This window comes from Oryza brachyantha, chromosome 3 (genome assembly GCF_000231095.2).
Source record: "Oryza brachyantha chromosome 3, ObraRS2, whole genome shotgun sequence".
Taxonomy (NCBI): domain Eukaryota; kingdom Viridiplantae; phylum Streptophyta; class Magnoliopsida; order Poales; family Poaceae; genus Oryza; species Oryza brachyantha.
In genome coordinates this window covers 6,900,415-6,965,411 of record NC_023165.2, presented here as the reverse complement: position 1 = coordinate 6,965,411, position 64,997 = coordinate 6,900,415, and the positions used below count along the sequence as shown (strand labels likewise).

The 64,997-nt window shown below is 41.3% G+C and overlaps 6 protein-coding genes and 1 non-coding gene across 13 annotated transcripts; 4 read left to right on the top strand and 3 right to left on the bottom strand.

Moving 5' to 3' along the window:
* Positions 1-4,306: 4,306 nt before the first annotated feature.
* Positions 4,307-8,332, bottom strand: LOC102699852 (tyrosine-specific transport protein-like). Of its 2 annotated transcripts, none has more exons than XM_015834349.2 (7): positions 7,699-8,332; positions 6,379-6,784; positions 5,745-5,882; positions 5,346-5,505; positions 5,105-5,237; positions 4,863-5,012; positions 4,307-4,743 (listed from the first exon to the last, which is right to left on the bottom strand). In XM_015834349.2, the coding sequence occupies exons 1-7, from the start codon at positions 8,098-8,100 to the stop codon at positions 4,486-4,488; spliced, it is 1,647 nt and encodes a 548-aa protein (XP_015689835.2). In that variant the 5' UTR covers positions 8,101-8,332; the 3' UTR covers positions 4,307-4,485. The 2 variants fall into 2 exon arrangements, with proteins under 2 accessions (XP_015689835.2, XP_040377504.1); XM_040521570.1 differs by lacking the exon at positions 7,699-8,332 and adding an exon at positions 7,015-7,048.
* A 7,488-nt stretch (positions 8,333-15,820) lies between these two features.
* Positions 15,821-15,959, bottom strand: LOC121054043. The gene has a single exon (XR_005811510.1). It is a non-coding gene; the product is annotated as a small nucleolar RNA Z247 (small nucleolar RNA).
* A 4,099-nt stretch (positions 15,960-20,058) lies between these two features.
* Positions 20,059-25,005, top strand: LOC102699296 (probable disease resistance protein At1g61300). Its single transcript, XM_006651162.3, has 2 exons — positions 20,059-21,136; positions 22,491-25,005. Exons 1-2 carry the CDS (start codon positions 20,123-20,125, stop codon positions 24,222-24,224), a joined length of 2,748 nt encoding a protein of 915 aa, XP_006651225.2. The 5' UTR covers positions 20,059-20,122; the 3' UTR covers positions 24,225-25,005.
* A 3,866-nt stretch (positions 25,006-28,871) lies between these two features.
* Positions 28,872-34,783, top strand: LOC102711868 (probable mitochondrial import inner membrane translocase subunit TIM21). Of its 3 annotated transcripts, none has more exons than XM_006649694.2 (8): positions 28,872-29,059; positions 29,567-29,588; positions 30,915-31,066; positions 32,220-32,398; positions 33,283-33,331; positions 33,412-33,531; positions 34,055-34,256; positions 34,336-34,783. In XM_006649694.2, exons 1-7 carry the CDS (start codon positions 28,934-28,936, stop codon positions 34,211-34,213), a joined length of 807 nt encoding a protein of 268 aa, XP_006649757.1. In that variant the 5' UTR covers positions 28,872-28,933; the 3' UTR covers positions 34,214-34,256; positions 34,336-34,783. The 3 variants fall into 3 exon arrangements, with proteins under 3 accessions (XP_006649757.1, XP_006649756.1, XP_006649758.1); XM_006649693.2 differs by having other exon boundaries at positions 34,333-34,783; XM_006649695.2 differs by having other exon boundaries at positions 34,055-34,633.
* Positions 34,784-40,219: 5,436 nt separating this feature from the next.
* Positions 40,220-41,630, top strand: LOC102711601. Its single transcript, XM_006649692.3, has one exon. It carries the CDS (start codon positions 40,441-40,443, stop codon positions 41,416-41,418), a length of 978 nt encoding a protein of 325 aa, XP_006649755.1. The 5' UTR covers positions 40,220-40,440; the 3' UTR covers positions 41,419-41,630.
* Positions 41,631-43,917: 2,287 nt separating this feature from the next.
* LOC102711329 (protein MOS2-like) lies at positions 43,918-52,222 on the top strand. 4 transcript variants are annotated; one of them, XM_040521890.1, is made up of 3 exons: positions 43,919-45,386; positions 51,519-51,731; positions 51,838-52,219. In XM_040521890.1, the coding sequence occupies exon 1, from the start codon at positions 43,980-43,982 to the stop codon at positions 45,327-45,329; it is 1,350 nt and encodes a 449-aa protein (XP_040377824.1). In that variant the 5' UTR covers positions 43,919-43,979; the 3' UTR covers positions 45,330-45,386; positions 51,519-51,731; positions 51,838-52,219. The 4 variants fall into 4 exon arrangements, 3 of the variants coding, with proteins under 3 accessions (XP_040377825.1, XP_040377824.1, XP_015691022.2); XM_015835536.2 differs by having other exon boundaries at positions 51,519-51,665; positions 51,838-52,213; XR_005811347.1 differs by lacking the exon at positions 43,919-45,386 and adding an exon at positions 49,682-50,511 and having other exon boundaries at positions 51,519-51,665; positions 51,838-52,206.
* A 7,514-nt stretch (positions 52,223-59,736) lies between these two features.
* Positions 59,737-61,556, bottom strand: LOC102711050 (serine/threonine-protein kinase WAG1-like). The gene has a single exon (XM_015835159.2). The coding sequence runs from the start codon at positions 61,508-61,510 to the stop codon at positions 59,990-59,992; it is 1,521 nt and encodes a 506-aa protein (XP_015690645.2). The 5' UTR covers positions 61,511-61,556; the 3' UTR covers positions 59,737-59,989.
* Between the last annotated feature and the right edge of the window lie 3,441 nt (positions 61,557-64,997).

Here is a 64,997-nt window from a genome sequence, read left to right as displayed (position 1 = left end):
ATTTCACGGCTAGCCTAGAAACCGCGAGACGAATCTTTTGAGCCTAATTAATCCATCATCAGCACATGTTGGGTACTGTAGCACTTATGGCTAATCATGGACTAATTAGGCTCAAAAGATTCGTCTCAAAATTTCTTCCATAACTGTGCAATTAGTTTTTTGGTTCATCTATGTTTAATGCTTTATTTAGGTGTCCAAAAATTTGATGTGATATTCGTGGAAAATATTTTTTAGAACTAAACAAGGCCTAAGTGAGGATGATGACATCGTCATGAATCCACAACATAAAGTATCCCGTTCAGACTTGATATCGTTCCCTAGCGGACGTCATATATAATTGACATTAAATACTTGATCATGAAGCATATATTTTCATTTTCCTACCCACATTAGAGGATACAATCAAGTTATTAAAATCACGATCCTTGATCAAAATCTGAATATCCCAATCTAGAGCGTTGTAACAGAACAGTATACATAAAATTCATATATTCTAAGTATCGTAGAATTAAATATTTTAATTAGAACTGTAAAAAATCGTTAAAAAAACGTACACTATAATTGAGATTTTGACGACTTTAAATACAATATGCTTAAATGAGCCAACTAGAAATGAACACATAAGATCGATAACTCGATAGTGCTCGTGATTTGGCAAGAAAGAACAGTGTTCATCGTAGCTTCCATAATGGTGGCGAGTCCCCGTCAGTATGCGCTTGATCAGTAATCAATATACTTCAATCTAAACTTGCGTGTCAAGTGCACTTTCGGTAGGCCGTGCATCGTAATCTTTATACAGGTGACAATACATCAATCTATTCATCATGGTATGGTCCCTGCCTTTTTATGGAATGATAAGCTAGTTAATTAGCAACTTGCAAATGAAGAGTGATTGTGTATGGTCCCTGAAATAGCATGAGATTAATATACTGATCAGAATCTCTTGTCTATATATGTTGCCGTTGTATGTTTAAGATTGATATTCGGTGACCCACTGTCCACACGGAACAAATTAATGAGTAGGCATTAGACAAATGCATGTATAGCTGAATAATATACTGAAAAATCACCAACAAGAGAGTAGATGCTGCTACGTGTGTAAGATGATTGCAACCACCTGAGTTGTAGCATTAGCAGAAGTATCGAGATTTATTGTGAGCAAACTGGTCTTGGATTACTCGGACATGTACCTGGAATTGTGGTTTTGCAAAACCGTTGGGTCAAAAAAAATTCGCTCACCAGCGATTTTTTTTAAATAAATTAGCCTATCACTCTGTTATCGACGGAAACCACAAAGTTAGAATTTTTAAATAAAAAAAATTGAATTTTGGATAAAAACATGGCACCAGGCAGTTTCTCAATTCGAATTAAATTTGAAAATATACTATTTTACATGATTTTGCAGAAATATACTGAATTTAAAAGTATTTGTAAAAAGGTGATTTGCTGTTTGAATCGATGACACCCGCTAACATAGTAAAATACCAGACCGTAGGTCGCTAGTCATCAGTTCATCGGCCGAATCGCCAGTTTTTTTAATATTGTATTTCATTTATTTTATTTTATAATATACAACCATCACAAATTGGTAATATATATTAATAAATCAATATAATTTATTGTTACAACATTAAGAAAATAATTATAGTATAGTAATCTAATAAATTCGTAATTATAGTATGTTCTCAATTTTAATTCTCTCAGTTCATACAGCTCGATAAGTCCAATCTATATATTATATCAGACTCGTCAGTTTGCTTTTAATAAGCATAAGCGAAAAAATTTATTAATGATTAAAAATTAATTTTAAATTATATATATATATATATTCTTAGCGATCTAAAAGTAAAACTATAATGAAAAGTTCAAAAGTTAACTCTATATTTAAGTTTTAAAATTTAAAATTTAGCTTATATATATAAATAAAAAGATGTGAGCTTTAAAATATCATGTTTTCTTTTCTGTACTGGAGTAGTTTATTATACAAGACATGGCTGCATCTTTTACTTTATTTTTTCTCAGATTTTACTCGGTTTCTTCACGCACGGTTCCCAAATCTATTAGACTGCATATTTTGTAAAAAGTTTATATATGAAAGTTTAACACCTTATATTTATAAAAATATATTTTTTACTTTTATAATAGCTAAATCCATGTTTACACCGCTAAATAGCTATCATAAAAACCAGATAATCTTTTATTTTTTTATCGAAAAGCTGAAAAATAACGTAGCCATGGCCACGTTAACAATCCAGCAGGCTGACGCTGTGCTTGTGCGTAGAGGAACGGACACGAGTGAAGTGGCTGTCCCGGCCATATTGGCCCGTCGGCGAGACAGCAAGTCAACAAACACGCTGGCAGTTGAAGCCGTGATTTCCAGCTCCCCTGGCTGGTATGATAGGTACTAGTGTCGTGCAGATGTTCCCCTGATCTATTCTACGCTTTAGGGTGCAGTATATACTACACGTCAACTTGTTGGGTTTCTAACACAGCGCTGTCCCTAGCCACATAAACTTGTTGGGTTTCTAAGCAAATTCATGCCACGGAACCTATGAACCGACGCTGCAAAGCTCCTCGCAATCAACCGGAGAAACGAGTTTCCTTGTAAGAGGAACACAGGCACAGGGACACAACAAGACACAGTGATGTTGCACTGTGAAGCTCGTTGTCCTAACTAGTCATAGCTTTTGTTGGGGATACGTCTTTGCTAATTCTTCAACCTACAAAATAACCAGAGCTACGGGAGCCGTTACTTCGACTGTGAGTGTGAGAGCCCTTACAGGATAAGCTAGCCGCCCGTTACCGTACTACCAATATGTCCGTTTGCACCGACGGTATGAATCGTCGGAGGGGGAGAGAAAACAACGACGTAAAGCTGATAGGTCAGACGATGTACGACCGGTCACGTCTCTCTTAACGACAAGCTTGTGAGTATGATCATGCACTGTTACACTCCATTAAACGTTAAGAAAGCATCCATCCAGCTCGACCGTTAGATCGATCCGCGCGTGATGATCGAGTGCCGAAGCTAGCATTGGCCTACCCTCCATCCCAAAAGATGAGAGTTTCAAATTTAACCTAAAATAAATTAACCTCTCTATGGTTACCTACCATTGTTTCATATATCAAGAAATTTTATATCCTCGGTACCTCTCACCTACCCACGCATCAACATTATTTTTATTAATAATGAGCATTTTGATAATTAGCTAACTTCTTAGTTCTTTCTTGAGAAACTAGAAATTGGTTTTTCAAGGGACATAGGGAGCAGTGTTTTTAACCTACATATACACAGTGAATAGTAAGCTGGATCCATTTATAAGCTTACAGCCTCATCATTTTACTTATGCTTATGAGCGTAAATTTAAATTTTATCTTAAATTTATAGTTAATTTTAACGATCATTTTATTATAGTTTATTTCTAACTTTTACTTTTATATCACTAGAAATGCGTATATAAAAATTTTAATTATAAATTATTTTACATTACGGCTCATTAGTTTTTGGGCGTCCTGGTGGTACAAGACACATGGCCGTCCCCGTCCAAGGTTTTGTACGCATCGATGGGGCGACGCAGGGAGGGGGCCAAAAACGGTGAGAGCTGGTGCTGGTTAGTAGGGGCAGGGATGCCTGTTCACTCGTTTAATTGCTCAGTGCGTGCACTCGCACATATTATAATTTCTTCTGTCTTCCATCCGAGGTGTTGTTGGCATGTATCGATCAGGTGGGTGGGCATATAGAAGAGAGGTCCTGATTATTGTTGTTTTCTCGCTGTTAGCTGCGCGACGGAAATGTGCGTGCGTGCGACAGCCCGTTTTTCTTAACCTGTGTGATCGTGCGAGAGATTCGCTGTTAGCTCGACGGCGAGTTGGATTTTATATTGGTGCCCATCTTTTGGTTTTATCCCAGGAATAAGCTAAACAATATATTTACAAACGCAAATAGTTTATGAACAAAAATTTTATATATGCATGCAATCTAATAATAAAAGACTGAAAAATAACTATAAAAAAATCTCAAAATCAACTGTAAATTTAAAGTATAAAAATATAAGTAAAAGATAAAAGTAATAAATAGTAGTAGGATGCCGAGCAACCCCAATGAGAGATCATAGAGGCCACCCTGTATAGGCCCATTAATACATTCGGCTCCACACTGCACCCCAAGCCCCCGATTCGTTCTAGGACGAGCACCTGACGGCCCAATCATATGAGATCCCACTAGTAAGCGGCCGACTTTGAACCACCCGAATTTGCATCGGTAGCGACCTGATTTGGGCCATCAATCTTTAGGCCCAAGAGGAGATGCGCGGCACCGGACGGCGATTTATTATTTACAATCGTATTTACAGGCTATACTATTTCTTTTTTTCAGGAGATATGCAAGCTATACTGACAGCATACAAGTTTAACCTAACGATTCTGCTCTGAATCATCAGTTCATGACGAGAAACGCTCTGCCTGCTACTTCTTCCCCGTCTTCATTCAGCCTGTCCACGCGAGGAGATAGGACTGAAAACTGACGAGATCCTGGGACATTTGCTCGAACACCATGAGCACAGAGAACACCCCCATCCCGACTAGCACTGGCTTTGCACTGGTCAAGTCCACATTGGCCCCGCCACCGACAGATGATTCTGCTTCGACGGATCCGGCTCTCGAATCTGACATCCTGGAGGTGGTGATAGCCCAGGCCATCAATGGAGGAAGAACACCGTATAGGATGGTCATGCAGTAGCCGCCCTGGGCACCAGGAAATGAACCCCCATCAAGCCATTAATCTCCAGTGAGGAATCATGCTATGCTAGCTAGGATGCCAAGAACTGAAGCAAAGCCAGCCACATGTTCTGGTGTATACTCACTGCGATGTCAGTGGCTATGGAGAATGAATTCGGAACAGTTGCTGCAATTAGCACGGTTGGGGCAACCACAGCCCCTGCAGCGATGTAGCTGAGCATGGCGTTGTCGTCAACTGCTCTGCCGCCACGATGCCTTGATCCTTCTTCTTCTTCCTGCACGCATCGACTGTTTGTTCAGAACACTGAACAGATTGTTCTTATATTAATCAGTACGACTACAAGTCCTTCGGCTGATGAAACCATACATGTCCTTGGGCTGAAGAAGAGACAAGATTGGCCATCTGCTCGATGAAGAACTGTGAGGCTCCAAGCAGAGTCCCGATCAGCGATGTCCCAACAGCAAGGAGTGAGAACGTCTCCACAACAGTATAACTCCATCTAAAAGGGATACTTTGTACGTTAGGATTCAATGACTCCAAAACTTGTTACAGAAAAAGCTGTTGACCTGTGTTCTGTTGGTGCTAATGATACAGTAGAGGCACTCACTCTGTCTTAAGCATGTCCATGATGTCAAACCCATTAAGATCCGTGGAGACGCTGAGTGCAATGTCATCCCATACGAGCAATGACAGCAGTGGCACAATGCTTCCGACGAGTATCGAGAGCCGAATCCTGACGAGGTCCCCTCCAAGGTAAGCACATATCACTGCGACATTGGTGATTAATCTTCAGCGCTACTACCATCGTTACATATTGTAAGTCTTACATAGAATTCATCGATTTATCAACGTAAATGTTTTGGATATATGTCTAAATGTATTAGCATCTATATGATTCTAAGCAACGCTGAAAAGTCTTATGAAACGGAGCAAGTATTGGACTACTACTAGTTTAGTGGTACCTCTTGCAAGTTGCAAATTTCATCCATGGGGTGCTTGCGTGTACCTGGAGCGATGTCGTGGAAGACCAGCGTGAAGATGATCACGGGAAGCGTTGCAGGGACCTGCTCCCAGTTGGTGTTCGCTGGCGTAGTCAGGCCGGCACCGGATGCCACTGCTGAGACCTCGATCGTCAGCAGTAATCCTGTATCAGTAGGCAGATTCACGATGGTAGTTAGTACTAATGCAGTAGACAAGTAGACAGAGCACGTTGATGACAGCAAGAACACGGAGGTGCATGATGTATCTGGTCATCTGCCAGTAGGTTTGCTTTTACTTCGTCACAGTGAACGGTGGTGGTACAGGCATGCAGTGTGGAGCTTCCGGTGTGGGGAGAATGGGTGTCTGTTCGTCTCTGTCTCTACTCTTTCAGAAATGAGTTACTACTCCACATGCTACCATCTTCTGAAGGCACTTCATTTTTTTGCCTTGTTTAGCTTGGAGATGTTCAGGCACCAGAATTTCTTCCGAAAGGAGACGGGCCAGATGCCAAGATTTGTTCTTTTTTAAGTGTGTTAATTAATGCAGATTTTAAATAGTATGCGACGAATCGTGCAACGGTTTTTGGTTCCTCTGTTCAAGCGTTCATCACAACTGACGGCGCACTGGAGTTGATTGATGAGAGAGTGGGCGAGCAGTACCTATCATGACGAAAGTGAGCAGCTGGTTCACCTTGTCGGTCACGCCGGTGCCGCCGGCGGCGATGAGGAGCGCGAGGGCGGCGGTGAAGGCGCCACCGGAGACGGGCTCGGGCACGCCGGCGATCAGGCGGGAGAGCACCTCGCCGGACTTGGACGTGTAGGCGACCATCGAAGTGTAGGACAGGAACAGGTAGGCCCCGGCGGCCAGGTTCCCTCCCCACTCGCCCAGCGTCTCCTGCGCCATGCTCTTCAGTGATATGACCTCCAGGTGGCCGCCGCCGCCGCCGTCGCCGGCGTCCTTCCCTTTCTTTCGCCGCAGGTGGACGTTGATCTCGGCCAGGAGGAGCGCCTCGATCACCAGGAAAGCCCAGCAGGTGACCATGCACGCCGCGCTCGGGACGAACCCCTGCCAAATTAACCGTTTGCATAACCGGTCAGCAATACCATCGAGCCAAGTAAACAACAACCGCCATGCATGATGCATTTGCTATTGCTCGCTGCTCCAAGCCAAAGTTTATTTTTTTTTTTTTACTTCCATTTTCTGTTCTGGATATGTTTTTGGCAATCTTGCCAGATCAAGAAATGCTCAAGGTTGGTGGGTCGACAATTAACCAAATGAATCTTGAATGCTCGTACCTACAAAGACAGAGAAATTCAGCTGTTTGGGGTTTATGGTTTGTAGTTGTGATAGGTATATGTGTGGATGGCTTCCTTCAGATCTGTCTCATGATATGATAGTACTATAGCGGCTGTGTTATTTCCACGTATTATTCTCAGTTTTTTATGCCTACTTTTCTTAGCCACTGAGAGGTGTGTTTTTTGAAAAAAAAATTACATATAAAAATTCATCATCTTAATTTTCTAAAGTAGATTTTCAACTTTCTAATAGTGAGTAGTTAAGTACATGGTTTATACCATTAAATAATTATTAAAAAACAGAAAAACATTTTTCCATTGATAAAAAAATACAAGCCGAGTGCTGTCCGTTCTGTGCCAAAATCATGGTCCTGAATCCTGGTGATGGAGTAGATGGGCCATCACTAATTACTCTGCCGTACGTTGCAGCATTACCAGACTAGTTGTAGCACTTTTAAAGTGTGATCGTTGCTTGCAGTTGGCACTGTGGAAGATGCGAGGGACCCGGTCCGAGGCACTATGATGATCATGAGAGTGTGATTAGTTCCAGTGTGTGTTTTTTTTAATTCCGTCGCCTTCCTCTAATAGTCTAATCATGCGTCACTGATCACGTGTCAAAATCGCGCGGGTGGTCGTTCGTACCTACGTCACTCTGATGCATGCATACTACAGTCAGTGACTCACCGCTGGCGCCGTGCGCTGCGGCACGGCGAGGATGCCGGAGCCGATGCTGGTCCCGACCACGAGCGCGGCGGCGCCGACCACGCTCCCCCGCTTCGCGCCACCGCACGACGACGACGACGACGGCACCGCCTCGCCCGCGCCCACATCTTCCTCCCCCTGCTGCGGCCTCGCGTCGCCTACGCCCGGGCCGCCGACGCCGACGCGCGCTCCTCCAGGCGCCGCTCTCACCACGACGACGGCGGCGGCCGCGGCCCGCGCCCTCTCGCCGTTGACTGTTCCGCCGGAGCCGCCGCAGAGGCCTCTCCTTTCCGGCAGGCGTGTCGCCGTCGCCGTCGTCGTCGTCGGTGGGATGCAGCGGTGCGGGGCGCGTTGCGAGAGCGCGCGCGCGAGGGCTCCCTGCATCCGGGAGATTTCTTGGGGTGTTCGTGAGCTAGCTGGTGGGGACTGGAGGGAATCCCCGTGGCGGTATATTCATCGTCGGAGTGGCCGTGGATCACTCGATCGGATGGAATCTTGAGCTCTGCTCCGCCGGTGGCGGAAAAGGAGGAATCTTTTGCGGCTGTGGTGTACCAGTAGAACGCGCGGGCTGACGGACACGGTTGACGGGAAATTCTGGACCATGGACGCAATTCGTTTGGAGCTACTCGCCTATTGTCACCGATTTTTAATATATAAAAGTCGTATTTATAATGTATTGGAATAAACCAAGTTATAACAAAATAAATGATAATTACATGATTTTTTTTAATAAGATTGAACTATGAAGCATGTGTCTATGAATCAACGAAGTTATTTATTCTAACAACGAAGAGTATATTTTATTAACACTTAATTATATTCTAAAAATATTGTTGTGTGCACTTATAAGGGGTTATTTGGGATAAGAGGTTAAAGTTTAAACCCTTGTCCCATCGAATGTTTAGACGCTTATTATCAATAGTAAACGTAGACTATTAATAAAACTCATCCATAATATTGGACTAATTTGCGAGACGAATCTATTGAGTCTAATTAATCCATGATTAGCCTGATACTACAGTAAACATGCTCTAATTATAGATTAATTAGGCTTAAAAAATTCATCTCGCAGATTACCACTCATTTATGAAGTTAGTTTTTTATTAGTCTATATTTAATTCTTTAAATTAGTGTCCAAATATCCAATATGGCATAGGGCTAAAAAGTTTAGAAACAACCCCTAAATCGTCTATACGGCCCTCGCTTGACAGCGCGCGCCATCCACTAGTTTGGGGCCATAGCTTTTTTTTAGAGATAGTTTGAGTCCATAGCTTGCCATAGGTCAGTCGATGACAACATAGGCTCAACGCTACTCTTCTTACCGTTCGTCACCTATGGTAGCCACCAATCCTGATGGGAAGGACAGAGCCCTTGGTGACAGAGTGGTCACTGACCTGGATCTAGCGAGCCCTGTCCACTTCGGTGCCAGGAGCACGCAGGGCTGTATTCCTCAAGTCCCAAAATAAATTAATTTTTTATCTTTTATCTATCATGTATGACTCAACGTCTTATTTAAAAAAATAATGATTAATATTTTTATTTTTATTAGATGGTAAATTGTGGATAGTAATTTACGTGTTACTAATTTTTTAAAATTTTCTTAATTTTTTTAAATAAGATAAATAGTCAAACGCTAGACACGTAAGCCTAAAGTTTAATTTATTCTGGAACGGAGGGAGCATCAAGAAACTCAGGGCAGTTGGTAACATAATGACGAGCTTAAGCATGTTGGAGGACGGAAGGGCCCACGAGCCTCCAAGCTCGCTCATGGGGAAGATAGGAGAAGGTAAGCAAAAAAGTGATGTCAATGACACGGTTCTAATTTTGGAAAAGATAGCGCTCACCTTGTTAGAAAAGATAGCGTTCACCTTGTCACCCAACATGACAAATGGTAATGACATTTTTGCAATCATGCCAATTTGTAATGGCATCGACCAATTAACTTTAAAATAAAAAACCATTAAAAGCATCTCCAACAGCTCATCTATCCCATCCTCTATTCTAAAAATAGATGATGAATACTATAAGCTCTAACAGAATGGCTATCATATCATCTATTTTTAGATGTCACCGAACCTTCATATTTAAATAATCTCTCTCCATCCTCCAAAGAGATATAGATGATGTCATATATGGATGATCTAGTGGAGTACAAAGAAATATGAAGGATGAAACTAGTTTAGATGATCATCCAAATAAAAATATAGATGACCAAATTTAGATGAGCTGTTGGGATGCTCTAAGGCCGTGTTCGGCAGGACATGCATAAGTTAACTTATGCCTGGCACGCAAAACGTAGTAATAGATTAGTACATGATTAATTAATTAATTAATTATTAAAAATATAATATAGATTAATATGATTTTTAAAAACAACTTTCATATAGAAAATTTTTACAAAAAATACACCGTTAGCAGTTCGGAAAGCGCGCGCGTGGAAAACGAGAAAGGCAAGATAACTAATAGGGGCCTCCCGAACACGGCCTAAGTTGTCTACGGCAAAACATAAAAATGTACCACCTCTGTTTCATATTGTAAGACTTTTTAGCATTGTTTAAATTCATCAATTGATGAATATATATATATATATATATATATATATATATATATATATATATATATATATATATATATATATATATATGGATAAAAGTCGTACATTGTTGAAACTTAAAACGGAGGGAGTATCTTTTTATACGTTAGTGATTTAAGTTTTTGGGTTTTTAAAATGAAAGATTTCATTAGTTGCCTGCATGCATCACAAAAAACCTTATATTTGTGAACATAGTAAATTTTACCTCTGATTGGTCTGCCAAGCCAGCCCTCGTTAGTTTAAGGCGGTGATTTTTTGGTTTTTTTAGGCAAAGTCCAACTACAAATTTATAAATAAAAAATAATTTATGAATAAAAATTTTATATATGTTCTTAACGATCTAAAACATAAGATCAAAAAATAAACTACGATGAAAAAAACCCTAAACTTAACTCTAAACTTAAGGGTAAAAATTTAAATTTGTCTTATAAGCATTAGCAATAACGAAGAGATATAGTTGTAAGACTGATTCATTTTTGGGGAAAATAAAGTATTTGGATTCGTTCAAAAAAATCCTATATATAGGTGTTATTTGGGTTGTAGAAATAAAGTATAGAAAGAAAACAAAGGATTTTTTTCGTTCTGACATAGAAAAAATATTTTAAATTTTACGTCCACAGATGTGTGCATGTATTCCTATTACTTCAGTTTTTTCTATTCCTATGAATTAAGATTCTTCCAAACTGATCTAGCCGTGGTGTAGAGAGTGTTTTATAAAGTTGAGTGAACGGTGTCCAAATCAGGATTTTATGGTTGGTTTTTCATAATTCCGTGAAAAGTTTAGGGAGGTGAATAGACTTTTCTTGAGCTTCAAATATACCCCTCTGGTCTGGTAACTCTTCTCATTTTAGACAACGACACGATCATCTAAATCTATCTTTAACTATATATAATTTTCCATTAAATATTTAAAAACAAATAAATATTTATCTTTATTAAAGTATTATTTATGACTCATCTATGCACGTTATCCCAACATTTTCAAACTAAATATGTTAAAATTTATTAATAGTCAATGTTTTAAAAGTTTGCTTCTAAAATGATAAGAATTACCGAACTGGAGGAAATACTAGATATAGATAAAAGAGAATTAGATGGAGAATTTTCTTCAAATGCTTTGTGTTGTGAAAATGAGAGAAATCGACAATTCGGAAGTATTGGTTCATCGTTTAATTTGCGTGCACCTATATGGTCCACAACAAAGATGTTTAAATACGTCTGATTTTTCTTCTCATGTCCACAATTATGTCTTGCGTTTTCATAAGACAGCCAACTTCACTGTTCTGTCCGTTTTTGGAATATGCCATTTTCGAATGTTGAGTACTATTTTCCCAAATAAATTGTAGAACGCGTTATTTTCCAAAGTACCCTTATTAAATGCTAATTAATAGGAATGCGTGCATGACTTGCTCATCATGCCTAAAACACACAAATGAATGAGGCAGTTCGAGGTTATTGACCTGAAACAAAGCTGATTTATTGATTTAACATGAGTAATCTGGTTGCAAGTTTAGGTGGTCAATGTTTTGGTTGTCTCGAGGAAAAAACAAAAGGACATATTTATAAATAATTACGAATAAAACTTATACATACATATTTATATTTTTAGTGATCTAAAAGCAAAAATTAAAAATAAACTGACCGTCCGAACTAGTCCAACAATCCTACATCAATCAGATTGTCCGATCGAGCTTTAATCACCTTCAGCCAGATATTTCACTTAAAGTGTGTTGTCCAGGTAATTTTGGACAGTGATTTGTGTGATCACCTTAAGCTGGATAGTCTAATCAAGGGTATCCACAGGTAATTCCAAGCAACGATCCATGCGATGATTTTGAGCTGGACAATCTGGGCTGGACCCGAACAATCTGCCTTTATGTTTTTCCAGATGTTGCTGGACAAATATTAACTGTAGGTAGGGGTGGCAATGGCCCGACCATTTTGTCTATAAAAGTTAAGGGTTGAGTTTAAAACGAATTAAAAATAAAATTGTATAGAGTTTTAAGCTTAAAAAATTTAAGAATTAAATAGGATTTAGAAAGAATCTAAGGGCATTGACCCATTACCGCTCCTAACCGTAGGTCTTAGTTCAACAGGTATTCTAGGTTAGATCGAACTGTCCCGGCCTAGTACGTGCATGACTAATTTATAAAACTCCTAGAAAGCGTTAAACCCTTTGATCTTGGGCCGCACATATATATAGAGATGTGTTGGAAACAACCTCCAACGTGGTGAATAAATATTGTGCATCAGAGAAGGCACTGACTAAAACAAAAGGAGACTTACTAATCTTAAGACCAAAAGCCACTGACGACTTAATGTATCTCAAAATTCTCTTAACCGCCAACCAATGTTCTTCCATAGGAGAATGTAAAAACTGGCAGACCTTATTAACTGCAAACGAAATATCTGGCCTAGCCAAAGTTAAATATTGTAATGCTCCAACTATACTTCTGTAATTTGTCGCATCTTGCTCTCCTAGAGCAGAACCAACATGAGCTGACAATTTTTCTGAGGTGGACATAGGAGTACTCACAGGCTTACACCCTAACATTCCTGCTCTCTTTAAAAGATCAGATGCATATTTTTCTTGAGTCAACAACAGACCTTCACGAACTTTATGCACTTCTATACCCAGAAAATAATGCAACTTTCCTAGGTCTTTGAGAGCAAACTCTTGTTTGAGATTTTGTAACAATGCTTCTGATGCACCCTGTGTAGAACTCACTATAATTATGTCATCAACATAAATAAGCACAAAAACAGTAACCCCTTCTTTGTTAAGAAAGAATAAAGAAGTATCAGCCTTTGAAGCCTTGAAGCCAAGATCACACAACTTTACACTTAGTCTAGAATACCATGCTCGAGGAACTTGTTTAAGTCCATATAAAGCTTTGTCCAATTTGCAAACGAAATTGAACTTACTTTTGTCTTCATAACCAGGCGGTTGTCTCATGTATACTTCCTCTTCGAGTAAACCATGCAAGAAAGCATTCCGCACATCAAGTTGACGAAGACACCAACCCCTGGATACAGCCATGGCTAAAATAGCTTTAATAGTAGCAGCCTTAACAACTGGACTGAAGGTATCTTCATAGTCAATGCCATAACGTTGTTTAAACCCCTTTGCTACTAGTCGAGCTTTATACCGATCTAGGCTGCCATCAGCCTTTCTTTTTATTTTATAGACTCATTTACAGTCAATAATATTTCTCCCTTCTTGCGAAGGAACTAAGTGCCAAGTTTTATTTTTCATTAATGCCATGAATTCAGCATCCATAGCACCTTTCCAATTTTGATCGGTAAGAGCTTCCGCTAGACACGCTGGTTCACCATTAGAAGTAAAAAGACCATACCTTATAGTTCCATCTGTATACTTTTTCTCCTTTCGTATGCCTCTTTGCAGCCTAGTAACCGGCCTATCACCTTGACCTGGCTGCGGGAGAGTAATCTGGCCATCACTATTGCTGGTGTCAAATTGCTGCTACTGCTGCTGTTCGCCATCAACGGGAGAGAGCACGGGACTAGTAGTGAGGCTGCGTCCAGTGATGCTGCGTCCTACAGGACTGCCTTCATGGATTTCAGCGCCGGCATCTCCTGGATCCATGCCAAGAGGAGGACTGCGTGCGCCAGCGCCTGTATCTTCTAGATCATTAATTTCAGTGCTGTCAGTTGAACTAATTTCCGTGCTATTAGCTGGATCTCTGCACCCGTCCCGTGTATGGCCGAACTTTGCACTGTTTCTTCGCCTTGACTTGCTGCATTCTCATCAAAAGGATTAGTTTCTTCAGAATGGTTATTAAGCATATGATCATTCAATTGCATACCCCCACTGGTTACGTCCGGATTTAGCATGAACGCGGGTAGAAGAGCGACCTCAGATTTCAACCTGGCGCCAGCGTTGGGATTTAAACTAGCAAAGGGAAAAACTTCTTCGTCAAAGACGACACCCCGAGATATGTACACCCGGCCAATTGAAACATCAAGACACTTAAACCCTTTATGGAGATTGCTGTATCCAAGAAAGGTATCCAAGAAAGGTACACTGCTTAGAGCGAAATTGAAGTTTGCGAGTGTTATATGGGCAAAGGTTTGGCCAACATGCACACCCGAAGGTCCACAAAGAAGTATAGCTAGGTGTCTGGTGTAGGAGACGCTCTAAAGGCGTAGAATAATGGATTACTTTGCTGGGTGTGCGATTAATCAGATATGTGGCTGCAAGAAAGGCCTCATCCCAGAATTTTAGAGGCATGGATGCATGAGCAAGGAGGGATATGCCTAGTTCAACGATATGCCTGTGCTTGCGTTCTGCCGAGCCATTCTGCTGATGAGCATGAGGGCAAGATACATAGTGAGTAATACCAATTTTGGTAAAGAAAGAGTGGAGTTTTTCATATTCTCCTCCCCAATTGGATTGCATGGCAATAATCTTTCGATTGAAAAGACGCTCAACTAATTGTTGAAACTCATAGAATCTTTCTATCACCTCAGATTTTTTCTTAAGAAAATAAATCCAAGTAAATTTACTAAAATCATCTATGAAGCTAACATAATATTTCTTGCCACCAACAGAGTCAGGGGCAGGACCCCAAACATCGGAAAACACAAGTTCTAAAGGAGAATGAGACACACTAACAGACTTTGGGTAGGGAAGCTGATGACTTTTGGCTCGTTGGCAAGCATCACACACACTAGACTCACTAAGATCTCCTAAACAAGGGAGATTATTATTACTCACTACTTTTTGAACAATAGGTAAAGATGGGTGACCCAGACGATTGTGCCACTTGGAGATGGTAGGTTTGACGACCCCGAGAACTTGCTTGGATGATGATGAAGGAGGCAGCTTTGGTATGGGGTAAAGACCATTGCGGCAGGGCCCTCTAAGCAGAAGGTTCCTCGTTCCCTAATCCTTGATAGGAAAGAAATTTGGATGAATTTCAACGAAAGCATGATTATCAAGGGCTAAGCGTCTTGCTGACACAAGATTTTTCTTAGCATTGGGAACATGTAAAATATGTTTCAAAAAGAGATTGCGTGTAGGGGTATGAATTAAAGAATGACCTATATGCTTAATGCCCATACCTGTGCCGCTTGCAGTGTAGATCTGATCTTTCCCGTTGTATTTTTCTCGGGTTGTTAATTTCTCCAAGTCTCCTGTGATGTGATCTGTCGCTCCAGTGTCGACATACCGGCTGGTATCTGTTCCATATGAAGCTGTGTTTGCGGCTTTGTTGTATGGCACGTAAGATTCATCGTACCTGTGCCAACAATCCGCAACAACATGCCTTGGCTTCCCGCAGAGCTGACACATGGGGTGCGGCTTGCTGTTACCGCGACCGCCAGTGTTATTTCCGCGACCGCGACCGCGATCTCCCCGACCACCATCGCTGCGACCGCCTCCTCGACCTGAATTGTTGTAGTTGTAATTGTTGAAGCCGTTGTTTTTGCTGCCTCGCTTTGCACTGTTGGCAAATGAGTGTGACGCTGAGTGGCGCAGTTTCTGCCTAGATTCAAAACTCATTAGTTGAGAATAAAATTCAGAGAATGTAATTGTTTCTGTTCGCCCAACTAGTGATGAGACCACTGGTTCGTAATCATCATCCAGACCAGCAAGGATATAAGACATCAAGTCCTTATCATCTAGTGGCTTGCCGGCGGAAGACATCTCGTCGGCAAAAGACTTCATCTTGTTGATGTAGTCAGCAACACTGAGATCGCCCTTGTGGGTCGTCGCCAGTGCCAAACGTGTGTTCAAGGCACGCGCCTTAGATTGTGAAGACAACATCTCGGTAATTGCTTTCCAAGCTTGAGCGGCAGTCTCCATATTGATCACCTGGGTTAGTATTTCTTTTGAGAAAGTGGACAAAAGAAAAACCAAGAACCTGTTGATCTGCTGCAATCCAAGTTTCATATTCTGGATTTGAGCTTCTGATGACTTTGTCATCTGTCTTGACGTCGATCACGCTGGAGGAGCTGGTGTCGCGCCGGTGAGGTAGCCTTCCATGCGTGCGCCACGGATGATTGGAAGGATCTACGCCTTCCACAGGAGAAAATTTGTCCTGGAGAGTTTCTCAGGAACAATCTGGCCCAAGAGGGGATTTGTGGCGGCATTGGAGGAACTTGCCATCGCTAGATCGCGAGATGAGATCTATGTGTAGCTGGTGTGGCTCTGATACCATATAAAACTTCTAGGAAGCGTTAAACCCTTTGATTTCGGGCCGCACATATATATAGAGATGTGTTGGAAACAACCTCCAACGTGGTGAACAAATATTGTGCAAGATACAGATAGAATCGGTGTTAACTCTAACTAATCCTAGTTAGCGCATGTAACTCAGCCGGACTAAACCAGAACTCTATCCAGGACTCTATCTGCAGCATGTACACACACGCATATACTTTGTATATGCAACAACTATATTTCTAACATAATTGACTAGTGATTGTTGTAAAGTTGTAAAGATCTAGATAATCCGTTTGTGGTCGAACTATCCAACCTTATGTAAATGTCTTGTTTCTTTTAGCAACGAACACAAGCGATTAGTTAGCTTGGTTGCTCTACAAATACTTGGTTTCCTGGACTCTTTGGTGACTTTGGAGCCCTCTCAGGTTGGCGGACCGAACCTCGTGCAAATCCAAGAGTTTATTCTTGTGATAAATTGCTTCATTCTCTCTAAGCTTAGTGTTGGTTCTAGTCTCTAGTAGTTTTGTGTGCACCCACGAAGAATAATGTGTGTATAACTTCGAGTGAGAAGGCATCTCTTGTTTCTCTTGGTGTATTGACATGCCCCAATGGCTTCGAAGGTGAATCCATTGATTTCTTGGAAGATTGTGGTAGACCCGAATATGTTGTGAAGGGTTCGGGGTTCACCTGAAGACAGTCACCCATATGAAAGCACCTTTGCATATGTGAACAAAGGAGTGAGCAACACTCTTGTGTGTGCTTCAACGAAGACGAGTGGAGATTGCCGATCTCGGATACCTTAGGAAAAAACTCAACTTGTTTTCTTTCGCTTTCTTTTAACTCCCTTGCAATTTACATCTTTATTGCTTGCTCTCTTGTGTTGTGTGTTTTACTTTGAGTAAACATAGGTTGTGAAACTCGGGACAACTCACAACCTAGGCGCTTAAGTTACATTTAATTTAAAAGTATTATCTTTAGACCATTATTTTACAAAACTTATTCACCTCCTCTACGACATCTTTGATCCAAGACCGAGGAATTATGTAAAGTACACTGTGTAAGTGGAGCGGTACACTATGACAACAGTTTTATGGCCAAGTCAAACCTAGTGCAAAGCTACAGCCAGATACTCCATATATATGTTCTTTTTATATTGTCATCTCTTTTTATGCAACTCACTTATAACCTATATACACTTATTTTTAGTCATTTTCCATTTTTCTCTTGCAAATAAATTTATTGTTTGGACAATTATACAAATAAAATTCTCGTCGTTTTAATAGTAGAATTGCATTGCCCTCATTTGGTTCAATTTGTCATCTCTCAACGGGTGGTAACTTGACTATGATGTTTGTATGATAGGTAAGGTTGATACGAGGATAGATCAAATCTTTAGCAAAGAAACAAGATTATGATTGTAGGATTGTATAAATGGGCTGTGCCCTGATATGGGTAATAACCCTTATCCTGATTACATGTATAGCTTTAGGTGCACACAAGGCCCTGTTTGTTTCTAAGGACTTTTTTTTAAGTCTCTGTCACATAGAATGTTTAGACACTAACTAGAAGTATTAAATAGACTATTAATAAAACTCACTCTATGCTCTGAATTACTTCGCAAGACAAATCTATTGAGTCTAATTAGTCCATAATTAGCGAACATGATGCTACAGTAAACATTTGCTAATTGTGGATTAGTTAGGCTTAAAAAATTTGTCTTATACAATTAGTTTTGTTATCAGTCTATATTTAATACTTTTAATTAACGTTCAAACATCTAATGTGACAAGAACTAAAAAAATCTCTAGATCAAACAGCCTGTGTGAAGTGAATGAACCCTAACCTAACCTTCACAGCTATATCAATGAGATATAATCTTGGCTAAGTGGTTGGTGGCTGGCTATTGGAAATATCATACCTCACTCAATGCAACTTGTATTGGCTTGAGATTTTGGTCATGTCCCTCCTGAGAGGCCTTTGCTTTTATACTCCAAGTTACGCCTTGTCTAAGTATTTTCTCTATCAAAAATAAGTTTATTTTTTTTGTTTTTATATAATATTTGACTTTTCGTCTTGTTTAAAATTTTTTCACAATTAATGTTTTTATCATTATTAGATAATAAAACATGAATAATATTTTACACGTGACTATTTTTTTAAGGTTTTCCTATAAATATTTTAAATAAGACGGATGGTCAAACATTATACACAGAATCGAAGAATAAAACATTAGACACATAATCGAAAAATAAAGTTTTTTAAACAGAGGCATTAGATCCTAGGACATAAGGATCATGTAGTTTTTATGAGTGGGACCCACTGTAGGTGACATTAGTTGTGGCAAGCTTCATGATGCTTATGGATGGGGTAGACAACAAAGTGGGTCCTAAATAGGTGTAAAGAGCTTTGATTCTTATGGGTACCCATATGGCTAAGGACTGCTTTAGCCGGTAATGCTATAATAACCACTCTCGCAATGTATAAAGGTAGCTCATATAAGATTATTTATTGTATAATGACCATTTTTATTTATATTGTGGATGCTTTTAGGAGATAAGGCGCGCGGGATAAGAACAAGCAATCTTAGGCATCCTGTGTCAGACTAGATGATGCTTATTCTTTTTAGGGTTCTTTTTCTTATCTAGTCAAAGGTTTATCTACGTTGGAGAGTACAGTTGAGTACGTAGTATTTTGGATGAGGTAAGTGCATATATGCGGGATATCTCATATTTAATATATTGACATCCTCAACTACGAATTTGTTTATTATTGGTCTGAACTCTTAGGACCTCCATATTTTAATTTCATGTCTAGTCCAAGTTAACTTTTTTTGTATGATACGAAATTTATATGCAGCCTAAACAATCTCATAAAGATTAATGTCAAACATCAATTGATATAAATAGCAACATGTGTGCATTCTTACCGTACGTATTACTAATCTCTATTCTGCATCGTAAATATATGTTAAGTTGTCAATTAGGATTCTACGTGACACAACATTATTAGAGAAACACGTGCGTAACGTGTGTTCAAGTCCAACAATGTATATGCTAGCGGCTTTAAGGCCAATTTTAATGGGAGTTTCATGAATAATAAATAGATGTTATATAAATATTTTTGATGATGTGACAAAGTATTAATGAAGAGAGAGATGAAATGAGTATTTTGGAGATGAAACCTTCTGTGTATCTAGATAGGTCCTAAAAACAACAGTAGACGAAATATGTATGAGATGAGTGTTTTATCTAGGTAAAAAGATGGCCCATAAAACTTAATAAAGAGTGACCGTAGAAACCGTGTTTGTCTAACCTTTACTACAGTCTCTAGTCTCCACCCGGAGATGGATCCATGCCTCCATGGTGCATTGAATGTGGCAGGTGCAGTGCAGTGTTGCCACTGCGTGGGCTCTCCTCCGCCTATCCCGTCCTCTCCAACCCCGTGCGGGCGACTCTCCACTCCAACCAATTCTGCCCTCGCCTTCATTGCGCCAATTTAACGCTCCGCGCGCTCCAACTACCCACTGCCCCCCCCCCCCCCCCCCCCCACTTAAAACGCGCCCCCCGCCTTCTCCACCCACGCCACTCGCCGCCGCCGCCACCCCCGGCCAGATCAACCGAGGAGACATGGAGATGCAGTTCGCCGCCGTCCTCGCCTCCCTCGCGCTCGGCGGGGCGCTGCTGGTGCTCGTCTTCGGCAAGTGGTGGCAGCCGCTGGCCGACGCCGACAGGCGCGTCAGGGAGCTCGCCAACGCCGTGGAGGCGCTGCTGCAGCTGCGGTGCGAGTTGCTGAAGGGGGAGCCGGCGCCGGAGTCGGACCAGTCCCGCGCGTGGCTGCGGCGGGTGCAGGAGGCGCAGGACGAGGCCGCGTCGCTCAAGGCGCGGCACGACGGCGGGCAGCTCTACGTGCTCCGCCTCGTGCAGTACCTCGTCTCCTCGGCCCCCGTCGCCGGGGTGGCCGAGCAGCAGCTCAAGGCCATCCGCGCGCTCCGGGAGCAGGGCGAAGCGCTGCTGGAGGCCGCGCTGGCCACGCCGCAGGCGCCGCCGCCGCTGCTCCGCCAGCCGGAGGAGCTGGAGCTCCCGCCGGAGACCAGGCTCACGAGGCCCTGCCTCAACGAGGCGCTCCGCTTCCTCGGCGAATGCGACGCCGCGCTCGGCGTCTGGGGCGCCGGCGGCGTGGGCAAGACCACGGTGCTGAAGCAGGTTCGCGACGCCTGCGGCCTCGTCGCGGCGTTCGACCACGTCCTGCTCGTGGCGGCCTCCAGGGACTGCACGGTGGCCAAGCTGCAGAGGGAGGTGGTGGCCGTGCTCGGCCTGCGGGACGCGCCGACGGAGCAGGCGCAGGCCGCCGGCATCCTGGGCTTCCTCAGGGACAAGAGCTTCCTTCTGCTCCTCGACGGCGTGTGGGAGCGCCTGGACCTGGAGAGGGTCGGCATCCCGCAGCCGTTCGGCGTGGTGGCCGGCCGGGTGAGGAAGGTGGTGGTGGCATCGAGGAGCGAGGCGGTGTGCGCCGACATGGGATGCCGCAAGAAGATCAAGATGGAGTGCTTGAACGAGGAGGATGCGTGGCGCCTGTTCGAAGCCAACGTTGGCGGGGAGACGATCCATCGTCACCCTCAAATTCCCGCGCTTGCAAGACAGGTAATCACTTGATCTGTCCTTGTTTAAAATTTGATTTGCTCAAAACATTCTCTGCATTTAGCTTTCTGATCTCGGTTCACCATCAAATGTACGTAACTTCTCACCCATTCGTTAGAGCCCGCACTGGCTGAGTCCAGCTCATTTTGAGCACAGAAGAATAGGGGGAACTAGCTAAAGTGACTGTACAATTGAGTGGATGATTCAAACTAACTTATTTATTCATTTTTAAATTGTGAAATATAATTAAAGTTTAAGTAGTGTGTGTTTAATGCAATGGTTGACCTGGCAATGAATGGTCAATTTCTCATGTTTTGCTAGCTGAATTTATTGGTGTTTTTCACTAAATGAATTTTCTGGTAGATGTTGGCAAATACATCCTCTATTTTTTTAATTTGTCCTTGCTGACTTTTGCTTCTACCACCATTCATCTTATTCAGAATATATATATACACACACTAATCATTTTATTATAATTTGATTTATTCCTAAAGATACTTTAAGTATAACTTATAATTTTACATATTTACATAAAAATTAAATAAGACTTTTGGACATAGACTAAAAGTCAACGATATTTAATAAAAAAAATTAGAGAAAATATTTCTAAGTATCATGTGTGCAAATTGATCGATTCCCATTTTTGTTATAGTTAACCCTGAAATATGTACCAAACTACCAACCTATTTTGTGCAGATCACAAATTCACCGTTTCATATTGTAAATATTTTGTTTATATATAAATTCATCCATATGTTAATATGTTAATGTATATATTTTTATATATCTAGATTTATTAGCATCCATATAAAACAAGACAAAACAAAAAAATCTAATAATATGGAAAGGAGGTAATACTTGTTATTATGTATCAATGCTTAATCATACACTAATTACGTTTTTAGCATGAGGGTCATTGATTCACTTTTTTAGCGAAAAAATCAAACTACATATTTACAACTGATAATAATTTATGAATAAAACTTTTGTATATATATGTTCTTAGCAATCTAAGAGCAATAGTTGAAAAATAAACTATAGTAAGAAAAACTCTAAAGTTAACCTCAAATTTGGTTAAAAAATCAAATTTTAACTTATAAGTATAAACAATATCCGAAATATGGGATGCATGTATTTTTCAACGATTAATTTGTCCCTTATCTTCCCCGCAAAAAAAAAATTTGTCCCTTATCTTTTTGCACCGACTTGTTGCACGACTTACCAGTGTATAATAAGACAGTTTCTGATCAACTGGTGCATTTCATCTGCGTTTACACTAAATATAGGTGAACAGTTAATTTGGTCGAATTTTCAATCATTCGAAAACTGCCGCTAAACTTGCCCTACAACTGAACAGGTCGCCGCAGAGTGCAATGGCTTGCCTCTGTCCCTCGTCACCGTCGGCCGTGCCATGTCAAGCAAGCGCACACCGAATGAGTGGGGCGACACGCTCGACGCCATGAAGACGACGAAGCTCTCGAGTGCGCCTGGCTCGGACAAGAGCGCTCACCCTCTGGTGAAGTTCTGCTACGACAATCTGGGCAGCGACATGGCGGGCGAGTGCTTCCGGGCCTGCGCGCTCTGGCCGGAGGATCACAACATCTCCAAGGACGAGCTCGTCCAGTGCTGGATCGGTCTCGGCCTGCTCCCGGAGCTCGCCGACGTCGAGGAGGCGCACCGGCTGGCGCACTCGGTGATCTCCACCCTGGAGGCGGCGCGCCTGGTGGAGCGGGGGGACAACCACCGGTACAACATGTTCCCGTCCGACACGCACGTCAGGCTCCACGACGTCGTCCGCGACGCGGCGCTCCGGTTCGCGCCGGGGAAGTGGCTGGTCCGCGCCGGCGCCGGGATCAGGGAGCCGCCGCGCGAGGAGGCGCTGTGGCGCGACGCCCGGCGCGTGTCCCTGATGCACAACAGCATCGAGGACGCGCCGGCGAAGGCCGCCGCCGGCGCCCTCGCGGACGCGCAGCCGGAGACGCTGATGCTCCAGTGCAACCGCGCCCTGCCGAGGAGGATGCTCCAGGCGATCCAGCACTTCACCGGGCTCACCTACCTGGACCTGGAGGAGACCGGCATCGTCGACGCGTTCCCGATGGAGATCTGCTGCCTGGTCAACCTGGAGTACCTGAACCTCTCCAAGAACAGGATCCTGTCGCTGCCAATGGAGCTGAGCAACCTGAGCCGGCTCAAGTACTTCTACATGCGTGACAACTACTACATCCAGATCACCATACCGGCCGGGCTGATCTCGCGGCTCGGCAAGCTGCAGGTGCTGGAACTGTTCACCGCGAGCATCGTCTCCGTCGCGGACGACTACGTCGCGCCGGTCATCGATGATCTCGAGAGCAGCGGCGCGCGGATAGATGAGCTGGGCCTGTGGCTGGACAGCACCGGGGACGTGGCGAGGCTCGCGAGGCTGGCGCCGGGCGTGCGCGTCCGGTCGCTCCACCTCCGCAAGCTGAACGGCGCGCGGTCCCTGCCGCTGCTGTCCGCGCAGCACGCGGCGGAGTTCGGCGGCGTGCAGGAGCACATCAAGGAGCTGGTCTTCTACTCGTCCGACGTCGAGGAGATCGTCGCCGACGCGCGCGTGCCGAGGCTGGAGGTGGTCAAGTTCGGGTTCCTGACGAGGCTCCGCGGCGTGGCGTGGTCCCACGGGGCGGCGTCCAACCTCCGCGAGGTGGCCATCGGCGCGTGCCACGCCGTGGCGCACCTGACGTGGGTGCAGCACCTCCCCCACCTGGAGTCGCTCAACCTCAGCGGGTGCAACGGGATGGCGACGCTGCTGGGCGGCGCCGCGGAGGGGGGCAGCGCCGCCGCCGGTGAGCTGGTGACGTTCCCGCGGCTGCGCCTGCTGGCGCTGCTGGGCCTGCCGAAGCTGGAGGCCATCCGCGCCGACGGCGGGGAGTGCGCGTTCCCGGAGCTCCGGCGCGTGCAGACGAGGGGGTGCCCGCGGCTGAGGCGCATCCCGATGCGGCCGGCGGCGAGCGGGCAGTGCAAGGTGAGGGTGGAGTGCGACAAGCAGTGGTGGAGCGCACTGCAGTGGGCGAGCGACGACGTCAAGGCATACTTCGCGCCCGTGCTGATCTGAGCGACGTCACGGCGATCTCCCGCCCACGCATGCGTGCGCGTGCGTGCAGATGTGCGATGCAGGCTTGAAGTTTTGGACACCTTGCTAATCTGTTCGAGATGAAACGGGGCAGCGCATGGGCGCAGAGCAAATTTGGAGATCGTTAATTTGGATAATTTTCATTCTATTAAACCTGGGACATCTTGTGTTTCACTGCCAAAAGGAAAACTCAAATGCTGAATACTGTATTTTTTTTCCTTAAGCTAGCCTCCACTTTTTTTTATTTATTAATAAACCATATTTTTAATAAAACGGACGAGATAGATTAAAAATCAACATCCTAAAAAAAAACTAAAGCACGAGTACACTCTACCGCCGGACACGCCAAACGTGACCCCTACGGATGATACGATACATGTACACATGTCCATGCAAACCTTGTGCGGCTACTTCCCTTTCCCCTGTTTTTTTTTAATAAGAAGGTACAATAGACTCTGCCTTGGGTGGTGTACGAGTTGGAGTACAGAAGGGGAGGGTGGGGTTATATACAAGGGAAAGAAGAGTTTTCAGCTTCTGTCAGGTACATAAATAAAATAAGAAAAGTTTAAAGGAAGAAGAAAACTTGCAAAATTTAGAGATGTTGAACAGTCCATTGGTTCATCATTTTTCTGATCGAGTTGTTTGCGCGATGGCTCTATAAGTCAATAGTTTCTTGTATTTGTCTTAGTGTTTCTGGTAAGTTTTGTCTTTACTGCTCAGACACTCTTTTGTTCCTTATTCTCCTGAGCGTGTATGGACAGATAAAAGATATCTGGCTTTCCCTTTCCCCTGTTGTCCCTAACATGTATGATCATTTTCTCCTCGTGTCAAGGCCATTGTTGGTTTGACTTGTAAAAGTTGACACACTTCAATGGTCCTAGGTTAGCCTAACTGGGGGTGTAAGTAGACCGATCCGTCAACCCGCTTATAAGCTAATTAAGCGGGTTAGTGAGTCGGTCCACTTACATCCCTAAGCATAACTGCGTAAGGAGGCTCCTCGGATCAAGGCCATGGTTGGTTTGGCTCATGGAAGTTAACACGCTTCTATGGTCTTACATCAGCATGACAGTGTAAGGAGGCCTTATAGTTGTTGCCATTGCTAACATCCGTTCGATCCTGTTACCTAGATTGGAATTTCTTAATTTATTTATCATTTTCAAATATCTTTTTATTATAGTTTCAATATTTTAAGATATTATTTATATGTTAGAGTATTATCCTGCAGACGAGTATTGTCAGTATAACCTTAGTATTAATCATTACTAGTAGAGTATAAATTAATACCATCATAGTATCAATCAATTGATACCAATCGAGTATCATCTTTTTATAGGTGCGATATTAAACCTAATACTAATAAAATATTATATTGATACCTCGTAAAAATCATCCCATTCCGAACCGAGCGCCAGATGACAAGCTGAAGGCATTGCATCCTTTTATCTCCATCCTTATACATGTAAGTGATGCAAACCTAACTCTGATTTTTATCTTCCGTGTTCCAAATAGTTGTGGGCCGTATACAATTGGACATTTCAAGGCCCAGGAAGACTTCCAGGCACCGGGTTAGCTGCCTTCGAACGGCCACGGAAACTGGCCCAGTGGTCCATGTCCTACATGACCTGGGCTGCACGTGGACAACTCAGCTAAATGGATCGGTAGAAGTTTCTGATTATGTCGTTATCTTTTCGCCTGAAAATAAAGGTAGATCAGTGTTGGTTTTGTGTCTAAAAATGCCCATCGTCTTTTAATTATAACAATATTATTATAAATTTGACCATAATAATTATTAAATGATAATATTATGATGAAAGAGTTTAATTATTATGTTTAGGGATCTGACTATAGAGTGCATGGGAGCTGACTTAAGCCGCATGTGGGGGCAGAACAACATCGCTAGAACATTCTCAGCTGATACTTTATCTCATCCTACATTCAAAAATACACTTTGTGGGAAAAAGTTGCTCTACCAAATATTTCATCCTATCCTCTAAAAATAAAGCATCTTCCATATTAACGAGAATAGTATGAGAATATGATAGAAGATGGATATAAAATATTGATAAAATATGTATAGGATGTAATATGGATATTCGGTTGGACTCATAACTGATATGAAGAGAGAATATATTTTAGATGTGTATCCAAATAGCAATATATATAATCAAAATTGGTTGACCTGCTGGAAATGTTCTTAGCATTCATAGTGATCATTAGTGCTAATCACTATAAATTAATGCATAATTGATGATTTTAAGTTATAGAACAATAAATAAATAATTTTCAAAGTTTTAAATTCCACATGAAAGTTTCAAATTTGGGGTTGAAAATTCTAAATATGAGTAGACCTTTTTAATTCAAATTTTAAGGGTTTGATTTCAAAGTTTTAACAGTTGAATTGAAAAGTTCAAGATTAGAGTTGAAAGTTAGAAATTGTTGATAAAAACTTTACTCCAATAGTTCAAAATTTGAGTTGAAAGCTTCAAAGTTTACCAAAGTCAACGCATGCAACAGATATTGTTCCACAAAATCCAGAGGGCAAAAAATCAAATCTGGCAATAATATCTCTCAATCATACGTGCGAAAACCACATCCCCTGCTTTGAGTTTGGAATCGAAGCTACATCGCCCGAGCGTATGTTTAACAAGTAATGCACTTCAACAATCTGATGTCTATTTAGGTATTTAGATTTTTTTAAAAAAATGACGAATTATCAAATTTAATTATTGATTATGAACAGTGCCATGTGAAACGTAAAAAGGAAAGGAGGAAGTACGAGATTTATGGATAGAATATATATGGTCAATCTGTGTATTCTTCGATGTTTTGCCTATTATCCTTCACAGAAATAGATTTGAAAACAATGTGGTATTATATACTTCAATGTAGTACTATGAATTGACAAGTATAAGTCTTTTTTTAATTAGACTAGTATAAGCTTTGACGTAGAAAGGCTCTCATCATTCTGCTCATTGGAAGAATAAGTCGTATGGCTTATTAGCAACCAAAAATATAATTATTGGGTATATTTCTTTATAATTATCAGTAGCAATTAAAAACACTAAGATAAAAAATTAAACCCATAACTAATTTAAAATTTACATACTCCCTCCAGACATAATTAAATGACGCTTAAGACAGGCAATTAACAAAGAAAATAGGCTAAAATATTTGTCTAAAATAATAACTAAAGATGACCGTAGATAATAAGATAAACAAAAGCCAAACGATTAGACGGACAGTATTAGTGGAGTAGTAGTGGATGTAATGCAGAAAATGCGCCGGTTTAGATTGGTACCAAAGCGTGTCCTATCAATGTCTTGGTAGTCTTGGTGGTTTAAATACACTGAAGTTTGGTTTGAAGTATACTATTGGCACTACCAACAAATTCTTATCCTCCCAAACCTTTCTTGCTACTTAAAAAATTGGCTCTAGTTGGTATTAAATCAAACACAAATACTACCAAATAACCATAACTATCTAAGTATCAGCATTACCAGTACTGTACTTTGGCAAGGTAATGAATCAAAACAACCCACGATCTGTCAAACACAAATACTTCCAAATAACCATAACTATCTAAGTATCAGCATTACCAGTACTTTGGCAAGGAAGAAGAAATAAACGCTACTAAGACGTGAACTATAAATAAACATTGTTGGCCCAGAAAATACATCCAAAAACCCTATTTATATTATATGAAATGATAAATTTGATAAGAGTTTATCTAAAAATAAATATGATAATATACAATAGACCACATATTATTTTTAGATTACAAACATGATAAACGTTTTTAGCTGATTCAAGATATATATCTTTATAACTATTAAAAGACAAAAGATATTAGCGGTGGTGGTGTGCCACTATCACTGCTACGCGGTCCATTTATCAACACAGTATATGTGAATGTCTAAGTATTTGTGCAGTTGTACACCTTAATTTCTAAGGATGATATTTTTCTTACTGTTTTTAGATGAAAAATATTTATGTAATTTTTAAACATAGTATAAACATATGTGATCATATTTCAACCATGGAAAAATATTTTTCAATGAGACTTAATTTTCTATTTTTACTAACCTACTGCAATCCATGGATATTTAACTAGTGCTATAAAATATGTTTGAACTTTTGTCAGGATAGAAGACGAGGAAAAAATAACGTAACTAAGGTCCTGTTTAGTTCCTAAAATTTTTTTTCAAAAACATTACATCGAATCTTTAGACACTTAAATAAAACATTAAATATATATGAACATTAAAACTAATTACACAGTTATATGGGGAAAATCGTGAGACGAATCTTTTAAGCCTAATTAGGATGTGATTAGCCATAAGTGCTATAGTAACCAACATGTGCTAATAATGGATTAATTAGACTCAAAAATTCATCTCGCGGTTTTCAGGCGGAATCTAAAATTTATTTTATAATTAGACTGTGTTTAATACTTTAAATATATATTTAAAAATTTGATATGATGTTTTTTTTAAAAAAATTACAAACTAAACGAGGCCTAAACCCAAGCCCTTCCCTGCAGCTCTCAGCCAGTCATCCGCCGCCGTTGGATTCGCAATCGTCGGACACCTCGAAATAAAGGCGAGCAACCAACCGCACCGCACCGTCCCTTCGGCTCGCCCCTCCTCCCCTCCCTCCCGCAAGTAAAACACGAGAGAAGAGACCACCCCCCAATGGCCTCCAGGATCACGAGGCTGCTCCAGCCCCACCACCGCCGCCGCCTCTTCTCAACCGCCGCGGAGGCCTCCTCCCGCAGGCCGCCGGCGCGCTCCCCCCTCGGCGCCGCCGCCGCCCCCAAGGTAATCCTCGGCGACCGAAAGCTGTAACCCTAAAACCCGCTTAAAACCCTGCGCGCCTCCGAGGTGTTCGGCGGAATGCCGCCGCCGGTTAAGCATGCCTCTGTCGTTGTTTCCTTGGTAGCTTAGCGTTTAACTGAGGCTTGCGGTAAATGTGATGATGCTTGGTTAGGTCTCTGAGCCCGACCTAGCGCATGCCATGGCGCAGGTTCCACTCAAGTAACAATTGTTGGTTAGTCCGGTGGATAATGCGGTGGGCTAATCTGGAGTCTTATCGTCATTCTAGCATGCGTTCCTGTTGAATCTATATAGTTAAAGCTTAAAGCAGCGTATGATCTGTTACTCTAGTAGTGGTAACGAATTGTGCCTTTTTCAATTCTCTTTGTATATACACTATTATCTCTGTCATCGTTTCAATTTTCAACTGTTCCGTACCTGAGACTGAATAGATTCTTTAGGAAGAAGTTGCATAAATGCCTCTATTTTAACCTTTTGTCTTCTTTCTTTCAGCATGATGTTGCAAAGGCTGAAGGTCAGAGCTCATCTACACTCTTGATTCTTGAAGCTATCTACTTTGTTCATCAAGTGATATTTATGAAAGCTTCAAATCTATCATATGGCTGCGTTCCTGTTTCTCTTGATATTCTGGGTATTGTTGCATCTATGAGATCACTTGTGTCTCTTGTGCTGAGTGACACAAAATTCCCTACCCGTTATAAATGTTACTTTGCTTTAGTTTAATTGCAAATAAGCCTCAAAGTTAGATTAGTAGTGCAAACAAGAACGGAGTTATAGACGTACAAAAATTGGACCGGAGATCAACCAGCTGCCTTGTTGGTTCAGCGGTCCTACCATCGGTCCCCCGGCTCAATTGCTGAACCGTGTCCTACTATAGTAGTAGTGTATATTATTAACTTTATGTGCAACACAAAAACTTTGGTAGCAGGATGGTGGAGGTGCTCACGCTGTGGCTCGCAAGCGCAGGCTCAAATATTCACTGTACAGTTTGATTGGTTCCTACTGGGTCACATGCATGTGTGGTCTTCTGTTCAAACCGAACCAGTACAGGTGCTGGTTCCGGTTTTTCCCGGTTCAATCATCGGGCCGGTCTGGTTTTCTCCACTATGGTCTGAATGCTCAGTAAACTCATTGTGTGGTGGTAACTGTACTAGCATCCCTACAAATGTCATCTGATACTTCAATTATTTTCCTCCCCCTTGTGGTGGTAAATGTAGTAGCATCCCTACAAATGTCATCTGCTACTTCAATTCTTGCCCCCCCCCCCCTTACAATTTTAGGGGCAATCTACTATTTTATCTGGCTACTGCTGCTTGTCATAATTTTTGGTTTAAAGTCATTCAATACTTTGGTTCCATTAAAAGAACTTCAGGTTGGTGGTATATAATCTGCCTTCTCTATAAAATATATTTTGCTGCTCAAGATTTTGTATTTCATTATATTTTAAGAGTTGTGACAGAGAATTGCATATTCTGTTTTTCAATATTGTATGTACATCAAACCTACTAGAGTTGTTGCTGCAATATGATATATGCTATATACTCAAAACTCAAAAGTCATTAATAAAATTTGTGCTGTTGGCTTCTCCAACGGAATTGTGCTAAATACTCAACAGGCATTAAACCTCAGGCCAATACCCAATAGACATTCAATGAATTCATATTTACATATAATTGTTTTCATCTATATTGTCTCGTCATGACCTTATTAATTTTTCACACACTTAATATTGTTTCATGTTAATTTCCTTTATTTATTGGATCTTGACCAACATTGCTTTCCAATGTTCTATCTGTCTCTTTATTTATCGCTGAGTGAGTTTTTCTGGCAAACTTTCCAGTCTCATCTTTAAAAAATTCAAGGTGGTATATGATGAAGTCAAACTCTTCAAGTCCTCTCATGACACACAATGAAAGCCGCAAAGTATCTGCTTATTTAGTTAGGCCTTGTGCATCCTACTCCACAAAATCTTCAGACCAGAACCCAAAAGAGGTATACAACAGCCTGCCTGTTTTGCTACTTAAATTGTTCGGTGTTTTATTCCAGTATGTTTCCTGCTTGTTTGATCCTCTGTCAGTGCAGTTTTCAGCAATTTTGTTGATCATCTTACTACAGCTTATTTAAGTGCAATACATGAAACTATTTGCATGCCACTTTGTGAATCTGTAGCAGTGAGCACTCGTGTGCATACATGCGTAATCTTGAGTAGGCTTCTTTTCATCTCGTATGGTTTGGAATCTTGCATCATTAAACTGTTGGATCAATTATTGATTAGTGTAAATGCATTATCCCAGTAATGTAGTGTTGAATAATCTTATAAGAAATTTTTTTTGGGAGTTATTGCTGTTAGATGTCACCTATATTAGAAATATATAGTGTTTTATTGGTTATATCAACGTAGTGAACTGCTAAATAATCTGGTGTTGGAGTGATTCAGTATCTTGTGGGTTCAGAATCTCTGTTACCAATACACTTGTCATTTTACTTAAGCCAAAAGCGTAAAATATAGTACTATCTTATACAGAAAAGACTTACAAAAAGGTGACCATCTAGCCAAGGTGAAACCATGGAACTCAGCATAATTACTGATCTAAGCTGGGCGACTGCACAATCAGCCAAAGGCGGTCCAAGTAAGAGCAAGGGATGGTGATCTGGGTAGGCTGGGGCCATCTGGGTGTCAAGATGTTGGCTGCTCTTCTCACCTTCATCCTCCTGGCACTGGCTATTGAATGCTGTTCTCTGGAATCAGTGCCATTGCTCTCAATCTTGCTGGACAGACATACAAGTGAGCGGAAAGGCAGCTCCCAGGCAGAGAGAAAGGCAATAGAGATAGGAGAGACATGTTTGCTGCGTGCCGTACCTCCGCGCTGGCAGGGCAGTCTGGTTTTCAGTTGGCAACATTTTGCTGGAGAATAGTTAAATCTTGTGTATTCCCGTTCCCAACAACAAACTAATCACCTGACACCTTTTTGTCACCTTGTATTTCTAAACATATACATTGCTCTAAACTGCAGTTTTTATCAGACATTTAACCCATGGTTTGTTGTTTTCTGTTTCTTATTTTATGAGTAGTTTTCATTACTGCACAGCAATTTTGGATTCTGTTTTTTTATTGCTTATAAAAGACTGATGTCTTCATCCTCAGGGAAAAAAAGACTTGACAACTGTTGAAGATCCCTTTGATGCTCCTACCTATAACATACCTGAGAAGCCAGTGACATTTGCTGAAGGGGCTTCCTACAGTCTTGTTATAGTCGCGGGACTTGGAATTGCAGCATTGGCTGGATATGCTGTTTTCAAAGAGCTTATATTTGAACCAAAAGAGTTAGTCTTCTTCATGCATTGTTAATTCTTTTGCTTAGCACTCAGCTCAACAACAAATATAACCTCTAATCCCAAATAAGGTGGATTGGGCTAGAGCCTAGAGGTGATTATGTGAAACCCAAGGCAAGTCACGAAACCAAAAGTAATAATAATACTTCTAAGAATGGTATAGGTAAAAGAATTATGACTTTCTAGGTCATAGTTCTGGCACTTGGATTGCTAGTTTCCACACACTCCTATCTGAAGCCAAAACTTTGGATACATTCCATGCCTTCAAGTGTCTTTTTACCACTTCCCCCCATGTCTCTTTTGGCCAACCCTTGCCTATCCTTGTATTTTCGACATGGTTTGGCAATGAGCCAGCTGTCCAGTTCCTCATGACGTCACCATTTGGACTGAACTCAAAGGGGTTTTAATAATATAATTGCATGCATAATTGTATCTTGGGCTTATGATGTTTAAACACATCGTCTAACCAGTTGCGGTAATTTGGTAACTCTTATAAATATCATGCTATGCAAGTCTTTCTTCATATTGAAATGCAATTCCATATTCTGTAAACTGTACAGATTTACAGCGTTTATATTGTATAATATGGAAGCAGTTCCTTTTTCCCTTTTTAAAATCTAATTTACATACACTCTTATTAATCCAGGTGTGATCCGCACATGGGGCCACTTACTTTACCAAACTTTAAAGAACAAACTATCCGTTCACTCTAACCGCCTTTCTGGTTTGGTCCTTTGCATATCACTTGACGAGTTAGGATGGGTGTTCTTGTTACTTGCTAGTGAAATTTTTTTTTGTGCTTTTCAGATCTTTTTCTTTTTCTGGAAAATGATATGCAATCTGAAAGTGCTTATGCTGCTGTCACCATTCTACAGGTACAAGATTTTTGGAAAAGCTCTAGCAAGAGTTCAGAATGATAGTCAGGTTTGCAAGCGTGCTATTTTTTTCATACATATCATATTTTTCCTCTTAGTACAACTTTGTGTTTTCACACATCTTGTCAGGTTACGGCAAAAATTGGGTATCCTGTTACTGGATATGGTAATGAAAGTAGAAATCGCGCAGCTCGGCAGCGCATTCCTAACAAGATTTGGACAGATGAGGAGGGCGTTGAACACGTGGAGGTAGCAGATGTTCCTGTACCTGTTTCTGTGTCTCTTTTAAGTATGTTGTTTTATTTGCACCTCAGGTTTAGTGTGGTTGTAGGTGGTTGCATGAGTTAGGTGGACACAAGGTCCTTGATTTTTAGATTCATATGGCAGTGAGCTAATGACTTCACTTAAACTGAGTGGAGCTTGTGAATGACAACACAGTGAGAGAAAAAATGAGAAATGAGCACACGTGCTTCTTTAGTAGGAAGATTCTTTGAGTCAGTGCCAATAGTAACAATTACAATTAGAGACCATCGTGTAATGGCCTTTTACAAGTTTATGCACTTTCAGATAAAACTTTGCTGTTGGTGTATTAGTCCTCGTCTGCTCTTGCACTGCACGTTGTTTGGTTGCAATCTTTTGCTGTTGGGGCAACTAGATCGTTGGTTGTAGTCCTTATGGTTCTCTATCCTTGCTTTTGATATGAAGTCGTATAGTTTGCATGGTTATGCACACCTCTGACATTGGTTGGTCACTTTCACTCCATCATATTTAGGTGAATTTCTATATCCGAGGACCTCATGGAGCTGGGAAGGTGTACTCAGAGATGTTCAAAGATAACAATGACAGGAATTGGAAGTTCACATACCTTATTGTTGAGATCGTGTCTCCACATCGTTCACAACTAATGTTAGAATCTTACGTACCAGCATAAGGATGCAAAAATCAACCAAGCACTTAGCGGTGGCAGAATTGTTGTAAGGCTCATACCCCACACACTTTTCTATCTTATGTGTATATCTCTTATATTTAAAAGTCATCCTTTGATTACAGAAGTTTTCAGTTTTGACTTCCCCGGTAGCACAAGAGGAGGTGAACTATTCTGAGTCTTTGATCATTTCTGGTATCTTAAATATGGTGTATCATGAAAATGGAAGGACCTTAATGCTACTTTGTTCAGCTGAAGGCCTTTATGACACATGCATACATCACAATTTTCATATCATTGCTTAAACAATGGTATAAACCATAGAAAGATCTACCAGGTTCCATCCCTATCAATTTGAAATCTTCTTTATATGGATATCAGTTATGGAGGATATGTATACGATTACCTTTCATATTTTTTTCATTTCTTTCAAGCCATAACCCAGAGGTCTCAGGCTACACCGGGGATGACAGGAAGCAATCAGTATATCTTAGCTTCCCGTCATTTCCCTACTTACCACTAGTAATGTTGTATCGTTGATGAAATACGTTCGTCTCACTCTCAACTATTCCTCCGTTTCATACTACAAGATTTTCTAGATTTATCTTGATAATTAATCTAGACACATATAAAAACATATACATTGATGCATGGATGAATCTAGGCAAATCCATAAACTTTTATAATATGAAACTGGATGAATCTAGGTAAATCCAGAAACTTTTATAATATGAAATTTACATTTGTCTCACTCAAATATTATTAGACGTTACAGCAAGGTGAGTTTTGGCAAATTTGGGGGAGTTTTCTCAAGGTATCACACGATATAACATTTTTGCGAAAATATATGCTCATTCTCGCACCGTTAAAAGGTACTCCGTAGCTTTGAACAGTTCATTCCGTTTTTTTTAATTGGCATCCCTGTTCTCTCTCTTTCTCTCTCTCTTTTGCCTATGCGTTCTCCTTTTAATGATACTCCATCTAGTTTGATAATTTCTCATCGTTTGAGCAGCGATAGTCCAAAATATGTTTTTATTATAATTTTCTGATATATATATATATATATATATATAGTTAAAGTACATTTTAAGTCTTACCTATACTTGTTATCTAGTGTCTTTAAACTAAATAGCTTTAAAGTTATTAGTAGTTAAAATTTTAAATGTTTGGTTTTATCTCGTCCAAATTGATAATAATTATCAACCGGAGGGATTATTATATACTACCTCCATCCTAGAATAATATCATTTTTGCTCATTCTAATTTGTTCCAAAATAATTTTATTTTTAATTAATTGTTTGTGAAAGTAAGAAATAAATGTATTGTGAATAGATAAGCGAGGAGATAATTATAGTGGGATTTAATAAAGTGGAGGATATTCTAGTCTTTTAGCTTTGTTACGTGTGTAATGAGTGCAAAATAAAATTATTTTAGGATGGAGAAAGTACTACCTCCGTTAAATATTTGAGGAATGAATGAGGGTGGGAGTAGAGGTGGGCGGTCTATCTGATTAATTCGGTTCGTTCGTTTGTTCTTTTTTAAGAAAATTCAGTTATGTAAACCTGAAGACCGAATTATGTTGAGAAAAACTCAAGACCGAGCATTTTGGCTTCGGTTAGTTTAGTTCGGTCTTAGGTTATGATCGAAATATGTGATAGTTTGATGAGAGAATAAAATCAAGCAAATTACAATAAAATTTTGCTATCATTTTTCCTCTTTTATGGCATGTTTTGTAAATTAAATAGCATATAATAATAACAAATAATATATAGTATAATAATTTGGCAAGCTAGCATTAATCATACTTGCTTTTACTTTCTTATGCTCGAAATTACCAAGATTACCATAGCTATATGACATTTTTCCAATTTTGATTAGTTCGGTCATTTTGGTTAATCTCTGATGATGACCGAATTAAGGCCGCCTTCGTTTGGCCCTGGTAAATACTTATCCCTCGTTTTTCGCGCGCACGCTTCCTGAACTGATAAACAGTGTATTTTTAAAAAAATTCTATAAGAAAGTTGTTTTAAAAAATCATATTAATCTATTTTATATTTTTTATAATTAATAATTAATTAATCATGTACTAATCTATTACTACGTTTTCCGTGTCTGGTAAGTTAACTTACCCTCTCTCAAAACGAACACGGCATAATTTTGGTTAGTGAAAAATGCTATACGAATTTCTTACCGAAAATTTCGGTCTCAGTGATGTTGTTTTTGGTGTTGGTTAGTTTGCTTCGGTTTCTTAGTCTCAATTATTGTTACCCATTCTTTGGTGGAAGGGTAGGGAGGATAAAATGATAAGAATTTTGAATGTGAAATGATTGATGTGATTGTGTAAAAAATAATTATATTTTGATATAAGACTCAAATACTAAAAATGCTTACATTTTAGAATGAGAGAACACTATATTATAAACATTGTGGCATATGTTAAATCACGTAATAAAAGAATCATATACATGACACAGGCGATTGTTTGGCTTATTCAGGAAAAAAACCAAGTATCATATATGCAAAAAAATATTTGATGAATACAATTTTATAGATGTATTCTTAGTGATCTAAGAGCCAAGGGTGATGTATTCTTAGTGATATAAGAGCCAAGGGTGGAAAATAAACTCCGATAAAAAACCCTCAAAATTTAAGATTAAAAATTTAAATTTTGTTTTATAAGCATAAATGAAAAGATAGGGTTAGACGTCTGTACGCTTTTTCACTGGGTTAGTTGTAAGAGTTTATTTTGAACAAAAGTTTCACGAGATGTTCCTTAAGTTTATGAATAATCAACTTTAAATTTAAGATTAAAAATTTAATTTTTGCTTATAAATATAAGCAGAAGCAAAAAAGATGAATCCCATAACGATTGCCATTCTAAAGGATTTCTTGTGCATTCTGTAAGTTACGTATATATTTAAGAATTAAAAGCAATCTGTTCTCTTCAAACACGTAGCTCCACTAACATTTCAAAAGCCATATGACTTACCTGCGTCCCTAAAAATGAGCATCATATGTGGGTAACACTTTCCAGTTTCCAGGTAAAATGTCAACTTTTGCATGATCGTGTTTGTAACTCGGCCCCAATGATCAGGCCACTTCTGGTCCCTGATCATCATCTTTTATCCACAATGAGATCAGAAATCCCAGTGCGGATTCTCCCTTTAGATACCTTTAGTGCAAGGTCGTGCAGATTCAGAGGTTCAGTCACCTCATTACTTCATCATTCATGGACCAAAGCCATTCTCACATGCACATACTGTATATGCTGGGACATCAGCCAATTGCAATATTCCTTTTTCTTCTCTCTTGTCTCCATTTGCAACTGCAAGAGCCTCGCATGGCTATTACTAATCCATCCATCTGTTCACCGTCAAGCCTCTACTTGGTTCAGCCTTTACCTGGGTTGCTTTCATCTGTTAGAGGGTCATCTTCACGCTTTTTTAAGGAAAAAACTAAATGACATAGTTACAAATCAAAAAAATATGAATAAAACTTTTATACATGTGTATTTAGTAATCTAAATGCAAAGGTTAAAAAATATACTACGATGAAAAAAAACCCTCAAAACCAACTTTAAATTTTGGTCTATAAATATAAACGAAAGCTATAAAACCGTGGTGTTAGATCTGGATGCCTGATTGGAGCCAAGCTACTGCTGGCGTGGCTTTAGATTTTAGTCTACCTGCTCCCACAATGCAAGGAGTGGATGTATCTTTCAGGGGGCTCAATTCTAGTCTAGCCTGAGGAAGTGTGGATGCATCGTGCTGTCGATTCCCGTCTGTTCAAAGATCTCATTCACCTCGATTTCTATCGGTGTTGCAGCAGTCATGTCTCGCGAGGAATAGTATGGCTGACGGACTAAGAAACATGAAAGCTGATGTTAGTTGTCAGGATCAAATGGCCTTAGCCTCTCAGGATTAGGTGATTCACCGAATCAAAACGACGTACTGAAGCTTTAGGATTTGTGATGATCTCTGTGTGAATCAGTACGTCAACATATAACTAACAGAGTGAGAGAGAGGGACAGCTACTCTCTGATTAATTTTTTTTCTCTTCTGCTGAACTCTGAACTAAATTAACATGAACAATTATGCCGTTCGTTTTACTCCCATAGGCCCATTGTTTCTTCTAGACGGATGTCAACCTGCGGCTGTTGACGATGCACACATCGAAAGCTGTTACCGGTAGTAGTTAGCACTAACGAAGAAGTTTGGCGCGTACCAGAAAGTTTATGACTTCTGATAGGTTAAATAATCTCTCTCAGCATTGGTCTGGAAGGTGTAGCAGATATTGACCGCTGAAGGCTTCAGCTACACAGTGCACATACTGACGTATGCATATTGTAGAAGCAGTAGCTCGGAATAATTGGCTGTCATTACACCATGATGCAGGCAGGGCCTGTTCAATTAGTGATAGAGCTGGAAGAAACTGACCTTCGTACGTTTTAGCCGACGATTCGGATGTTTGAAACATTCTTCAGAGTCCTTGCAAGCAAGCATGCTTCAAGATTTTTCTATGCAGCCATTTTTCGAAGGCATGCTGCATCTCTTTTTTTGCTTGCCACCGGCCACTACTTTCGACATCAAATTTTCAATGCAATTGATTTGAAGATTTCTCAATTCAATCCACAGTCCTGGAAGTACCTGAAACAGATCGGTTGCTTGTGTTGCTTAGCAAAATGTCTCCCTAAAGCATGCCCAATATCTTGAACAGTTGCCAATCTTCCATACCATTTCCTATCCATTTACTCTGTGCGTGTGTCAGCACATGTTCAGCAAGAAGATGAGCAGAAGAACAGCAAAGCCTAGGAGGTTAATTAAAGAAGTAATACTTCTCTCCCCCACATGATGCATGCCCTGATGCCCATATCCATTTCATATCACAGCTTCCCAAGTGGGCAGCTGTGGTCACCTATGCAAATATCAAAGCACTCCCTAAGACCATCCAAAATTGATTAGTTTATATAAAACACAGAGGTATGGTTACGTGATACTAGCAGGTAGCATCCCTCACAAACAGACATGAACAGCACAACACATCAGGGACTGGGATACCACAAACTCTCCTCCTCCTCTTCCTCCCTTCCTCCAGGATCATGGCCTACCTGGCCTTCAGCTAATCAGCCACCTACCAAATAATTCTCTCCTAGAGACCAAGTCATAACTAAAGGAGCCCTTAATTAGTACTCATGGTGAATAAAAGACTTACCTAGATGATGCCTTGGGAATCCAAATGATAGTACTATCATTCTCTGTCAGTATTGAACCTTTTGGAAAGATGAGTAATCAGAAGCTGAACATATATCCATGCAAGAACAATTTGCTTAGCTAGATGTTAATAATTCAGGCCCAATCATGTATAATAAACCAAGGAAATGGATTAATTAGTTCCTGATTCACCAAATCCTCAACAAACTTTAACTAACAGCTAGGTACTAATACTGCAACACAAGTGCTCCCTTCTCTTCTCCCCTTCCTTGCTGGCCTACCAATCTAATCCAGTACTGCAAACAAAGTCAAACAATCCTTCAGTCCTCACCTCCAACCACCATGACAGCAAACCATAAACACAATCTGACCGAAACACCCCTGCACCTCTCTAATTAATTATGCATGCTAAAGACTTGATCTTCTAGGAGACTAAGAGCAAGTTCAATAGTATAGCCAATTATTGGCTCTAATTCATCTATAGTCAATCTAATAGTCAACTCATACAATAGTTACCTACAAAACATCTGGTCCCACATGTCATACACACATTTTATTTTGGAGCCCGTCTGCAGCTGACTACAAATTGGTAGCCCACCTCTATACTCTCTCTTCTCTTATCTTCTTAAAATATACTTATAGCTGGTTTATAACCTGTTATTGTACCTGCTCTAAAGACAATCACTGGATCTTGATTTCAGGGGTGGTGATGCACATTGTTTTCAGAGTTTCAGAAGTTTCAGACCAAGGGCAATCATGGCAAATTCTCCTTGGGCTCCCGTTAAACCTTCCCTATCCAATTCCAACTCCCTCCCTCCCTACACAAGCAACAAGAGCAGCACACCAGCATCCAAGAAGAGGAGCGAGGAGGAGGAAGGAAGGTAGAGACGAGACGAGCCGCTGCCTGCCTCTCAAAGCAAGCCATCATTAGCCACCAAATGCAGGCATGCGTCATATAGCTGACAGGACAAGAAGCAGAGGCAGAGGTAGAAGAAGAGGAAGAAGTGACAGCTTCCAGCCGCCATGTCGTATGACCAGATGATCGCGCCGCTTCTTGGAGCCGGCCGGTCGGCGTGGACGGCTCACGACGGCGGCGAGGCCGTGGTGAGGCAGATACTCAAGTGCACGAGGTGGCAGCTCGAGGAGACCACGGACTTCGTCACCTGCCCGTACCACTACTACTGCGACAGCTCCTACCCGGGCGACTACCACGCCGCCGTCGGCGCGCTCGTCGCCGCCTTCGCCGCGTACTGCTTCCTCTCCACGCTCGCGTTCACCGTCCTCGACCTCGCGAGGAGCAACGCGACGGGGGTCAGGGGCATCAAGCGGAAGTACCTGCTCCCCTCGGGGCCCTTCCTGCTCCCGCTGGTGCTGCTCGTGCTCGCCAAGGGGCAGCGGATCAACGCCGTGTTCCCGCTCGCGCAGCTCGGCCCGGCATTGCTGCTGCTGCTGCAGGCGTCGGCGCTCGCGTTCCGGAACGAGGCCGACGGGGACATCCGCTACGCGGTGCTGGAGGCGTCCACCGTCTCCGGCGTGCTTCACGCCAGCCTGTACCTGGACGCCGTCGTGCTGCCCTACTACACGGGCCAGGAGGCGCTCCGGTGGTCGCAGTTCTCCGGCGAGTGCGCGTCCTGCCTCTGCCGGATGGAGCCGCTCGTCGTCGGCGGCACGGCGGTGCGGTACCGGGGCCTGTCCAAGACGGCGCTGGCGATCATCTTCGCGCTGTGCTCGCGGATGGTGTGCCGGATTTACGGCGAGGAGCGGCTCAGCGCGTGGACGCGGTCGGCGCTGGAGGCCGCCGGCTGGGTGTTCGTCGCGGCCGACGCGGTCTACCTCGTAGGCTGGGTCGCCGTGGAGGGCGGCGCCGTCAGTGTGTTGGCGTACAGCCTTGTCGCCGGGCTCGTCTTCCTCGGCGTCTTCGGCAAGGTCTACAGATTCTTGGCATGGTTGGAGACGAGACAATCTCAATGGAAATCAAGCCTCTGCCATAGCGCTGTATGATACTTCGTCAGAAACAACACAAAATCTGTAAAAAGAAAAAGAAACCATTTTCTTAGCTCACCTTTTGTTCATTTGTACAATGCACACAATGAGAAAAACGAAAGTTGCAATTTTTTCATGCTTAGATAAATTTTCTGAAGCCATCCTGATTTCTGAAAGCCTGAACTTTGCTGATGAATCTTCAGAGTTACTTCTCCATTTTTCGATATGTTTTTTTTTCTTGGATAGCAGCTTCCTCATCACATCACACGTTAGATATTCAGCTTCGAATTAGACACGTGTACTGCACTTTTGGATCTATAATTAGTTCGAACCTCTGATTTTGCATAAGCATGTCGAGAGGTTAGTTGGGTCAGGTTAGGTTACAGTGCCACGATTTGGCAGATGAGAATGGTGTCAGAGAAGTTGAATGGGACAAACCAGCAATGAGCCAGGGACAATGTGGTGGTTCAGGACATGTCAAGTGACACAACAACTGACGGCTTCTGCAAGCCCAGTTCTTGGAGGCTTCCTCTCTGAGAGTTGTTTTCTTCTGCTCCTTCTCGTTGTCATCAATCAATCCTTCCCAAGTCTGAACCGAAGTGGTTGGAGCATTCACCTGATGTCTAACCTGTTTGGGATGAAACTCAAGAACAGTAGACAACTACATGCTCACTACAGTAACTGATGATGCAAGGACTGCAGAGAATCTGCTTCTGATGAATGAGAATGAAGGGTAGCAACAATAAGTTAGAAGTGATAGTATTTGGCCCTACATTCTGATTTGCAATGATCAAAGTGTTTGACTTGGTAAGATTGCAGGGAATCCCGGACTTTTTCTTGAACAAAGCTGCTTGTGTTTTTATGCCTCGTGCATTATCTGAATGAAAAAGTCATTGCTTTTTTTTTTATGAGAAGTTCTGAAGGAAAAAGTCATCTGCACACAGCCTTCAGACTTCTCCTCGAGAATGATTAGGTACCCGTGATCAACAAACTGGAACGGGTCTCGGTCAAGTTCATTGTTCAAATCAATCGGCTCTTCGTGCATTGTAAGCAAGCTTAAGGATATAGTTGATTGATAGCATGTTGTCACTTTCAGAGCCAGTGGCTACAAGTGTGCAGGAGCAGGACGGGCTCATGCTTGTAACATCCTTGTCTTCCAACCCCCTTTCCCTTTGGCTTTACAACCATGTGCACATAAAGTTCTGATGTTGCCATGAGTTTTGGAGTAATTGAAGGAAAAAAAAAGTGTATCAGATAATGCTCAACTCAAGGATTGCATTCCCTGATGTGAAGAATTGCTAATGAACTTCTCAATTATAGAATGATAACACACAAGGATTGCATTCACTAATGTGAAGAATTACCATGGAGATAAAAGTTGATGGCTTAAAGGTTAAACTAGATTTTTCTTCAGTAAGATTGATCAGCTAATTCCATTTGCGTGTTGAGGCAAGATGATCTGCGAAGCTACATGCGTGCGGACGCGGTCGCTGTTCGTGCAGTTTCATTAGGATTAGGTGGTCGCTGTTCTGACTTGAGTGTACGCTATAGTTTATGAATCATGTAGCGGTCTATGGGCTCCTGTAGCGCGTCTGATTGCGTACACATGACTTTGTTGCTGCTGCTTTACAATTATTTTTTTGGGGAAGGCTAATCGAGCACGCTTTGACTGACTCTCGGCGACCATTGTCGACGGCTGCTTCCCTTGTCACTTGTGCTCATGTCTGTTATCGGTTTATCTTAAGCAAATAGTACTATGAAATATTAAAATGAGTTGTTTCACTGTCGACTAGTGGTCTTTATTAGAAAAAAAATCGAGTAACTGAACTAAACACTACCGTAAAAATCCTATAAAATTCATGTGTTTCAAAAGAACCCATATAATTTATTACTTGTTATTAGCTTCCCAAGTGCTCAAACAACGCTACAATCCATTACCTGCTTACCTCAAATCAGTACTTCAGTGGATAACTCGCATTTTGACCAAAAATAATCCTATAACAAATCTTGTCAAGCCAACCTTTTCATCCTAGCGAATAGATTCCCAGAATTGAGCGAACTGCTTACTCACAAGCAACTTTTGTTAGGTTGTGCTTGTGCAAAACAATCTCACAACCCAGGTCCGGTTGTGTTCAATAGCTAAGATTTTTCTCAGATTTTCTTCTCAACTTTTGCATCGCACACTTCCTAAACTGGTCCACTTTTGAAAAAAAAGTTTATATATAGATATTCATCATATTACCTTTCTAAAATAGATTTTTATTTTTATATAAGTTAATTTCATAGTTTGCACCATTAGATAACCATATAAAAATCAGATAATCTGTAGGAGAAAATAGGCCCAGTTAAGGCCCAAGAGATTTAACATCCCAAAAGCTCCCAAAAATAATGAGCCAGCCCAACTTGATCCGATGCGGGCTGCGGGCCTGCGGCCACCGACTCCGCGTAAGGCAACGAGTCCACGGGGCTTTTGGTTCGCCGTCTAAACCGCACGCGCTCGATTTCCTCGTGTCCCGTCTGCCGTGCCGTGCTCCTCCGTCCCACTCGCTTTCCCTTCCCCCAAATCGCCGGCCGCCGCCATGGAGAAGGAGAAGAAGCTGTCCTTCTCCATCCCCTCCAAGGCCCGGCCGCCCAGGCCGGCCTCGCGCCCCGCCGCCGCCGCCGCAGAGGCGTCCGACGGCGGCGAGCACTCGGCCTCCTCCGCGCGCGCCGCCCCGGCCCCGCAGTTCGTCACCGAGTTCGACCCGACCCAAACCCTAGCCACCGGGCCCGCGCCGGCTGTCATCGCGCCGCTCCAGAACTCCGGCCACTTCCTCAACCACCGCTCCCGCAAGCCCTCCTCCCTCCCCACCCCCGAGGAGGAGGCGGCCCTCGCCGCGTCCGCCGCCGGTGGCCCCTCCTTCGTGCTCGATACCTCCACCGCCCCTGACAACCCCTCCTCCCACATCGCCTATGGCCTCACCGTCCGCAACGCCGCGGCGGAATCGGAGAGGGCGGTGGCTCCCGCAGCCGCGACGGAGCCGGAGAAGACACCACCTCCTCCAGCTGATGCCCCTGGTGGCGACCTTATGCTGCGGAGGTACAAGGAGGACATGGCCAGCCTCCCCGATCACCGCGGCTTAGACGAGTTCCTCGAGGTGCCTGTGGAGGGATTTGGTGCTGCGCTACTTGCTGGCTATGGCTGGTCTGAGGGTAAAGGTATTGGCAGGAACAACAAGGGTGATACCAAGGTTGTTGAATATGACCGCCGTGCTGGTACACAAGGGTTAGGCTACAACCCCTCCGAGGCTGACCCTAAGAAGACCCGCTCTGGTGAATGGGTTGTTGGTGGGAAAAAAGAGACCCAGAATGGAAATGCGAAGAAGAGAGATCATGACAGTAGAAGTAGAACAGATGGTAGAGGATCAAACACTCGTTACAGTAGAGGTGGAACAGAAGATAGAGACTCAAGCGCTCACCAGAAGAGATCCAGTGAGCGTAGGGCAGAGAGAGAGGTCCAAGAAAAGGTTAGAAATTCTCGAGATACCAGACAGGTTAAGATTGGTGGTGGTGGTGGTGACAAGGTTCGCTGGTTACATAGCGATATCAGGGTTAGGGTGGTTAGTGAGAGGTTGAGCAAGAGGCTGTACTTAAAAAAAGGGAAAGTTCTTGATGTGGTGGGGCCTACAACATGTGACATAATTATGGATGATCGTTCGGAGCTGGTGCAAGGGGTGGAGCAGGATATGCTTGAAACAGTCCTACCACGGACGAACGGGCTGGTGCTTTTGCTTGGTGGGGAGCACAAGGGAATGTGTGGTCACCTTATAGAGAAGAATTCAGAGGAGGAAACCGGAGTGGTGGAGCTATCCAATACAAAGGACATGCTACGGGTGAAATACGACCAGATTGCAGAATACATTGGAGACCCAGAGTCTCTTGAGTACTAACTGTTCTTATTCTTGAGGAGCTGCCATTTTTCTACCAAGAGTTCTCCTACATGCTAGGTAATATCAAATTCTTCTTAATGGTGAACTATCAGTTGCTGCTTGGATGTGAAGTTTTGAATAATAAATTCTTAGGTCTGCTTTGCTGTAACATGTTTGTGTAAGTCTGCTACATAATGATTGAAGGGCTCTCTGAGTCATTTCTGAAAAATCCTTTGTTTTGTTTCTTTCTAAAGCCTTAAGCAAACCACCATTTGCATTTTAGTAACTTCCTTGTGTAAGTCTGCCGTTTGATCCCCCAATACTTGCAATAATTGATGGTTTTAATAGCCTTGCAATGAAGGGTTATGTATTAACTAGCATGTTGGCTTGCGTGGCTAGCATTGTTATAAAGTATGCTTGCATAATAGCATATATACTTTCAGATTTTACTGTGAAAAATGTTTACGATGGTAATATAATTTTAAACTCTGCTTAAGTTGACCAAACTTTTATATCTGATATTCTGGTTAATGTATTAATTCATATGCCTATAAAGTAAATGTGATGAACCCTTTAGTATTCTCTTGACAATATAATAAATCAAAGCCATATAAACTTTATGGTATATTTGTCTTCTCCTATCCTTCCATCTTTATCTTTACCTAACAACATTCTTCACCTACCAAAAATGATATAGTGTATCATATATTCGTGATAATTCATAGCTTGTTACAAATAAGAAAATGTACATCATTATCAATATTTCTTGATTATTGGGTTTCTTATATTAAATTTTGTTGTATCAAATTTCATTGTTGTTGCTCACGGTTAGACTCTAGGAACTTTGTTGCCATGTTGGTATAGGTTTAATGATATTGTCTCACCTATTAGTTATCTTATTTAATGTAGATTGGTCAATCAAGCTATTTTCTTTTTCTTCAATTAACATGTGGATTCTCAGAATTTCCAATTAACATAAAAATTTCTAGCTATTTTTACCTCATAGGGTTAATATGGGATCCCTCGGAGAGCACCGAATTAATATAACCGCCTCATCATTTTGCTTTTAATAAACGTAAGCGAAACCACTTGTTAACAATTAAAAAATAATTTGTAGGTGAAATATTTATATACGTGTTCTTAGCAATCTAAAAGCATAGGCTGGAAAATAAACTACCATGGAAAAAATCTCCAAAATCAACTCATAACTTTAAGTTAATACTACATCTGTTCCAAAATATAAGTGTTTCTAGATTGTTTAGCATAGACTGATACCAAAAGATTCTGTTTTAGTCACTTCATTGGTCAATTTTTGAATTTTGAATTGATTAGATTCCTTTCTAAGCATATGATTGGCTCTGGAATCATTAGAATGATTGAAATCATGGAAATCAGTGTAGAGATGCTTATATTGTGGTACAAAAGTTGAGTCCTAGAAATGCTTATACTTTGGAAAGGAGGTGGGTTCCTCTCCCAATAGCATTTACGGCTAGCTAAACACTGTATGGCAGATCTACGGCTTTATGCAAGTTAATGTAACTTGATTAGGACACTGTCTGATTCTACCTGAAAGTCTCAGTTAATTCCAGTTTATCTCTCTCAACTCAATACTAACAGCTACATGGGGAAATAAGTTGAACCGTCCATTACTCACGCAGTACATAAATCAATGGCTGAGATGTTTTCTTCTTTTATTGATTATACTGTATATTTTTTGTTTATTTATTGTATTGACGTGGGAATTTCTAAATTTTGAGGGTAAACCTGGCGGCTTCTTTTTCTATTACTTTATTAAGTTAATATATGGTGGAAGATTCCTGGACATGCTGACTTCTTTAAATTTTTACCTTGTTACGTGTGTGAGGTCAGTTTTGTGGTTACATTGAGTTGCTTAGGGATGACTTAATTTGACTGTTCAACTTCAATATCTACAAACTAAGCATGCAAAAAACATTTTTATATTCATAACATACTTTACGTTTACTGTATATTTGTAAGTAGGAATTTTGTTGAATATCAGCCTCCCCAATTTGTTTGGAACTAAAGTCTAGTGCTGTTACTGTTGATTTCCTTGAATATCATAGAGTGTAAATCCTTGGAAGGATATTCTTCTTACAATTATTTGGAGGGTGCTTATATGTAAATTTTTTATTAAATGTAATAGCTGTGCTTATGAGTGCATATAAAAAAAAAACTTGCTCTTATATACTATCTCCGTTTCATATTGTAAGACTTTCTAGCCTTACCTAAATTCATCAATTGATGAATGTATATAATTTGTATATATGTCTAGATTCATTAGCATCCATATGATTCTAGGCAAGGCTAGAACGTCTTACATAGTGAAACAGAGGGAGTAGTATATATTGTAATCATCTTGTCTGTTAGCTATTGATTCCATTGTGACACCGTGAAATCCAAACTTTGTATATCAGAATACCCTATGCAGGTTGCATACACATCAAAGCATCTCACACCCATACAATATTTGGGTCACAGTTGTTACACTCAACTGCCTTAATGGTTGATCCCTTGACATCTTTCCAAAAATGGGCTTGTACCATGTTTGCATATTATGAACAATGGTCGCTCATATGGATTACCTTGTGATGCCTTATCCAAATCAACAAGAGATAGTTGCTACAACATTAAAGTGGTAAATGTGGGTTAAGTTTATCATAATGATAATAGTTGTGACTAAATATACCAAGAATTATAGAGTTGAAATAATAGCTACTGCATTAGCTGATCTGTACGAAACATTACAACACTTGAATACTTTTAGTCTCACAATTGCATATGATATATAGCGAGAACATCACCCCCTGCAGATATGATCAGTCACCTTTTCTTTCCTATGAGATCTTATTTGCTTCAGTTGGCAAAGTAGTTATATATGCATGGGATATTACCACAGTATTAGGAATGGATTTAAACAGAGCACCATCGCAATTGATGGACAGTAAGCTACATCGATCAGTGGTGCCCTTGCTAAATATAAGTTATGGTATGGTCATGGTGTGGCCATCATATATACTTGTGAATCTGCATATTACTGTCTTACAATATGTGGTAGGCCATTTTTATTGACTATGATATGCCATGTCATGTTTAGCTGCTTCTGGAGCTCCTTGAGGAATTATATCCCCTTTTGTTCTGCCCACCATACATTTCCCATTTTGCTGCTGCCATCATATAATCTATTTGTCAATTGCACTGTGATTTCCCTCACTGTTTTATCAACTCTTCTTACACCTTCTGGCTCTTCATTCGCGTGCTGGCAAGTAACAAGGCTGCTTGTAGAATATAAACAATGGGGAGGTCGATAACCTTCCATAAATAGGAATAAATTTCCTTAGAAATGTCTTGAATACACCGCTTCAGTCAGCAGCTTCCATCAATGTTGGCACACATCTCACTATTACAAACAAACTTAAACCCATTCTTACTCACCGATATGTAAATGCCTTGATATTACCGTATTACTGCCTTAGTCATCGAATACAATTGGTAGCCTAATTTATATTGTTTTAAAAATAGAGGAATGCACATATCCCCAAAGATGTCCTCGGTGACTTGTAACTTTAAGGTGCTAATGGGGTAACATAAGCCTGAATAGAGAGAAGACAATTGCTTATGAATGTTGCAAAAATGGCAAGTCTTACTCCACATGTATGTTCCATCTTGCATTTGACATCACATGATATGCATGTCTTTTTCTTTTCCTTCTATTTTGGCATCAGTAACTTATGCTTCATCCATTCTTAACCATAAATAGCAACAAGTCCACTCTTTTCTTTTGCAGTAACACCGAGCTTGACTTTTGTCAAGTGTCTCGTAAATGCATGCAGAAAAACCTCCCAGCTAATAATTTAAATTTTGTTTTTCATTGTTATCTAATCTATCCTGAACTCATAAATACAGATCTATCCAAAATTCCTAACCACAAATGGCAGCAATTTCATAAGTTTTATTTTCTTTTGGCAGTGCCATCAAATCCTGTATTTGGCTAAGTATCTCACAGGTTAAAACCTTCTAACAGTTTGTATTTTCACCTTTATCTATCCAAAGCTAAGTATCTCATAAAATCATGGGTTAAAATCTTTTAACAGTTCATGTTTGCACCGTTATCCACCCTAAATTAAGTATCTTGTAAATTCACTGATTAAAACCTTCTAACTTTCATGTTTTCACTGTTATCTATCCTAAACTAAGTATCACGTAAATTCACGGATTAAAACCTTCTAAGAGTTTATGTTTTCACCTTTACCTATCCAAAACTAAGTATCTCGTAAATTCACGGATTAAAACCTATCACGTAAATTCACGGATTAAAACCTTCTAAGAGTTTATGTTTTCACCTTTACCTATCCAAAAGTAAGGATCTCGTAAATTCATGGATTAAAACCTTCTACCAGTTCATGCTTTCACTGTTATAGATCCTAAACTTATTAAAACCTTCTATCAGTTCATGCTTTCACTGTTATAGATCTTAAACTAAGTATATTGTAAATTCACAGATTAAAACCTTCTAACGGTTCGTATTTTCACTGTTATCTATATCTACTAAGACTCATCAATAGGTACCTATTGAACCCCATGCAGCCATGCTTCACTTCATCTCTATATAACCTCTCATGTAACCTCACCTCACCATATACAATCACTGCACACCATTCTTCCGCTGATAGGCAAGCTGTGCTAGAACTTACTTGATAGGAGATGGTCAAGTGTAGGCCACACACAAGTAGGAAAATGATTGGGGTCAAGTGTGGGAACAAGGTGAGAGATGCATGCTTTTCCAGGCGCCACACAACCATCTTCAACAAGGCCAACGAGCTTGCTATCCTCTGTGGCGTGATGGTTGCTGCTGTTTTTGTCTCACCCAATGCCAATGGTGGAATTTTCTCATTTGGCTACCCATCTGTTAGCACTGTGGCAAATCGTTTCCTTGCTGATCATGCTGCAAGCAGCACCAGCGTGAGTAACTCAACCCAAGGTGGGAGGGATGTGGAAATTCGTGAACTAGAGCGTGAAGAAAGGGAGTTGACAGAGCAACTACAAGCTTCCACATATCAAAATAAGCTTCTGCAGGAGGCAATAGCAGCATTGGATGGAGGGCGGATGATGCAACTCCTTCGGTGTGATTTTGCTGAGTTTGGGCCGAAAGATCTAGTGGGGCCACGGTAACCTGCTAATGAAGGTAAAGATCTTTGCTAATGAAAGGAGGAACAAAATGTTGCAGGATAATGCCATGGGTGTCCATGCGGTAGCAAAACCATAATTTCCATCTGGTTAGTGTGCTGTGCTGTTGGCTCACCCTTATTCAGAAAGGGCTTCATATATTCCTCGGTTGTAATGTTGTGTGTGGGGTTTGCTCCATGGGAATTCACTATGATTATTTTACCAAATGATGAAAACAAATATATCACAAGAATATTGTGGGTTGTCATATTTGCAGGGACTGAGCGCCTATAATTTATATCAACATTGTTGGTATTGTGTATTTTATTTTACTTCTAGTGTTGGGTAGAGCTCACTGACTGCTAGCTACTATTTTAGTTATATTTAAACCTTGTTTCTTTTAATTCCAGCTGCTATAATCTTTGGTGAATTTATATTATTTGTCCTGTTTGTGATTAAATCTATCTACTTGTTTGTCTGGTTGTTGCATTGCATATAGTTTATTGATGTTCATTTTCATGGGAACTTATACCAGTATCTGATTGGGATTGTTAGTCACCAGTTAATCTGTAAATGTCTTCTCTGTGCAACATTTTTGCTTCAGTTATCTCTTAATTTATTAAAATAGTTCACATTGTTTGTGGTGAACTTACCTATCCTGATTTGACACGGTGAGGGGATAACAGTGAGAAAGGAAAGGATAAGTGGAGATGGATTTGTATCGTGTTGCAGCTTGCGGCTACACACATTTATTGAATCCCTTGCATGGCCAAGCCTGCTATATAGTGATGCTGTTCTTTTCAGTATAGACCTAGATACAGAATTCTATGGTACCAAACTAATTTCTAGTCTGCTGCATCTGCTGGTACTGAAAATTGCCACTTTAAATCGGTAAATTCTTCACATTTGGTTTTCTAAAACTGCATTTGTTTCCTCCACACCCATATTTCCTGTGTGTTTTGTTCTCAGCTCATTGTGCTCTATGTCGTAGCCCTTGTCTGAGACCTTTTCCTATGATGATTGCAGGTGAAGTTTAAAGTAGAAATGAATTTGAAAACATACTCTACTCTAAAACTGGTGAAAACTGACAAGCTAGAAGATGACACATCTGCCATTCTGCCGATCTGCCCAATGGGTTTATTGACCTAATCAACTGGAATTTATGTATTTGAAGTATGATGCCCTTTCTCTGATCCACGTCAATGAAAACTCAACATCTCTAGATTTTTGCAGATGGCAGTTACGAATTTTCTTTGCATTGCCTCAATCTTCTCTCTTTTCTGATTTGTACTTTTTTTTCCCCTCCTAGAAACTTATTAGCTTGTGTTGTGCATGATATATGCAGGGTGGCAATTCCCAGTTGTGGTTCTGCAATTCTCTTGCTGCCATCTACTTTCTGCTAAGATACTGTGAGATGATTTCCTGCGGAGATGCTCTATTGTATATTATACCGAGCTGCATACAGAAACATGCAAATTGTGCTATTTCCTAGATCTGTAATTCTGTATATACAAGTAGTGCACATGAGTAGATCAAATGTTATGGGAGGTTTAGTGACTCAGGGACAGTTTGTGGCTTTTATCTGCTAATGCGTCGCTGCAAATATGCCAGTTAACCCTTCTATTTTGATCTAACCTGTGCCATCTCAATTTAACATATCGGAATATGACTTGAGCCATATCTCCATTTCCGGTTGATCATTTCGTCATATTTTTGAAGTATGATGGTGTGCAGTATGCTGCGTCGAGATGGACATGTGGAGGGGAATTTTGGTGCACAGGCCATATGGTCCCAGCAGCATGTGCATGATACAGTTACATCGTGCTAAACACAAGCCGTCTTGAGCCCAAGCACTTTGCTGAACCTGAATGATCATTTGCATCATTTCCTCGACCTGGGCTAGCTGTTCATGACGGATCACTTAATGCGAGTGCAGTGTACACGTGCAATGATGAACGATCAATTATTTGTATATATATGTTTACAAGTCATCGAGAGGAAATGCCAACCATGGGCGTTTAGATAGGCCCGTCACTCGCTGGCCCATCTCTCGGCCTGTGGGCTATACCGCTGACACTTTTATTAGCAATACTCCTATAGAATTAATGTAGAGTTTTTTTAAGTTACCATCCTTTTTAGTGTAAAATTTTTTAGTGTAAAAAGTATGGTACTTTGAGGTACATTGTATCGTGAGATATTAAAAATTTGTACTAAAATTCTTGGTATCTTGAGATATTTTTCAAGGATGGTGAAAAAACCCATTAATGTATTATTACCCATTACACTTTCTACAGCATCTATCTGAGTCTCTAAAAGGAGTCATTTATTAGAGAACCAGTTAAATGTATGCCCTACTTACGATCCCGACATCCAAGAACAAAAATTTATGGGTTTTTTTTACCATCCTTGAAAAGATATCTTGAGGTATAAAGAAATTTTAGTGTAAAAATTTAGTACCTTAAGTTACATGTTACATGGTATCTTTACTAAATTTTTATACTGAAAATATGGTATTTGAAAGTACTTTTTTAAGGAAGATAAAAAAAATCTCAAAATTTATATGAGAGCACTCGCTGCTTATATCTCAACCGAGAGCAATCGATACATGTCAACGTCAATAATACCTGTGCAGCATAATACTTGTTAGGATGCAGCATGCAGGCTAATCATTTTGCTATATGGTTCACTCAACGCACTTATAAATATAGCTTTTAGTGAAAAATAATAATGTTTGGCGACCAGTTAGCACTTGCCGATTATTAGTTTGTCGCCCAATTCTGAGAAGGCCAAACTGCTGGTTGTTAATGTGAGACAAGCAAACCAGCTGCAAATGAAAACTTCAGCTCATCCAAGTTTCAGTAAGAGCCAACCCTCCCACAACTACAGTATTAAATTAATGCGTATAGTTTCTGTATGACCAAACTGATACTCTGATAGCTAGTCATAGCCTTATAGGTTCATAGCACATTTCAATGTATTTGCTCTCAAAATATACAAAATCACTATGTCTGTTGTTGAAAAAAATAAGAATATTTGATTGCTGCTTGCGTGTTCAAATTTCTGGATATGAACCAACATCAAAGATATTACATTGCAAGTGTCATAATTATATAAGGAATGCACCTATGTATGTTCAATTGTTCAGTCATATAATTAACTGATTTACCCAGTTGCAGTAAACTAATTAGTAGCCAACAAGCTTAGATAGAACATCCAACCAACCCACACAACGCAGCACGTCCTGCTGCTGTTCTATGCAAAGACAAGCCCACATTTCTTTATAGCAGCTCGCAACAGTCCCATGAGAAATGATTAGTTCAATGTCAATTAGGGGAATCTCTTCTCAGATCATAGTGTCCTCATGCTTAATGACAGCACAAGCGTTAGTTAATCTGCATGTAGCACATCCCTGAGAGCGAAATCCATAAACTACAATATCATAATGCTCTCTGAATTATACGCCAGAGCCCCGGCCGGCCTCGTGCCTAACGGTTCAGAATTTGTTAAACTGATTGTGCTTTGTAGGCTTGCTATCTTGAACACCTAGCATGCGTGGACGGCGGCTCCGGCGCTAAATTCCAGTGATCTCTCTAAAACAATATGTTGGGATATCCTTTTTCCGCTTAAACAACAGATATAAATTTTGTAAAAAAAAATACTCCTTTAACAATGTGATAAATCGACTTCACAAACATGCAAGCTCATATTTGACATATAGAAATTGAAAATAAAAGAAACAGGTATGATTGTCAGTACTGCGCCTATCAAGAGTAAAAAGAACATCTTCAAATACTTTGCTATTTTTATTTTCCAATGTACAGAGTATCACACAGTAATTGATTTAGTTAGTTCTAGTACTGACCTGCAGTCTGTTATGACCACCTAAAGTTAAAGGACATGTGGTTTTCTACCAGACATCGGCGTCAGGCTAAAAAAGGCCAAGCGAATATGCTGCTGCCGGCAAAGACATTTTTGGGGTTCAGAGAAAGGGAGCAAGGAAAAAGTAAGGGGAAAAAAAAGGAGCGGAATGAGAATGTTCATCCTGTGCGGTTTTTGTTGCTGAACAAAGTGCACGTCACGCCGGCGAATTCTCCAGCCGGAATAAAGCGTGGTGTTACTCTTTTTGATCCCCAATTCGCTAGCCTTTAAATTCAAATGCTTTTATTTCCTTATTTATATCTCTCTTGTTGGGCGATACACATCAATCTCGCAACTACTCTCTATTTCGACATTTTACCTATATATGTTTAGATTCATTAACATCTATATGAATTATACAATAGTAAAAATATGATCTTATCTACATGTATGTACTAATGATAATCAGATCTAGGCTGGCCCTAACTATTCCCCCGGATCGCCAACATGGTCACGTTTTGGAGCATCTCGATCTCCATGCCATTGCCATCCATTCATGCATGCATCAGCTAACACGCATTAATTCATCACGCACCTGCAGATGAGCTAGCTAGCCTGCTGATCTGCCTCGTCCAAGCTGAGATACCACGAGGAGGACGAAGGCATCTTCTACTATATATATCACTTCGTACGCTTCTCGCAATAACCTATTGCTCATTTGCTATTAGGTGAGAGAAGTGAATGCATGGATGGATGGATGGATGGACGGATGAATCAATGAATGATCACACACTGATTAATTAGTCTGTCAAAGAAAATTATTTTTAGTGGTGTGTGTGCTCCATCTTTCTCTGCTCGATGCTATAAAAAAAAGAAGGAAAGGAGATGGAGAAGGGTAGATATTGGCTAATTCATTAATTGATTTATACTTATAATTATTCTTACGACTGGTTAGCAACCAAAAAAAATCTGTGTATAGAACATTTATATATATCTCCCTGACAATTCAAATCAAATATTACAAAATAAAATATAAATAAAAACCACAAAATTTGATTTTAAAATAAAACTATAAAATTTAAATTTTAGCTTATAAACATATGGATAGTGTTCGAATGATTGGCAGCGGTCCGTGGGGGGAGACTTTGAGGGAAAAAGAAAAAGGGGCGAAACAAAAACCGCGGGAGACGGCATGTGACGCGTCGCCGGCCGTGTCTCGTGCCTGCCGATCCATCCATGGAGCGAGTGAGCGAGAGCTAGGCGATGGATCCACGCGCTGCTCGAAGGTCGAAGCCGCCCGGCCGGCCGGCACGGCGGTTGAATCTTCCCCGTCTCGATTATTGCGTTGTGGTGTGTGCGCGGCTGATGCATCGTGCACTGCTTGGCAGGCTGCAGCCCATTTTCCCCTGCACCGGAGGGTGAAATCGATGCGTGTGAATGGATGTACCTGCAGCTCAGCAGCTACGCATCTGCATGCACCAGAAAATTCTTCAGAGTTTTTTTCATGCTCTCTTGGGTGCAGAGGCAGTATATATTCTAGTGCTCCGATGGGCAGGGAGATTTCTCCAAACATGTGTGAGTAGCGGTGGTACGTTGGTTTTGTTCCCGAGCCCAAAAACTTTTCTAAAAACATCATATCGAATATTTAAACACCTAAATAAAGCATTAAATATACATGAATATTAAAATTAATTATACAGTTATGGAGAAAATCGTGAGATGAATCTTTTGAGCATAATTAAGACGTGATTAGCCATAAGTGCTACAGTAACCAATATGTATTAATGATGGATTAATTAGACTCAAAAGATTCGTCTCGCGGTTTTCAGGCGGAATCTAGAATTTGTTTTGTAATTAAACTGCGTTTAATACTTTAAATGTGCGTTTAAAAATTTGATGGGATGTTTTAGAAAAAAGAAATCGTAAACTAAACAAGGCCTGAGAGTAATATATGCTCCGATCCTGCTTCCAGTCTTCTTGCTTGTTCACGTTCCTGCGCGGCTGCACCGACGGCGACTACTGTTCTATGAACATGGTCAGCCAACCGTGACGCATCTGACGGATGCAGTTGCTGTCAGTCCAGAGCAAACCCCAAAGCAAGAACCTGTCGACTCCAACTGGACGATTTCAGAGACGCCCGTACCTTGAACAGTAGTAGCAACTTACACTTATGCACCGAAATTAAAATTTTTAAAGTTAAATTTAAAGTTAATTTTGATTTTTTATTATAATTTATTTTTTATCATTGGATTTTAGATCGTGAGCACATATATATATAAATTTTTTTATTTATCAATTATTTCTTGTTTACAAATATAAAGTTTCGCTTATTCCTAATAACACTCTTGTCTCCAATGACCACCGGGATCGAGCTCTGATCGCTGGCTCGCATGCACCATGAACCTTCAGCTACCCGCGCCGCGAATGCCTCTCGCTTCCTCGGTCTCAGGCGCGCGAGCGAGAAAAGGAAAGCCAGGCAAAGGGAAGGGAGGTGGAGGAGGCTGGCCGGAGGACGCCTGCAGGAGTGCAGCTACAGTCATCGGTGCATCATCGCGTGGGAGTGCGGGAAAGCGCATCAGCGCCAGCGAGCAAGACCCTTTTGATCTTTTACTGCCTTTGCTGAATCCTGCCTCTCCTTCCCACACCTTCCCTTTGTTAATATCTGCCTCTGCTTTGCTTTGCTTTGTCTAGATCAGTATATGTATGCAGCTGCCTTTGCAAAAGCTTTCTCCTGCTTACTCTCGCATGATCGCATCGCACCCAGCAGCAGCGAGCAACGCCGGAGGGAGGAGACGACGGCATGGAAAGTGGCACATCCTCTACCGTTAAGCCACCTCCAATGGATATCTATAAGTTATCTATATGGTATAATATATAAAATTTTATTTTTGCTATTGATCAAACGTTTAATTTTTTGTTCTTCTGTCAAACATGCGTACAATGTATGGAGGCTGTGAGAGGAGGACGTGTATGAGATTTTTAACTTACATGCATGACTTTAGATTATTATCCAACGACAGCGACTGGATTTGATTGATGGAATTAAAACTTTCAAACATTTGATCACTAGATGAACCATGATTTTTTAATAGAAGAGAGATAAAAACTATCTCTTAATCAAGAGATACTCTCTTGCACATATTTTAATTTCAAGTGAGATGAATTCTAGAGCCATTTATACTATGAGTTATTTGCTAAGTGCTAAACTATTGAAAAATTTGTCTTTTAGAATGCTTAGAGGTAGTATGTTATCTCTATTGTTCAAGATAAACTTATAATGATAACATTAAAAATTAAGAATAGAATATATATATTAGTAACTGTAATAGCACTAACATAACGGTAGTGGATTAAGTCCAATTGGCAAGGCGTGCTACCAAACGAACGAGCACTGTGCGCTGATGCACACAGGGCATCTCAACCGGGCCCTCACGCGCGGGGGCGCGGCGTGGCGCGTCGCCGGCTCTGCGATCCGTGTGCGTCCCGGGCGAACGCTACGTGTTTCTGCGACGTACTCGCAAGCTATAGCTATCTGCTCGACTGCTCGTAGTAGCTCGCTCGCTCGCTCGCTCGATGGATCTGGCTCTCCCTCCCTGGTCTGCTCACGCCTCGAGAGGCTGAAAAAGAATTAAAGGATCGACGCGGCACGATCGAGCATGGCACTGTGGGCAATGGCAGATATAAATGCGGGATTTGGATGCAGGTGACATGCCAGTTCCCCCCCTCTGCTATACGTTCATGCAGGAACAGTTGCCATCCCCAATGATTGGATAAGAATGTGTAAAAGATCGATGCATGCATATGTAGTACATCATGTAACAGGAGATGCCAGCGCGCGATTGGAGTTTGAAGTACGTGTGTGTTGTATTGTAATTAAGGTATTGTTTAGTTCCTAAATTTTTTTTCCAAAAACATCATATAAAATTTTTGGACATCTAAATAAAGCATTAAACATAGATGAAAAAAAAACTAATTGCATAGTTATGTAAGAAATCTTTAGACGAATCTTTTGAGCATAATTAGTTCATGATTAGCCATAAGTGCTACAGTAACCAATATATGCTAATGACGGATTAATTAGGCTCAAAAAATTCATCTCGCGGTTTCTAAGCTAGCCATGAAATTCGTTTTTTCATTCATGTCCGAAAACCCCTTCCGACATCCGATCAAACATTTGACGTGAAACTTCTCTAAAAAATTCGCGGTCTAAACACCCCCTAAGCTTTTCTTGGTTTGGACCAGCGTCAGTATTTCAGTATGGGTTGTTTCCTCTCCATAGGTCGAGGTGAGGATCTGTCAGCTGTCGAAGAAAAGTGTTACAACATCCGTTGCAAAATAATTCAATTTTTAAGTTTTTGATAGGATGTTTGACTCTCATCTTATTTTTTAAAAAATTATAATTAATATTTTTATTGTTGTTACATGCTAAAACAGTACTTTACATGTGACTATTTTTTATTTTTAATATATTTTTAAAATAAGACGGATGTCAAACACTCGACACAAAAAACCTAAAAATTCTATTTTTTGGACGGAGATTTATATGGATGCTAATTAATCTAAACATATACATAAATTATATTTATTCATCAAATGATAAATTTAGGTAATACTAGAAAGTCTTGCAATATGAAACAAAGGTATTACATATTACGTATACGGTTTTGTATAGTTGTAGATCTTAAGATATATGCTCGATTTGAAGTTTGTACTATGAATTAAAATGGTTTAAATTATATATTTGATCAAAATAGAAACAAAATAGTTCAACCATATGTTGTTTATGCAATTATTGACCCAAATGCATGGATTTGTGGAGATAAAAATACCCCCAGCTTCAAATGTATCAGATAGGACCTTAGAATAACTGTAGGTGTGTTGCAGAGCTTAACAAAAATCTGACGACTCTTGAATGTTTTGTAAACTTCGTATTCAGAGTTGACTTCGGAGGGAAAGAGGTGAATGTCATAGGAGTCGCCAATAAAGTTTGGAGAGGATTAACATCGAACTCTCTCAATTGAGGTGGGGTCTCGACTGGCCAAATAAAATGTTCCAAAGAAAATACTAGAGGAAGAAAGGGCCGAATCCCACGTTTCTGTTCATTGCATTTGTTCAAGAGATGAGAATCATAAGATTCTGAAGGAAGGAACTTCACAATGCACACCGTTGCACAGAGCACTTAAATAACATGTATCAAGTCAGTTAATCTGTCAGATCTGAAACTAGTGCTTTCTAGTTTCCGCATAGAATCTTGTGTTTATTTTTAGATGAAAGCTAGGGCAAAGCACTGTTTTCCCTTCTTTCTGAAGTGTCTGAAAATCTAAAATGAAACCAAGCTCAGCCACTCATTCATCAGAGTTCATTTGACACACAAGATCATTGGGGGTCATTAGAAGGAATCTTGTTGACTTAAACAAGGGATGAAGTTTCTCCATATATGAGCATGGATCAAACCATGTCAACGCAGTGACATACATCGCCTCGATCTTTGTACAAAACGCCTCCTCGATCACAACTCCAAGGTCGTAGTAATCCACACCACACACTATACATGTAACAGATTAACCCTACCTAATTAAACAAAAAACTGGCAAAAGAGACCCCAAAAAAGAGACAAATCTCGCAAAAAGGGAGCAAATTTATAGCTTGACTTTGTTCGTCTTGGCCTTCTTGGATCGGCTCTCTTGACTCCAGCTCATCAGTTTGCGGAAAACCCCCTGCCTTTCCTCGTAATTCGATTTCCTCCCGAAGCTGCTGCGCTTCTTGCCTCCCAAACTGTTCCAGCTCCCCAGCTTCGCCTTCTTGTCGCCGGCGCCGGCCGCCGCCGCGGCGTCCTTGTCCGGCACCACCGGCGGAGCGACGCACCGTATGAGCGCCCAGTCAACGCCGGCGAAGAACGGGTGCCTCTTGATCTCCGCCGCGCCGCGCGCGGAGCCCATGCGCCGCCGCGGGTCCCTCTCGAGCAGCCTTCCGATGAGGTCACGCAGCTGCGCGGCGTCGGCCTCGCCGTCGAGCTGCGGGTACGTGACCTGCTTGGAGAGGATGTTCTTGAGCGTGGTGTCCTTGGCGTGCCCCTTGAAGGGCGTGCGGCCGTACACGAGCTCGTAGAGGAAGACGCCGAACGCCCACCAGTCGACGCCGTTGCCATGGCCGGTCCCGCTCACGAGCTCCGGCGCGAGGTACTCGTGCGTGCCCACGCAGTCCTTGGAGTTCGCGGCCGTTGGCTCGGCGACGAACTCAAACTGTTCCTTCGCGTCAACCTCGCCGTCGTCGATGCTGCCGCCATTGGCCGAGAAGCACGATGGCATGATTCTCTTCTTGCGGTGGCCGAGTTTCCGAACCTGGCGGCGGCGGACGGCGGGCTCCACGGACGCCGGGAGCGCGAGGTCGAAATCGGAGAGCACGACGTGACCGTCGCCTCGGAGCAGGACGTTCTCCGGCTTGAGGTCGCGGTACACGAAGCCGAGCGCGTGCAGGTACTCGAGCGCCAGAAGCACCTCGGCAGCATAGAACCTCGCAGCGGCGACGGGCAGGCGGCCGCCGGGGCGGCGCCGGAGCACCGCGTGGAGGTCGCCCCCGGAGCAGTAGTCCATGAGGAAGCACGCGTAGCGCCCGGCGTCGAGGCGCGCGTAGAGGGTGGGCACGAAGGGGTGGTCGAGCGAGGAGAGGACGCGCGACTCGGCGAGCACATGGGTGACACGTGACGGGTCGTCGTCGCGGAGGTCGACGACCTTGAGCGCGAAGAGCGGGGACGCCGGCGGGGAGCTCTTGAGGCGGCACAGGAACACCCGCGCGAGGTGCCCGTGCCCCAGCTCGCGGATGAGGTGGAGGTGCGCGAGGCGGAGGACGCCGTCGGGCGTGGCGGCCCGCGCGGCGGCGAGGAGCGCCCAGTGCGGGGACGCGGACGACGAGTGCGGCCTGGGCGAGAGCGAGGTGGAGGACGAGAACGACGGCAGGGAGAGCGAGCTCCGCGCGCTGAAGGTGGTGGCGGTGGTGAAGGATGACGTCGAGGCGGAGGCCGTGGAGGTGAACGACAGGTCCAGCGCGCCGGCGCCGGCGTCTGCGATGGAGGGAGGGAAGTGGGGCGAGATGTCGGAGGAGAGCGGGGACGGCGGGGCGGGGTCGAGCGCGTCCATTGGCGGCGGCGATGCTGCTTGCATGGCGCCGAGAGAGGGAGGGAGAGAGGAGGGAGATGGAGGAATGGGGGAAGCCTGGGTGGGACGCAGGGTGGGGGTGGTGGTTTATAAAGACGTCGTCGTGGAGACGTCGAGGGAGGAGGTGGACGAAGCGCGGAAGATCAACGGTAGCGACTTGGGTCAGGTTCCATCTGGTTTTCTGCAGTTAATGGATTCAGATGTGTACAGGTGATTTTGGGATATCTCAGCCACCTGATCCGGGCTATCCAACGGTGCGATTGCCTCCTCCAAACTCCGCACACTGAATAAGGGAATGAGAAAGGCATGTTCTTTGCTTGGTTAAGTAAAATGTATTAATAGCTTTGTATATAATTAATTAATTATTAGCTATAAAAGAATAAAAAAATGGGTTGATATATTTATAAAGCATTTTTTATAGAAAATTTTCGTAAAAAACGCACTGTTTATCAATTCAAAAAGTGTATACATAGACGAATGCGGCCTTACTCTATCCTAATAGCCATTAGAAATTTTGAATTTATTAATAAATAGATTAACCTGTGATATATCATTTGATAAACACATATGTTCTTTTTTTTAAAAAAAATAGATGACTATATTTGAACGACATGTAAGACAAGAGGATATCACAATACATCTTAGTTTGTGGTTGTTTTGTTGTGCTACAGTATATTTATATTTTAAGTTTTTGCTTAAATGTAAATATATAATCATGGTGGTTTGTTTTGCAACTCAACTAAAATTTAGAAAAAAAACTACTATCAACTGTTATATCATCAGTATGCAATATAAATTATAATGTTTTACGACTTGCATGAAAGAAAATTAGTTTTCTGACACCAAAATATCTAACATTAGTTGCACCATGCAGGTATTCATTCAAGGGAATTGTTTGGCTTTTTCAAAAGCTAAATGATATATTTGTAGATGAAAAATATTTTGTGAATAAAAATTTTATATATGAATTCTTAACAATATAAAAGTAAAGGTAGAAAATTAAACTTCAGTGAAAAACCTCCAATATTAACTCCAAAATTAAGATTAAAAAATTAAATTTTGGCTTACAAGTGTAAGTAGAAACGAAAAGATAGTGATGATTGATTATTCATATATACATGCAAATAGAATTGCACGTGCTCTGTTTTCATTTTCTTTTTTATCCCAACCAACTGAAGGACGTTTTTTTTTTTCAAAATTCACCTTTATTATTGGAACACAAATAATATACAGCTGGATTTTTCATATAAATCTTCTAGGTAATGAGGTAAAAAAGACGTGTTCCAAACGATACATGTGGCAAATGACGGTCTGTGATTTTCTGCTTGACTTATTAGTTAAGATATGTCTATTATACACAATTTTGTTGACTAGGTGCACGTTTTCCCTTAAAGCACCTTGCTACGGAGAATTTGTTTTTTTGTCAACAAAAGCCTATTGTGATTGTGATCGAGTTCTCTTGCCAGAAAGCAGCTACCTTGCATCGCCGGCATGCTTGTTCTCTTTTGCCGGTGAGTCGCCGATCAGAACCAGGTTCCCCTGAAGTGACCAGTCAAGAGTTTGAACGTTGAAACGTTGTAATACTGTTAGAGGTGCCATGCATGTGCCCTAGAAAGTTTAGCCAATCAAAAGGTAGTCACAAAAAGTCGCAACAGTTGGCAACTAATTTTACCCTCAACAATCAGGTAGCTTCAGAAACTAAACTGATCATTTGCCATTGTCAAGGTCACCTCCACTGTTCCAACCTGTGACACTCGCCAGTAACATCTCTACAGCTCCCTTGTCCCTGAATCACAAATTAATTAAGTTTCTTTTGATATGCTTAAGGTTTGTTCCCCTGTCGTTATGTATGCAGAGCCTCGTTGTTCTCTGCCTTTTTCCCTGTTTGGTAAGACAAGATTTGTTTGAGATAATACTGACGGCATGTTATCGTGTCTCTGTAACCAACTGTTCGTTAACTGTTGAGCGTGACTGTGCATATATATATACATCTATAGGACAAAGATGGATCCGTGTGATCTGATGATCTGATGTGCATGTGGTTTTTCTATGGTTGGAAGCGAAGTTGGTCCATCGATCGATCGATCGATCGATCGGCCGCATGGCGCATGATCCGCTGAACTCATAGTATTGTCAGTTTACTGTCACCTCTCCCGGGCCCGTCTCAGAGTAGCACGTCGTCGACTTGACCTAGTGCCCATCTCTCGAGGTTTCAGATCGGATTGGACATCTTGCATGCAGGATTAATTGATCGAAACTTCCACGCAGAAAGATAATACTGGTATCACATCATTAATTAAAATATATTTAAATGTACAAATAAAACAAGTTCTCTCGATACAAAATTTAACTTTTAGTTTTATAGGTTAATATATCATGTAAATGTCTTTATAGGTTAATATATCATGTAAATGTTGTATCCATGTAACCAATAGAAGTTGATTAAATATGTAGAGATAAAATAAATTTCTCTCGGTGAATATTTTGATCCAATTTCATTATCTATATGACTGCGCACACTAGGTTTTATCCTCATGAAACCTAACTCTATTATTTTTTTCATAGCAATATTTGTGCCCATGAGTGTATCATTTGGTGAGATTAAAACCCAATAAAACTTGCACCGAAAACGACGCACTAGAAACAGGCGATTGTTTTTTTATAAAAAATGTCAAACAATATATTTACAAACGAAAAATAAAACTTTTATATATACATTCTTAGCGATTTAAAAATTAAGACTAAAAAATAAACTTCTATAAAAACCACAAAACCAACTCCAACTTTAAGAACTAAAATTTAAATTTTAGATTATAAACATAAACATAAACAAAATTATGTGCGTGAAAGAAACCTATCCGTTGCCCATAGCATCTCTAGAGGGCTGATTAATTCATGCAACTCGATCACGTCAAACAAATCTATGTCATGTGCTCCCCATATGTCACTGCTCATTATCTAAGAAAATATAGCTAGATACCACCCCAAAAATGCTTAGTTTGTGTACTGCCGTTGATGCGAGTCTGGTTAAAACCAGAATAAAGTTTACCTCCCAACTTGTGCTGAATTGAGAGTGCCGGCGCATCAACCGTACGCGCGTGCGTGCGCCTCACTTTTCCATGCAATTGCACCTCTTTTCTCGAAACGAACAATTGCACTTTTAGAAGCTCCTAAACTTGTAGCTCCCGCCTCCGTGTCAACGTTCACTGGAATATAAGTTTGCGTAGCTGAAGATAGTAGTGGCGATGTTCACTGGAATATATGCTGCGTAATTGCAGATGGGTGAGTTAGGCGAGCGTGTGTGTACGTACGTATGTATGTTGTGCCATGGATGCCACGAGAGACCTGAAAATGTATAATTTTCATAAAAATACTGTTATATATATGACTCCATTGTATAACTTATATACAACTAGAAGCATACAACATTGATCAATCAAAAGAGTAGCGGTTGATATGCATTATAGCCGTTGATCAACCTAGTCGTACGTAA

Coding starts and splice junctions, on each gene's coding strand:
- LOC102699296 (XM_006651162.3), top strand. CDS start 20,123: ATGGAGATGCAGTTCGCCGCCGTCCTCGCCTCCCTCGCGCTCGGCGGG. Junction 21,137..22,490: donor TTCCCGCGCTTGCAAGACAG/GTAATCACTTGA, acceptor ACAACTGAACAG/GTCGCCGCAGAGTGCAATGG.
- LOC102699852 (XM_015834349.2), bottom strand. CDS start 8,100: ATGCAGGGAGCCCTCGCGCGCGCGCTCTCGCAACGCGCCCCGCACCGC. Junction 5,883..6,378: donor GCTCACTTTCGTCATGATAG/GTACTGCTCGCC, acceptor CTACTGATACAG/GATTACTGCTGACGATCGAG. Junction 5,013..5,104: donor CTTCTTCAGCCCAAGGACAT/GTATGGTTTCAT, acceptor CGATGCGTGCAG/GAAGAAGAAGAAGGATCAAG.
- LOC102711601 (XM_006649692.3), top strand. CDS start 40,441: ATGTCGTATGACCAGATGATCGCGCCGCTTCTTGGAGCCGGCCGGTCG.
- LOC102711868 (XM_006649694.2), top strand. CDS start 28,934: ATGGCCTCCAGGATCACGAGGCTGCTCCAGCCCCACCACCGCCGCCGC. Junction 29,060..29,566: donor GCGCCGCCGCCGCCCCCAAG/GTAATCCTCGGC, acceptor TCTTTCTTTCAG/CATGATGTTGCAAAGGCTGA. Junction 31,067..32,219: donor CAGACCAGAACCCAAAAGAG/GTATACAACAGC, acceptor CTTCATCCTCAG/GGAAAAAAAGACTTGACAAC.
- LOC102711329 (XM_040521891.1), top strand. CDS start 43,980: ATGGAGAAGGAGAAGAAGCTGTCCTTCTCCATCCCCTCCAAGGCCCGG.
- LOC102711050 (XM_015835159.2), bottom strand. CDS start 61,510: ATGCAAGCAGCATCGCCGCCGCCAATGGACGCGCTCGACCCCGCCCCG.